Raw genomic sequence first — 68,941 nt, 5'->3', positions numbered from 1 at the left:
TTACTAATACTACTAAAGCAAGAAATGCACATGAGCAGATTCTACACAAATTGGTGCATGCTGTTCTACACTGTTAGAGGGGGAAAATGTATCTCAGCCATTCTGTATGGCAGTTACAGCATTCTTCCAGGAAAGGTGACTTCCCTCAACACGATTGCTTTTCGTTTCTTAGTTTACAGACTGACTGTACCTTCCCAGCATTTCCTGTCCAGTTGTCTTACATGAATAGACAAAATAACTTCATTGAGCTTATGTTTATGTAGTAGAGTTATTTTCAGTGTGTTAAGGGAGTACTTATTTTCAGCTGTTACATCAGCTTATAACTGTTTCTATAAACAGTGGCTGATAAGTGTTCAGTTTGTAAATGTGATGTTGTCAGTGATTATTGGTGACAAAGGGACTGGATTTGTAAATGTGGCACCTTTCTGTTGTCTTGTCATTGTATTGTAAAGTTGTGTAACATAATTGTAGTCACATAGTGGGGAATTAATGAGTGACCAGGAAGTTACTGAACTGTTGACTGTGTTAGTGGCAGACAGCATAATTTCTTCTGTTCAGGAATTGCTGCTGTTTGTACAGTGGGCTGCACTGAGTGAAGCCATTTATCACACATCTACAGTATATCTTCCAAGATATGTTGGGGGATCTGATGCTGAGGTAATGCATCATAGTGAAAAACACCCTGTAGTTGATTCTTGTGACCTAGTGGGGACTCACTTGCTCGTTCTTCATTTTGCAGATCTGTGGAGGACAGTAGTGAATGGCCACAGTCCAGAAACCTGCCTTCCCTCACTCTCTTCTGTGCCTCTCCCCCCCCCCCCCCCCCCCCTCCCATTTCCCTACCCACTGCCACCTGTCATGTCCCCAGAACACAGCTTACCCCTTCAAACAGCTCTACTCCACTTAGATGTGGTGCACATTTAATATTTGTTCTCAAGCTACTTTATGTAAAAGTAACACCCTTGTATCTCAGAAATAAAACTTTTATTTCATTAATAAGTAGAAAACCTTGTACCTCTACTATTAGTAAGCCAATGAGGGGCAATGACCTACATGCTGTACTCCAGTGAGGAAGAAAAGAAACCACATATATTTTAGGCAACCATATTAAATGAAAAAACCAAGCATAACTTTGGGGATAATAGGTTTTCATAATAAGCTGATTATGAACATTTTTATAGCATTAAAACACTATTTTACTATTTTAATAGTTGTGATTTTTCCATACCCTGCACTTCAGAGACTTAGTCCTAGAGAAAAACTGAATAGGATCTTTTTTTATGAAATTTAATGGGAAACATTTTTGCTAGAAGGCATGGATTTTTACTTATTCAAGAAAAACATAAAGGTGACCTTTAAATGATCCATTGCTTATACCCCACCTGTCATGTTTCTTATTGTGTTGTTTGTGGCCCTCCCTCCTATCAATTTACAAATACATTTATTTCACTCTGTTGATTGGACTACTTTAAAATAATGGTTATTTATTTAAAGATTAAATTTGATTGGAAGTCATCTTTGGAGTAAAAGAAAATAGTTTTTGTGTTAGAAGGAGCATAGGATTCAGTCCAGGCTCATTAAGTTCTGGCAATGATGAGAGTGTTTACTTTAATCTACGTTCTTAAAAATGAGGCAAATAAGACATTCTGAGGTTAACAACTAAACCCCAATTCTCCGTTGACCACATTCAGGAAAAGATGCAGAATGGGCCTCTTTTGTTTGAGGCAAAAGTCTCCACTCAGTCCACTTCTTGTCTTGACTCCGGGTATTATTTGCACTGTAACTGTTGTGATTATGTACCAGTGCAGATGACCCCATTGCAATGAGACATCTTGCAACCTACCTACAACTTGTGCCAACAGCCAGGGTCAGCACCCCTTACCCTCAAAAGTGTTCCCTGTCTATAAAATGCAGCAGAATGTAATAATAGAAAACACTTAATCAGTTGTTGCTGTCAATAAAATTCTTTTGGGTTTGAGGCCGCATTGTCGTCTGTAAAATTCCTAGGTTTTGGCGAGTGTTGCAAGGTGCCTTCCTCAGGGTGTATTAGCAATACTACCTTACCCTCAAACATTATTGTGCCTACTGTATAAACCATGCCAACCCTAAGAACACACCAGGAGAGATGTATATGTTCATTCACATGGATGTTTCTACCATATGGTTGCCTCTTCACACAGTGTTAAAAGCAGGTAACCATTGATATCATCCTCTGTAATATTTCCCTTCTTCCAGACAGAACAGACACACATCCCAAAATAAAGTTAATGCAAGAATTCCTCCACCTATCCTTCTGCTTAGAGACTTCAACAAGTATATTCCCCTGTGGGATAGTATCATCAGATGGGAAAGGATTTGGATTTCAAACTGTGTTATCTCAACTACTAGATAGCAACCTGTTTCGGTCCAGCTGGTGGCACGTCTCAGCCTTGATCCTTAAAATTTACTCTTTCAATCTTGTTACATTGCTGTGATAGCACACACAGTCAGTGACAACTTTACAGTAGTCCTGTCACTTCCATGTTATTCATCAGACTGGCTGCCTAGCTGGGCACGTCTCTTACTAAATGGTAGTATCTCCGCTGACCCATCTGTTCTTAACCAAATACTTCAGAACCTATTTTGTGGCGGCATCAGTACCTACTTCTTAGTGTGCTACCTTCTAAGAAAATACAGAGCAGGTGAAAGGTGAGTGAATGAAAATTGATGCCCTAGACTCATCTCTCAGGACAGCCCTAGGTCCTGATTGTATTCAGTCTGTGGGTAATTCACACATATGTGGCATTCTATAAGCCCCATGTGCTCCCTCCTCCTGGTTATGCCAAATGGTGAGCATCTCAGGGAGCCAAATCTTCATTGAATGGGTGCAGGTTTGATGATTATGGATTTCCTGAGCAGGAAACTGCTGAGTGCCACCAGTCTTCTGTAATCATAAGCACTGAGCATGCTTCTGTGACCAATGTGCAGTGCAGTGGTGGAATGTTGTGTGTCACAGGGACTGAGAATCTTGGCTGAAACACCCAGATCAAGAGGATGGCGAAAACTTCAACAGAAATCCCTCAGTCTCAAAGTGTGCTGCATGCTGGTGAGATGTTTGAATGTTGAATTGGAACAGTCATTAGCAGCAACCTCTTTCCACACCTCAGTTGTATAGTGCTTATCCAGGCAAGCAGGGCACTGTCTGGGAGGCCCTTGTATCCCCTGCTGTTTGTGGGAAAACCTGGCTGATCATTTAGGTACCACGAATCCAAAAACGAGGAGTATACTGCCTGGGAGTATTCACAGCCAGTCTACTAAAAGACTGAGGGCAGCTAGTCATCCTGATAATCTGATTGTCTTTAGTAATACAGCTTATGAAGTCATAAACCAGACTGTGTTCCTAGTGATCAAGAGGAAAAGGTGTAGAGAGGCTTGCTAGTAGCTTAAAATCTATTCAACAATTGTGTAATGGTTCCTTACTGGTTGAAGCTAACAGGTCAAAGCAGGTGGAACTTCTGAGGAAGTCAAAAAAAGGGTGACTGTGACCCAGTTGTTGAGATGCGCATTCCCTCAACTTGAGCAATGGTGTGCGTCACAGTGATATTATGGGCATAGATATTTTGGAACTGAAACAAGGATGGTATTCTGGAGTAAGGAAGTGTTGAACGAAGGGTGCGAAGGAATAGTGGAGCAATTGAGAAGACCACCCCTCCCATTATGGATGTAGATGACACTCTTGTAGTTATGCCACTATGCTGTCTGTTGGTTGACAGCGTTGAAAGCATGATCAGTACCTCTACTATCCCTCAAGGCATATCCCATGCCATAGACTGTCATTGGATCAAAATGGACATTGTCTTTCCAGGTGTACTGTCTTCTTCTCTCTTTAATCCATACAAGTGCGCTCATGACTTCACAGTTTAGTGCCCTAAAACACAGTAATCATCATCATCATCATCATCATCATCAGATTCATAATCAAATGGTTCAACACTGAAATACGAATCATAAATTGTTGAACTAGCAGTGATGGAACAGTACTATCATTCCAATTGTTATGTGATGGGAAACTTCCAGCTTCCAGTGACTGCACTAGATGGACCAGTCTGGCAAACATGCTATGCAAATAGCTCAATAGGATGGTGGAAGGTTGATTGTGAAATGTACAGGAGGCACAAGGCCTTCTGTCCACCTATTAGTATGGCTTCCAGGAGCTGTGGTCTAAAATAGTTGGAAAGGCAATCTGGAAGGCTTTTTCGAAGTACCTACACCTTATTGTTGTCTTATTAAACTTGAATGAAGCATATGATACTGCCTATTGTCACTGTATCTTGATCGCATTCCAAGGCTGGAGTTTGAGGTGCTTTGTTGATTTTGTCTGCCACTTCTTGCTGTCATTGTTTTGGGGTAGTTGGCACATCTCCCAGCTCCTCACAGGCTAGGAGAATAGTTTCTCATAGGGCTCAGTGTTAGAACTTGCCCGTCTCCTTGACAACTATCAATGGACTTGGGACTCCATGTGTCGGGCAGTTACTGCTGCTCTTCAACAAATTTTGCAGATGGCACAGTTCTGTCTGTGGGCTTAGCTGAACCTTTGTCTCAAGCCCCCCAACCATGGCTTTCAGTTTTCCACAGCCAAAACTTGAGTCACGCATTTTTGTCACTGCTCTATCATCCATTGTAAGGTACTGGAGCAAGGGAGTAAATATCAAATATTAATATATCAAGTTACTCATTACTTAGGAAATCCAGAGTAATAAATGTTTTGAACACCATAGTTCAAGAAAACTGTTAATGGCACAGAAACTTAATCTTGATCACAAATGTGAATACAAGCATCTACTTTTTCATATCCTGTGCTTACCACTCTGGTTACTGTCTTAACTGCTAACAATAAACCAATTCAGTCAACATGCTAGTTTCAAAAACCACCCTCCAGCAGAACATGAAATGATTCATACCTCATGTGGTTTTCTACTTATTTGTTCATAGTCCTATCTGCTTGGCATTTGGGCTACTTTTATGCTTCCTACAAATCATTTTTCACTCAGTGCTCCAGCAGCATCTCCACTCACCACACTGCCCTCCACTTGAATCCACATAAACCAAAAGCCCCCTAAACGACAAAGAAACCTTAAATTCCCTCACTAAATCTTTCTTCAAATTTAACAGATATGGAAAACAAAAAAGTAAACAAAAAGAAAAACGTGTGTCATTAAAATTTGGATCTCACAAACTAATGCAATGTTACTGTTTCATCCTGCATTCATATACAATTATTACAAAATTAAGGGGGTGCATGTTTATCATGGCCCCAATAATAAGGGAATAGAGATTTAACTTTTAACCACAACCTGATATGTCAAATTATTTCAATAATAATTCAGTTGTACAAATATGCAACTCAATTTATTGAACGCATCAGACTAATATATCTTCACAACTGCATCATATTGAGCTTGAGTCATTGTTAGATTTTTATTTTCACATGCTCTAGATTGAAATTCTAACTTTTGTGTGGCGAAAAAAAAGAAGAGAAATTAACAAAACATGAATTGAAATACACTTTACATCATACTATCTCTTCTGTATAGAAGTACTCTTTAAGTTTTTGGTGTGGATATAAGTATCTCACGGTACATCGTGGTGAGGTATGTCGCATATGTCATGTCCACAGCGGGAGGTAATTGCTCCCACCTGGTGCTGGCTGCGTGGCTGGCGGAGGAACAAACACCACCCATCCCTCCTCCCAGACTTTTTGTGCCTGGGCAGTATTTATCTCTGAAATCAGCTCAGCACCAGGCTTGGCAGAGGGGGCAGACTGTTACTCGTCCTTGCTCCCACTGTTGCAGTTAGCTCTCGACGTGCTGAAAACATGAAGTAAATAAAAATCACAGTTGAGCTCCACTAAAAGTTCAACAAATTAACCTACCGTAATGTACTAACTGTAAGTTAGTCTTTGGGGTTCCCTATTCACTCTGTTACTGTCAGACACAATCCCTTTTGCTCTAGCATCGCTGCTTGAGTGATTCCCTTTCATTGCCAATAACATTTTGAAAATTAATAAAGTCATTTACATCTATTAAGTTTTATGAAACAAGACTGTCCTGATTGTTACTACAGTGTAACAAGGCATGAAGTCTTTCTCTTTTAGATGGTTGTGAATCTTCTGCCTTGTTAATTAATTGAAACCCTCATCTACTGACAGGTGTTGTTGATATACCTTGATGGGGACAGCTGAAAATATGTGCCCCGACCGGGACTCGAACCCGGGATCTGCTTACATGGCAGATGCTCTATCCATCTGAGCCACCGAGGACACAGATGAATAGCACGACTGCAGGGACTTGAGCCGTGCACACTTCCTGTGAGACCCACATTCCCAACTGTCCACAATCTACATACGTAATGTACCTAATAGATATTTGTCCATCCACTCATTACTCGTGCACACGAAGGTGTCAATTCCCGTAAGAGTTCAGGCAACCTGTGCGCATTTGCACAGATGAAGGTCAATGGCTGGGACATCAATGGTACGTGTTCTTTCGAGAGCAGTTACTTTCTTCATACTTCTGCTTTGTGTTTCCCCTTTTATCCTTGCTTCATTCCTCTTTTCATTGTTGTGTATTTCCTCTTTTTATGTTCTTTCTCTGCTATTTTGGTCTGTTTACTAGTGTCCACTTTATTTCACTTGTTTTTCTGCTGAGCAGTCTTCTTCAAAGACTGCCACCTCAAAAATTTGCATGGCTGTTTACTGTCACTTCTTTGAGCACGGGTTTCCCTTCTGTCTTCCATTAGCTTTGTTGATACTACGTCAATGTTTTCCTCTTCCATTCAGATGATAGGCCAGCCTTCTTTAAAATTTGTAAAAAACGTGTCAGGGTTTGTCGCACCTTGCAGATCAGATTTGTGAACTTTGATTGTGAGTGACGTTCTACTACTGCAGTTCCACTGTGTTCGCTACTTGACACTGTCTCCGTTTCCTTTATTTATTCCTGTTCATCTTCTTTGAATTTGGTTACATTATTGTGCACTGCTTGTATGTTGCTCTTTTCTTTCTAATTTTCTTCCTTATCAAAATATATACTAACTCGGAGTTCTCCACTTACTGCTACAACTTGGTATTGTTTTTGTAGGTCTGCACCCGTTTCATAACTTCCAACTTGATTGATAGTTCCCAATTTTTCAAATTTGGCACAAGTCCTTTCGTTAATTAGTTCTTCCAGATCCTTTACTTTTTGCACCCCCAGTGCTTCTTTTTAAGTGTGATACCCATGAATGCATTGGGTAGACTATATATTTTCAATTCTCTAATAGTCATGTCTTCCTTTTGTTGACCTCCACACCCTCCTGAACTTGGCATGCTTCTGTAGGTAATTTTATGTCCCATTATCTCATCATCATCCACAAAAGTGGCTCATTATATTTGTCCCCTTGTTCTACTTTATTCTCTTGCTGTTCCTTGTTTATCCCCAACAAATTTTTCTTCTGTTTTGGCAGTATTGATTATTTGCAATTGTACTGGTTATAATCTGCAATTGGACTGGTTTAATAATTGCCCCTAATTCACACTACGTCTTCACACATTATTCCACACCCCAAAAAATACGATTGTTGCAGTAAAAAATTCAACTGCAGCAAATCCAAGCAAAACTATGACATTGCTTACGATGACATTTACTGTTTTTTCTCAAATTGCTGCGGTTGTGTAGTGTGGCGCGCTCTGCAACATTGAACGTTGCTCCCTGGCATTTCCGTAATTTCTTCTGTTGTTCAATCATGTAAATGCAATCTATTCATCCAATTCACTGTTTGTTGAACACTCCATTGTGGCCAGTTGTTTCACTGTGCTGGCTCCTACTCACCACGTGACAGTGGGTATCCTCCTGGCTGTTGTCAGCATGTACTGCCAGTCCTTCCACTATCACTTTCTTGTCAGCTGAACTGTGATGTACATTGTTACAAGACATAAAAATAATTTTCATGTGCCACCTTGTGTAGTGTTCAGAGTGTAGTTGTGTTCTGTGGTCTTGATTGTAATTATTTATGTACTTTGGTCTTGTTTATAGTGGAGTTACATACTCTGGTCTTGATTATATTGAAGTCCCTGGATTTCTTTTGCTTTTATGTGGAAAATTGTCTACTGTACCACTAAACATTACTTCCTTCTGCATTGTTTTCCATCACTGTTATGCACACTGCAAACCACAATGTATTATGCGTAAAACACAGACCACTCTGGCAACATGTGGCTTGAACTGTGCACAGATTTTCAACAGACAGTGGCTGACATTTGGAGGACTGTCATCAGTGATTCAGATGTGATATATCAACTGATCTTAATTATGGTCATCTTCTTATATTGGTGTGACCACTACCAGACTTTCAGCATGAAAGCCCACTGGTAAGCTTTGTGCATTGGCAACATCAATAAGCTTCTTTATTTGCATGTTATGGAACATGATGATGATTACATGGATATTAGGTTCAGCAGTTTGGTCATGTGCATCCCATTTCTCTATAATAAAGTTTTTCTCCATTTCATAAACTTTCTTTCTGTTTTTCACTTTCTTTCTGTTTTTCACTTTCTTTCTGTTTTTCACTTTCTTTCTGTTTTTCACTTTCTTTCTGTTTTTCACTTTCTTTCTGTTTTTCACTTTCTTTCTGTTTTTCACTTTCTTTCTGTTTTTCACTTTCTTTCTGTTTTTCACTTTCTTTCTGTTTTTCACTTTCTTTCTGTTTTTCACTTTCTTTCTGTTTTTCACTTTCTTTCTGTTTTTCACTTTCGTTCTGTTTTTCACTTTCGTTCTGTTTTTCACTTTCGTTCTGTTTTTCACTTTCGTTCTGTTTTTCACTTTCGTTCTGTTTTTCACTTTCGTTCTGTTTTTCACTTTCGTTCTGTTTTTCACTTTCGTTCTGTTTTTCACTTTCGTTCTGTTTTTCACTTTCGTTCTGTTTTTCACTTTCGTTCTGTTTTTCACTTTCGTTCTGTTTTTCACTTTCGTTCTGTTTTTCACTTTCGTTCTGTTTTTCACTTTCGTTCTGTTTTTCACTTTCGTTCTGTTTTTCACTTTCGTTCTGTTTTTCACTTTCGTTCTGTTTTTCACTTTCGTTCTGTTTTTCACTTTCGTTCTGTTTTTCACTTTCGTTCTGTTTTTCACTTTCGTTCTGTTTTTCACTTTCGTTCTGTTTTTCACTTTCTTTCTGTTTTTCACTTTCTTTCTGTTTTTCACTTTCTTTCTGTTTTTCACTTTCTTTCTGTTTTTCACTTTCTTTCGTTCTGTTTTTTCACTTTCTTTCTTTCTTTCTGTTTTTTCACTTTCTTTCTTTCTTTCTGTTTTTTCACTTTCTTTCTTTCTTTCTGTTTTTTCACTTTCTTTCTTTCTTTCTGTTTTTTCACTTTCTTTCTTTCTTTCTGTTTTTTCACTTTCTTTCTTTCTTTCTGTTTTTTCACTTTCTTTCTTTCTTTCTGTTTTTTCACTTTCTTTCTTTCTTTCTTTCTGTTTTTTCACTTTCTTTCTTTCTTTCTTTCTGTTTTTTTCACTTTCTTTCTTTCTTTCTTTCTGTTTTTTTCACTTTCTTTCTTTCTTTCTTTCTGTTTTTTTCACTTTCTTTCTTTCTTTCTTTCTGTTTTTTTCACTTTCTTTCTTTCTTTCTTTCTGTTTTTTTCACTTTCTTTCTTTCTTTCTTTCTGTTTTTTCACTTTCTTTCTTTCTTTCTTTCTGTTTTTTCACTTTCTTTCTTTCTGTTTTTTCACTTTCTTTCTTTCTTTCTTTCTGTTTTTTCACTTTCTTTCTTTCTTTCTTTCTGTTTTTTCACTTTCTTTCTTTCTTTCTTTCTGTTTTTTCACTTTCTTTCTTTCTTTCTTTCTGTTTTTTCACTTTCTTTCTTTCTTTCTTTCTGTTTTTTCACTTTCTTTCTTTCTTTCTTTCTGTTTTTTCACTTTCTTTCTTTCTTTCTTTCTTTCTGTTTTTTCACTTTCTTTCTTTCTTTCTTTCTTTCTGTTTTTTCACTTTCTTTCTTTCTTTCTTTCTTTCTGTTTTTTCACTTTCTTTCTTTCTTTCTTTCTTTCTGTTTTTTCACTTTCTTTCTTTCTTTCTTTCTTTCTGTTTTTTCACTTTCTTTCTTTCTTTCTTTCTTTCTGTTTTTTCACTTTCTTTCTTTCTTTCTTTCTTTCTGTTTTTTCACTTTCTTTCTTTCTTTCTTTCTTTCTGTTTTTTCACTTTCTTTCTTTCTTTCTTTCTTTCTTTCTTTCTTTCTGTTTTTTCACTTTCTTTCTTTCTTTCTTTCTTTCTTTCTGTTTTTTCACTTTCTTTCTTTCTTTCTTTCTTTCTTTCTGTTTTTTCACTTTCTTTCTTTCTTTCTTTCTTTCTTTCTGTTTTTTCACTTTCTTTCTTTCTTTCTTTCTTTCTTTCTGTTTTTTCACTTTCTTTCTTTCTTTCTTTCTTTCTTTCTGTTTTTTCACTTTCTTTCTTTCTTTCTTTCTTTCTTTCTGTTTTTTCACTTTCTTTCTTTCTTTCTTTCTTTCTTTCTGTTTTTTCACTTTCTTTCTTTCTTTCTTTCTGTTTTTTCACTTTCTTTCTTTCTTTCTTTCTGTTTTTTCACTTTCTTTCTTTCTTTCTTTCTGTTTTTTCACTTTCTTTCTTTCTTTCTTTCTGTTTTTTCACTTTCTTTCTTTCTTTCTTTCTGTTTTTTCACTTTCTTTTTTTCTTTCTTTCTGTTTTTTCACTTTCTTTCTTTCTTTCTTTCTGTTTTTTCACTTTCTTTCTTTCTTTCTTTCTGTTTTTTCACTTTCTTTCTTTCTTTCTGTTTTTTCACTTTCTTTCTTTCTTTCTGTTTTTTCACTTTCTTTCTTTCTTTCTGTTTTTTCACTTTCTTTCTTTCTTTCTTTCTTTCTGTTTTTTCACTTTCTTTCTTTCTTTCTTTCTTTCTGTTTTTTCACTTTCTTTCTTTCTTTCTTTCTTTCTGTTTTTTCACTTTCTGTCCACCATCAATTCTATCTGTGTATTTTATGCATAATTTTCCGTTAAGTTTTATGTATCAGTTAATTTTGGCCCATTCTTAACACTTTGTAATTTCAGTCTTAGCCGTTAGCTCACTGCTAATGCGAAACTTCTTACACATTTTTTGCCTACTTTTTTGTGTTTAGATTGCTTTTTCCCTCCCTTCAAACAGCTATTTTCTTTTGTTTTCTTTCTCGTTCTCGCTTCCCGCGCCCGGGTTCACAGGTTCGATTCCCGGCAGGGTCAGGGATTTTCTCTGCCTCGTGATGACTGGGTGTTGTGTGATGTCCTTAGGTTAGTTAGGTTTAAGTAGTTCTAAGTTCTAGGGGACTGATGACCATAGATGTTAAGTCCCATAGTGCTCAGAGCCATTTGAACCATTTTTTTCTTTCTCGTACCCAAGTGAATGAAATTTTAAAAAGATCGGGAAGATGGAGATAGATTGCTTCCAGTAACAAGTGAATATGGCTACTTGGTCGAAGGCAGCATTAACATTAGTTTTTTACATTCCTATTGAATCAAATGTTCCACTATGTTACGTATTCAGAAGTCTGTTATAAGCCAACTCACACAAACCTTAGATATAACCATTTTCTTCACTTTGCGGTCATAAGAAAGTTCCAAATATTGGTGCAGTCATTGTTGAAATTGCCTTTACAAGGAAACGTGTAAAAGTTGGATTGGGCATTTCTCTGTATACCCTCTGTAACATTGTTTGTTGCATTAGTAAGTATCAAACAACTAAAAGATAAAAAAAATTCTATTTCAGCTGCTTTTAAGATAATCAAATCTTGGCTGCCAGCAAAAGCAGTTCAAAGTATGAAAACGGTAAACAAAGCATCATTGAAGGATGTTGTTCCACAAGAATGTACCCTGAAAGCTTGGGGTGGCATAGATGATTATGAATTTGTCTTTGTACCTGAGCAAAGGTCTCAACCACATGAGAAGACAGATGAAAATAAAAAGAAGGTAAATAATTTGTGACATTTCATTTATTAGATTTTATGTATGAGAATCTAGTTTGTACTGTTCCAGATGACTTAGTCAAATTTTTGTTAAACAAGTTCTTAAAATAACAATTATTCATAGCAAACATAAAGTAGAATGTTCCCAATAGGGAACATTGAAAGATTTGTTTCATTTGTAGTTGTATTTTCAAGTACTTTAACTGATAAATTTGTAATATAGTTCTTTGGTATTAATATGTATTTTCATACAATGTAGCCCTCATTAACACATTTTGTGTAGCAATGTGTTGCAAGCAAATTGGTTGACATACTTAACATGCATTTGTTATTTTTAGGTGCATTTTGCTGATGGTTCCCCCACAAATGAAACGTTTTTAAGTGTTGGGGATACACAGCAGAGGGCAGACACTGCAATAAGTAAGTTTTTAATTTTTAATGTCAAATATGGTGATACAGGCATCTATTTTTCATACAACACTTTGTTTTCAGGTTCTGCCCTTGTCATATCACCAGCAGATACCATAAATTTTGCTTTTGATGGAACAGAATTGACAGGAAGTATAACTTTAATGAATACTGACGAAGGAATTATATCATATAAGGTAATGAAATTACTGTTTAAAAATAAGAATCTAGAGGTTATTTTTATTGTTTCTTCAATTAAGTTCAGTGTAACCTGTAATGTCATGGACAACATGCATTGCTAAAGATTTCAGCTTTCTATATCACTTTCCCAATGGTTTTATTGTTTAGAAGCACTGGTTTAAGCAAATTAGCTCTTACATGATAAAGTTTTGAATTTTATGTTCTGTGCAAGATCTTTGCAAAATATTTATCTGTTTTATGGGTGTGAGTGGGTGCAATGGTAACTGCAGTGTGATGTTAAAATACAAATGATACTCCTACTTCCGTATATTCTTCTTTTCAGCAACTTATTTAGGCTATGTTCTCCTCTCCTCAGATAATAATGTAAGCTTATTTACTTCATACGGATTAGGTGCTACAGCTTGTGATTTTCTTTCTTTCTTCTGTCATTTCTTATTAGAATTGAAATATACTGACAAAAACAACAAATTAATGTGCTTTTCAGTAACCTTGGACCCAACAGAGGCAGTCTTATTACTGCACATGCTATAACACACAAAATGTACATTAGAGAATTTTACACTGAAATAAGAGAATGTGTGTTCAAATGTCTACACAGAATAAAAATGTGAAAAGGTACTGATTGCTGTCTTGTAGCGTCATATCATATAATTTTAGATCACAATTAAATATGCTAAATAACAGTATATCAAAGGCATGCATTATCAATGATTGGGCTAATGGTAAAAGTATTAATGGAAAAAATGAAAATTTTTGTGACATTACATAACCCCCTTACTAGCTACGCAATCACAGCTAGCCTGTTTCTTATAACAACTATACTGACAACATATTGATCCAGTAGTTTTTTATACATGGATGAATATCACTTGGCTGTCTCTTCTGACATATTTGTGCTTATTTACATTATAGTCAATATTTCTACCTATGAACATTTCTTATCCATTGTACAAATACAATGTCTGATTGATTATATGTTATTATTCATCAATTTACACATGGAAAATAAATTCAAATTTCTGTATTTATACAGTTGTTTTCACATACATGAGAGATCACTTCGTATTTTATGACTCGGGTATTTCACAAGCGACACTGTGCACAACTAGCGAAGTTCCCCAGCCAATATAACAATATAACTGAATAGTAGATTGTGGTGTTGTGCAGCAGTTCTCTCTCTCCTCCTCTTTTTTTCCTCGTGCTCTCTCTCATAGGGCAGGGTCCACTATTTTGACAATGCAGGGTTTACATGGATAACTGTTTGTATTGAACGAAACATTAAGAAACTTTGACTAATGTCGTAATTTCAGTTTGAACACACTGTCCACAAACAAGATTGATCATTTAGCTTTATATAAATAAATAGGTTTGTTCCCCTCAGATGCACCAAGAACAGCAAGAAAATTTCTTCAGTAACTGTTTTGCCAAACTAATCTGTGTTAGTAGTTATAATACACAAAGCCCTAGCTAATTTCTCATCAATTAAAAATCTTATATTGAGCACAAGTGTAACTCAATATTTTTATGCCATGTCACCTTCCCATAGAAAGTATCTATTAGGACATATCTATAAACTAGCCTGAATAGGAAGTCAGTACTTTAACTTACTTAATAGCATCCTTACTGGTTGTGTTACACCCTCAAAGGGATTTGTTAGTTCTTTGTTCCTTTAGTGTACAGTAATTCCTACTTTTGCTTACTGTCCGTCTCTGCTAATGTTTAATCTTCGTTGTGATAATGTCTAGTTACCCATTATTTCTCTACTTCTCTTCTTTAAAAGTTGTATTAAGGACATCCTATTATCCCAAGTAACTTAAAATTGAATTGAATCTTGAACACTACTCCTCAGTCATTTTCTTGCATATGTAGGTGGGCTTCTTACTGATTAGGCCTAACACTTTCTAATGTAGTTGGATAGGTAAAAAAATCTATTCACCAATCGATGGAAGGAGGACACACACACACACACACACACACACACACACACACACACACACACACACACAGAATTGGGGCAGTCCGTATGACAAAGCAAGCTGGGATATGAAACTTCCTGGCAGATTAAAAATGTGTGCACCGACCGAGACTCGAACCCGGGACCTTTACCTTTCGCGGGCAAGTGCTCCACCATCTGAGCTACCGAAGCACGACTCACGCCAGGAAGTTTCATATCAGCGCACACTCCGTTGCAGAGTGAAAATCTCATTCTGGAAACCATCCCCCAGGCTGTGGCTAAGCCATGTCTCCGCAGTATCCTTTCTTTCAGGAGTGCTAGTTCTGCTAGGTTCGCAGGAGAGCTTCTGTAAAGTTTGGAAGGTAGGAGACAAGGTACTGGCGGAAGTAAAGCTATGAGGACGGGGCGTGAGTCGTGCTTGGGTAGCTCAGGTGGTAGAGCACTTGCCCACGAAAGGCAAAGGTCCCGAGTTCGAGTCTCGGTCGGTGCACACAGTTTTAATCTGCCAGGAAGTTTCATATCAGCGCACACTCCGCTGCAGAGTGAAAATCTCATTCAAGCTGGGATATTTTTACTTCCCCTCTTGTTTTGCCTTCTGCCTCCTTAAAATTAATTTTTTCAATTTTAACTGATTACCATTAACATACGTGAATATAATCTGCATTTTCATAAAAGAAAAAGGTCAGCCCACAGTGTTAAAGAATTTAACACCAAATCTAATTTTGTGCATAGTTTATCTAAAAACAAACATGATGTGACTTACCAAACAAAAGTGCTGGCAGGTCGATAGACACACAAACATACACACAAAATTCAAGCTTTCGCAACCCATGGTTGCTTCTTCATGAAAGAGGGAAGGAGAGGGAAAGATGAAAGGATGTGGGTTTTAATGGAGAGGGTGAGGAGTCATTCCAATCCCGGGAGCGGAAAGACTTACCTTAGGGGGAAAAAAGGACAGGTACACACACACACACACACACACACACACACACATCCATCCACATGTACACAGACACAAGCAGACATTTGTAAAGGCAAAGAGTTTTGGCAGAGATGTCAGTTGAGGTGGAAGTACAGAGGCAAAGATGTTGTTGAAAGACAGGTGAGGTATGAGCGGCGGCAACTTGAAATTAGCGGAGATTGAGGCCTGGCGGATAACGAGAAGAGAGGATATACTGAAGGGCAAGTTCCCATCTCCGGAGTTCTGACAGGTTGGTGTTAGTGGGAAGTATCCAGATAACCCAGACGGTGTAACACTGTGCCAAGATGTGCTGGCCGTGCACCAAGGCATGTTTAGCCACAGGGTGATCCTCATTACCAACAAACACTGTCTGCCTGTGTCCATTCATGCGAATGGACAGTTTGTTGCTGGTCATTCCCACATAGAAAGCTTCACAGTGTAGGCAGGTCAGTTGGTAAATCACGTGGGTGCTTTCACACGTGGCTCTGCCTTTGATCGTGTACACCTTCCGGGTTACAGGACTGGAGTAGGTGGTGGTGGGAGGGTGCATGGGACAGGTTTTACATCGGAGGCGGTTACAAGGGTAGGAGCCAGAGGGTAGGGAAGGTGCTTTGGGGATTTCATAGGGATGAACCAAGAGGTTACGAAGGTTAGGTGGACGGCGGAAAGACACTCTTGGTGGAGTGGGGAGGATTTCATGAAGGATGGATCTCATTTCAGGGCAGGATTTGAGGAAGTCGTATCCCTGCTGGAGAGCCACATTCAGAGTCTGATCCAGTCCCGGAAACTATCCTGTCACAAGTGAGGCACTTTTGGGGTTCTTCTGTGGGAGGTTCTGGGTTTGAGGAGATGAGGAAGTGGCTCTGGTTATTTGCTTCTGTACCAGGTCGGGAGGTTAGTTGCGGGATGTGAAAGCTGTTTCAGGTTGTTGGTGTAATGGTTCAGGGATTCCAGACTGGAGCAGATTCGTTTGCCACGAAGACCTAGGCTGTAGGGAAGGGACCGTTTGATGTGGAATGGGTGGCAGCTGTCATAATGGAGGTACTGTTGCTTGTTGGTGGGTTTGATGTGGACGGACGCGTGAAGCTGGCCATTGGACAGGTGGAGGTCAATGTCAAGGAAAGTGGCATGGGATTTGGAGTAGGACCAGGTGAATCTGATGGAACCAAAGGAGTTGGGGTTGGAGAGGAAATTCTGGAGTTGTTGTTCACTTTGAGTCCAGATCATGAAGGTGTCATCAATAAATCTGTACCAAACTTTGGGTTGGCAGGCCTGGGTAACCAAGAAGGCTTCCTCTAAGCGACCCATGAATAGGTTGGCGTACGAGGGGGGCCATCCTGGTACCCATGGCTGTTCCCTTTAATTGTTGGTATGTCTGGCCTTCTAAAGTGAAGAAGTTGTGGGTCAGGATGAAGCTGGCTAAGGTAATGAGGAAAGAGGTTTTAGGTATGGTGGCAGGTGATCGGCGTGAAAGGAAGTGCTCCATTGCAGCGAGGCCCTGGACGTGCGGAATATTTGTGTATAAGGAAGTGGCATCAATGGTTACAAGGATGGTTTCCGGGGATAACAGACTGGGTAAGGATTCCAGGCGTTCGAGAAAGTGGTTGGTGTCTTTGATGAAGGATGGGAGACTGCATGTAATGGGTTGAAGGTGTTGATCTACGTAGGCAGAGATACGTTCTGTGGGGGCTTGGTAACCAGCTACAATGGGACGGCTGGGATGATTGGGGTTGTGAATTTTAGGAAGAAGGTAGGGGTGTGGGGTGTTGGTGGGGTCAGGAGATTGGTGGAGTCAGGTGAAAGGTTTTGTAGGGGGCCTAAGGTTCTGAGGATTCCTTGAAGCTCCGCCTGGACGTCAGGAATGGGATTACCTTGGCAAACTTTGTATGTAGTGTTGTCTGAAAGCTGACGCAGTCCCTCAGCCGCATACTCTCGACGATCAAGTACCACGGTCGTGGAACCCTTGTCCGCCGGAAGGTCAGCCTTCAGATCACGGATAGCCTGGGCTTCAGCAGTGGTGATGTTGAGAGTAGGATTAAGGTTTTTTTGAAGAAGATTGAGAGGCAAGGCTGGACGTCAGAAATTCCTGGAAAGTTGGGAGAGGGTGATTTTGAGGAAGAGGAGGTGGGTCCTGCTGTGACGGAGGATGGAACTGTTCCAGGCAGGGTTCAATTTGGATAGTGTCTTGGGGAGTTGGATCATTAGGAGTAGGATTAGGATCATTTTTCTTCATGGCAAAGTGACATTTCCAGCAGAGAGTACGGGTGTAGGACAGTAAATCTTTGACAAGGGCTGTTTGGTTGAATCTGGGAGTGGGGCTGAAGGTGAGGCCTTTGGATAGGACAGAGGATTCGGATTGGGAGAGAGGTTTGGAGGAAAGGTCCCTGGTATAGGGACTGATGGAAAGAAGGGTTACAGCCAGAGATGGGAACTTTTAAGTGTGAGGCCTTTGGGGGTAATGCCAAATGTCAGACAAGCCTGAGAAAATATATATATATTTTTATTTTCATTTCAGCCTCATGTTACACTTTCCACCCTCACAACATCCTCTCGACGACCCCATTAAGTTTTATTTACATTCCCTCCGCAAACATGACTTCGCCCTAGCACACTCCCATATTTTATTTTCTCAGGCTTGTCTGACATTTGGCGTTACCCCCAAAGGCCTCACACTTAAAAGTTCCCATCTCTGGCTGTAACCCTTGTTTCCATCAGTCCCTGTACCAGTTGCAAACTGAACAATCCATTGCCCTCACCCACCTAATCCTTCACGTACACATCAACTCAGCCAATGAACACACCCGTCAACTCCTATCCTTAATAAAAGTCCTCAATCTTTCCTCTCCCACATCCACACCGGCTGTTCAGAGCATCCTCCTACAGGCCAACCGCAAATTAGAACAGCATGCCACCCTCCACCTCAAAAAACTACTCAATCTCCTGGTTTCCCACCTCCGGAAAGGCAACTCACTCACCCTTCACAACCTTTCTAGCAAACCTCAACCTCCTCTCATTGCACACAGACCCAGTCTCTCCCATCTACTCAATCTCCCACTTCCAGCTCCACTCCCCCCAAAACCTCAAACTTCCAATCAACACAATCTCTAACCACAACACCCTAATTCAGTAGTTAACCTTTCCTCCAAACCTCTCTCCCAATCCGAAACCTCTGTCCTATCCAAAGGCCTCACCTTCAGCCGCACTCCCAGATTCAACCAAACAGCCCTTGTCAGAGATTTACTGTCCCACACCCGTACTCTCTGCTGGAAATATGACTTTGCCACGAAGAAAAATGATCCTAATCCTACTCCTAATGATCCAACTCCCCAAGACACTATCCGAATTGAACCCTGCCTGGAACAGTTCCATCCTCCGTCACAGCAGGACCCACTTCCTCTTCCTCAAAATCACCCTCTCAAAACTTTCCAGGAATTTCTGACTTCCAGTCTTGCCTCTCAATCCTCCTTCAAAAAAACCTTAATCCTACTCCCAACATCACTACTGCTGAAGCCCAGGCTATCCGTGATCTGAAGGCTGACCAATCCATCATCATTCTTCTGGTGGACAAGGGTTCCACGACCGTGGTACTTGAGCATCGAGAGTATGTGACTGAGGGACTGCGTCAGCTTTCAGACAACACTACATACAAAGTTTGCCAAGGTAATCCCATTCCTGATGTCCAGGCGGAGCTTCAAGGAATCCTCAGAACCTTAGGCCCCCTACAAAACCTTTCACCTGACTCCATCAACCTCCTGACCCCACCAACACCCCGCACCCCTACCTTCTACCTTCTTCCTAAAATTCACAAACCCAATCATCCTGGCCGTCCCATTGTAGCTGGTTACCAAGCCCCCACAGAACGTATCTCTGCCCATGTAGATCAACACCTTCAACCCATTACATGCAGTCTCCCATCCTTCATCAAAGACACCAACCACTTTCTCGAACGCCTGGAATCCTTACCCAGTCTGTTACCCCCGGAAACCATCCTTGTAACCATTGATGCCACTTCCTTATACACAAATATTCCGCACGTCCAGGGCCTCGCTGCAATGGAGCACTTCCTTTCACGCCGATCACCTGCCACCATACCTAAAACCTCTTTCCTCATTACCTTAGCCAGCTTCATCCTGACCCACAACTTCTTCACTTTAGAAGGCCAGACATACCAACAATTAAAGGGAACAGCCATGGGTACCAGGATGGCCCCCTCGTACGCCAACCTATTCATGGGTCGCTTAGAGGAAGCCTTCTTGGTTACCCAGGCCTGCCAACCCAAAGTTTGGTACAGATTTATTGATGAGACCTTCATGATCTGGACTCATAGTGAACAACAACTCCAGAATTTCCTCTCCAACCTCAACTCCTTCGGTTCCATCAGATTCACCTGGTCCTACTCCAAATCCCATGCCACTTTCCTTGACGTTGACCTCCACCTGTCCAATGGCCAGCTTCACGCGTCCGTCCACATCAAACCCACCAACAAGCAACAGTACCTCCATTATGACAGCTGCCACCCATTCCACATCAAACGGTCCCTTCCCTACAGCCTAGGTCTTCGTGGCAAACGAATCTGCTCCAGTCTGGAATCCCTGAACCATTACACCAACAACCTGAAAACAGCTTTCGCATCCCGCAACTACCCTCCCGACCTTGTACAGAAGCAAATAACCAGAGCCACTTCCTCATCCCCTCAAATCCAGAACCTCCCACAGAAGAATCCCAAATGTTCCCCACTTGTGACAGGATAGTTTCCGGGACTGGATCAGACTCTGAATGTGGCTCTCCAGCAGGGATACGACTTCCTCAAATCCTGCCCTGAAATGAGATCCATCCTTCATGAAATCCTCCCCACTCCACCAAGAGTGTCTTTCCGCAGTCCACCTAACCTTCGTAACCTCTTGGTTCATCCCTATGAAATCCCCAAACCACCTTCCCTACTCTCTGGCCCCTACCCTTGTAACCGCCCCCGATGTAAAACCTGTCCAATGCACCCTCCCACCACCACCTACTCCAGTCTTGTAACCCGGAAGGTGTACACGATCAAAGGCAGAGCCATGTGTGAAAGCACCCACGTGATTTACCAACTGACCTGCCTACACTGTGAAGCTTTCTATGTGGGAATGACCAACAACAAACTGTCCATTCGCATGAATGGACACAGGCAGACAGTGTTTGTTGGTAATGAGGATCACCCTGTGGCTAAACATGCCTTGGTGCACGGCCAGCACATCTTGGCACAGTGTTACACCGTCCGGGTTATCTGGATACTTCCCACTAACACCAACCTGTCAGAACTCCGGAGATGGGAACTTGCCCTTCAGTATATCCTCTCTTCTCGTTATCCGCCAGGCCTCAATCTCCGCTAATTTCAAGTTGCCGCCGCTCATACCTCACCTGTCTTTCAACAACATCTTTGCCTCTGTACTTCCACCTCAACTGACATCTCTGCCCAAACTCTTTGCCTTTACAAATGTTTGCTTGGGTCTGTGTATGTACCGATGGGGTTTTTTGTGTGTGTGTGTGTGTGTGTGTGTGTGTGTGTGTGTGTGTGTGTGTGTGTGTGTGTGTGTGTGTGCGCGCGCGCGATGACTCCTTACGCTCTCCCTTAAAACCCTCATCCTTTCGTCTTTCACTCTCCTTCCCTCTTTCCTGATTGATGAAGCAACCGTTTGTTGCGAAAGCTTGAATTTTGTGTGTATGTTTGTGTTTGTTTGTGTGTCTATCGACCTGCCAGCACTTTCGTTTGGTAAGTCACATCATCTTTGTTTTTAGATATATTTTTCGCACGTGGAATGTTTCCCTCTATTATATCCATATCATTAATTTGTGCATAGTTTTATGTATGTAGTTGATTTTCTAATTTAATTTGATGATTCCTATTAGTATCCTTTGTTATAGGGTGAAATCAGTAATTGTTTTGTAACTTAAATTCTATTGTTCACATATAAACAAATATAAATTCTGCACTAATTGTAAGCATTTGGAAGACAAAATACTAGTAATCTTAAAGTATCTATTTGACTCTCTTTGATAACATGTTAGCAAAACCAGCCCTTCATTAATTCCAAAATAATTAACAGTTTTGTCAAAAGTATTGTTTGTGCACTTATATTTGTTAATTTCATGATTTAAACAAATAATTCAGCCTAACTCTTGTAGTAGAAGAAACTGTTAAAAAGATGGAATTTTTCAATGTATTCAGTTAATTTCATGAGTTAAGTTTTAATTGTAATTTCTGTAAATTTAACTTCGAACAATGGATAGTTGCAGTACGTATTATTGTGATGATATATAAGTGCTCGATTTTTGGTCACAAGACAGTCTGTCCACGGCCGAGTTTGACGAGAAACCTGTGTTGGTTAGATCAACAACAATGCTTCAACTTAACTGTGGAATAAGTGTTAAACAATTAAGCCGTGTGTAAAAACAATGATAGTGTCTGCTCCATATGTACCTTTCTATTCTTCAAGAACTGTGAACTTTGTGGTTAGGTTTTTACTGCTCGTAGATGTTCAATAGTAAACTAGTGTAGCAGTATATGGACTTTTGCCTGCAAACTATTAATGAGGCTTATCAAAAGTTAAACAATAGTGCACTGGCCAAATAACTGTTTGTTATTGAGGGGTTGTGTACGGTGAAATTAAAGTACTGTGAAACGAAACTGTGCACTTGTCGGCTACATTATTTACTGTAGTCAGTGTCGGAATCCTCAACCCATTTTTCAGGTGGTCAAGCAGTGCAGTACGTCGACACTGAGGACAACAAATGAAGGAAATAAAGCAGGCAGAACTGCTACATCCCCAACAGTCAGTCTTTTGTCCTCACCCTGTCCAGTAAATCTCCCCTGACCTGGGGTTCTGAGTGACTTTTCCGAACTGTACCCCTTTTCCTTTTGAACTGTACCCCTTTTCCTAAACCTCTCCAGTCCTTTTCCTTCAGCCCTCGACGTTCCGCTTCAATATTTCTGCCGGAAGCAGGAGCCACTGTCTCTGAAAACTTGGATAAGTTAAACCTTTCTGTGTGCCCGTTCTCCTGCTGCCGTTTGGTGGTAGACTTTCTTTATCTATCCAGTTACATTATATTGTCAATAATTAATTATTTTCATTGATTAATGCTTTCATGACTATCACATATTGGTTCATTTAAGAATTTTACCATTGTTTAGGTGACATTCAAAATACTTTTGAAATCCACCTCACTTAGCATTGTACAGTTTTTGGTCCAGTAATTCTAGAGATAGTTTTTGCTGTTTTTTTTCCTCATACCAATATTTCTCTTTAACTTGCCTCTGTCTTCTCAATTCTGGAATTCCTGCCCTTAAGGACTCCCCATTCTCCAACTTCGGCCCTCAGATTCTCTGTTACAAATTTGATTTTCTTTTTATCATTATACATTGTTGGAAAAGCATCTTATAATATTCATAAAAAGACTGTAGGATATATTTCCTCTTCAGGCTTCAAACATAGAAACTTACTAGATAGCCGACTTTCATTTTCTAGACTATATTCCTCCCACCACTCAGTTGCATTTCCTACCATTCCCAATACTTCCTTCTAATTCTCCCTTGTTTTCAGATTCCTCTCATTTCTCTCTCAAATCAGTTTTGTGGGTTCTACAATCACTATCTCCATTGTCTTTACTAGCAGTCCTTTTAGTACTTATCATATGGTTGTGATTAACCTTTCAGCACATTTAATATGGGTGTGGTTAGCAATCTCTGCCATCCACCTAATAATTTCCTGTAACCTACTCTAAGTATGTTCTATTCTGTGTACAAAATCTACTGGTAGTGACTGTCCATAGTCCGATTTTGTTGGATTCTTTCTTTCTAATTCAGTAATCAAATGACTGTCACAGTTCACCTGCTTCTTTAAAGTCTCAAATTTCTATTTGTTTTCCTTAACTGAGTTGCTATGTTGAAAAAACCCTCTTCCCGTAATTTTCTTTGGGCATTCACATCACTTGATGCTTCCTGCACATTTGCCATGTCTTCAGTTTGGAGTACTCTTAAATGTTATTAAACTCACCTTTCAAACACGTTATTTTTAACCAATTCTTCTCCTAACAAAGCTTTAAATTGCTTAATTGATCATTAATTAATTAATCTGATTTTAACAGTGTGTTTTCTGCTATAGACTGCAAAATAATCTTCCAGTTGTTTTTAAAGTTTTGTCACACTGTCATTTAATTCAGCAAATCTGTCTGTATGGTTTTGGTTAAAAGTTTCTCTAATTTTTTTAGTTTGACTATTTAGTTCTTCATTTAAATAGTCCATTCTAAGATTAAACACTTTATTTTGATTTGATATTAGCAGGTGTAATACTTCGTTGAAATTTCTTTTAGTTTCCTATCAGGTTTTTCATCAAATTCGTTACTGGCTTTATTTAATCTTACTTTAGTGGTCAAACTTTTTAGCAAAGGAATACCTTGATATTCTTTCAATAATAGTTTCACAGACACACTCACCAGTAGTTCCATCTCATGTTGTTTACCCTTACAATCACCTTGTGTGTGCTGGTCATCGGTGTCAATGACTGATCTGCTTGTGTAGCAGTGATGTTGGTTGTATAAACTTGCTACTGCAATTGAAAAACAGTGTTCACTCTAGCGAAACCAATCTTAGCTTCGTCATTGTTTGCATCCATAGTGAGAAGATCCGGCTACTGTAGTATCTGCACCAGTGCCAGTTGGGATAGGCATGGATTTCTTGATCTTGAAACTTCCAACAAAATAATGTGGGAGTGGATCAGAGATTTTTCTCAGCACCTGCTATGATTACAGTCTTCTCCAAATTACGTTGGATCATAGTGTTCTTCTTATGGCTATTATGAGATGGAGGATGTTATTAGTGAAACATTACTTTTCTTGATTTCTTGTTTCTTCTACATCAACTTCCTTTCCCTTTTACTCTTCTGTTCGGTGACCAAATGTAATAGAATGTTTCTTCCTCTTGGACTAATTCTCGTGAGTAGATTCAATCGGTTTTGAGATAATTTGTAATTGAGTATATAATTTTAACATCAGTTTTGATCTATTTTTATCGCTAATATGTGAAGAACAGTCTTCTTTCCATATATTAACATAAATATTTTTTGTACAAGTTACAGATAGCTCTGTGGAGATAACTTAACTTTTTCCAACACTTTACAAGAGAACCAAGAACTATTAACAGATTTTTAATGTTAACAGGGAAACTATATATCTCAGGCATCATAGAGTTGGTCCTGTCTGTCTCTTTAGCCTGCACATCAGCCAGTTAATATATAAATATATATATATATATATATATATATATATATATATATATATATATATATATATATATATATATATATATATATATATATATATATATATATATATATATATACTGAAGAGCCAAAGAAACTGGTGCACCTGCCCAATATCGTGTAAGGCCCCCGTGATCACGTAGAAGGGCTGTAACAGGACATGGTATGGACTTGACTAATGCCTGAAGTAGTGCTGGAGGGAACTGACACCATGAATTTTGCAGGGCTGTCCATAAATCCGTAAGAGCACGAGGGGGTGGAGGTCTCTTCTGAACAGCACATTGCAAGGCATCCCAGATTCACTCAATTATATTAATGTCTGGGAAGTTTGGTGGTCATCGGAAGTGTTTAAGCTCAGAAAAGTGTTCCTGGAGCCACTCTGTAGCAATTCTGGAAGTGTGGGGTGTTGCATTGTCTTGCTGGAATTGCCCATGTCTGTTGGAATGCACAATGGGCATGAAAGTGATCAGACAAGATGCTTATGTATGTGTCACCTGTCAATCGTATCTAGACGTACCAGGAGTCCCATATCACTCCCAACTGCACATGCCTTACCTCATTACAGAGCCTCCACCAGGTTGAACAGTCCCCTTCTGACATTCAGGATCCATGGATTCATGAGGTTGTCTCCATACCCGTACACATCCGTCCGCTCAATACAATTTTGAGACAAGACTCATCCGATCAGGCAACATGTTTCCAGTCATCAACAGTTCAATGTCGGTGTTGACAAGCCCAGGCGAGGCTTAAAGCTTTGTGTTGTGCAGTCATCAAGGTTACACAAGTGGGCCTTGGACTCTGAAAGCCCATATTGATGATGTTTCGTTGAATGGTTCGCATGCTGACACTTGTTGATAGCCCAGCATTGAAATCTGCAGCAATTTGTGGAAGGGTTGCACTTCTATCACATTGAACGATTCTCTTCATTCGTCATCGGTCCCATTCTTACAGGACCTTTTTCCAGCTGCAGCGATGTTGAAGATTTTATGTTTTACTGGATTCCTGATATTCATGGTACACTCATAAAATGGTCATATGGGAAAATCACCACTTCATCACTACCTCGGAGATGCTGTGTCTCATCGCTCGTGGGCTGACTATAACACCACATTCAAACTCACATAAATCTTGATAACCCGCCATTGTAGCAGCAGTAACTGATCTAACAACTGTGCCAGTCACTTGTTGTCTTGTATAGGTGTTGCTGACCACAGTGCCATATTCTGCCTGCTTACACATCTCTGTATTTGAATACACACGCCTATATCAGTTTCTTTGGCGGTTCAGCAAAAAGAAGTTGAAATGTTTCGTAGGCTTGTGCAGTTGATATCACAGCCTTTTACAAGGGCCTGAAAACTGTTGCTGCAGACAGCCAGAAAGTGACAGAGAACATACTGTCAAGTCTTCATTCCCACTGCTCCACTTCACAGCTCACCTAAACTGAAATAAAATGTTCTAACTCTCTAAGAATAATGAAAATGATTCAGGAACCAGGATGACAAATAAAAGTCTGTCATTTAATGAAATTTATGATCAGTGTTCACATACACAAGAATTTGATTTGTCAAATTATCAATGTTTTCTATCATACCCAGCACTCATAGTTCAGAGATGAATGCTGCTCTTTGTTCCCATTTACAAAAACTTTAATTATTTGCCTTGAAAGTGGAGGACAATCTTGGACATCTGCCACACAGTTTTTTGTAATATAGTGGGTGACATGTGAAACAGAACAGGGAGAATAAAACACTGGCTTTGCATAAAAATTCATAATCCAAGCTGGATTGGATTGGACTGGACTGGACTGCTGTACAGTTGTACAATTTCGGCCTTAGGCCATTTTCAAGATTTTTATGGATGGTTTTTTGGTAACAGATTATGTCATATAAGTTTTTGCTCCTATGACATCATTTTATGCTTATAAATTAGTTTGAGGTGTTCACACTATTTTAGGAGCATGTTGAAAATTATAGAATCACTGAGTCTGTTCTAGCACATCTCGCACCAATGCATGCTGCAAAAAATGTGGCATTCAGGCTTTTAACAGGTGATTACATTAATGTGGTTGGATAGTGCAGAAAGAACAAAAAACTTCAGGAAGTGTACAAACTCACATGGCCTTACTACAATAAAAGAAACTCTCAAAGACAGGCCAGACTCGGGCACTACAATACAGTAATGCTACAGGAAGCATAACCACAGTAGAAGCATCAGTTATCACAGAAACAAAGGAAATCTAGCATAAAATCCTCAGAAATTTTTAGAGCCATAAACACAGACGTTATGTGGCTGAAGAGACTAACCAGATAATTGTACAAATACACAGACAGACTCAGACATGATCAGAAAATATTGATTTACATTCTGTGGGCACATACATAGAATAAACAACAGATGACTCACAAAGAAGTTTTTATGTAGTAAACAGCACAATCAAAAAAAGCCAGTTCGCTTCAAGAAATAGAAGACTGAAAATAAGCAGGAATCTGTAGGGAAATGATAAATGATAGAGAGAAATTCAGAAACAAAATTGTGAACAAGAAATTTCAACTAAAAGAAAGAAGAAAACGGGAGAAAATATGGACAGAACACACTGAATGAATGAACATTGAAGTTCAGAAAATGAACATTAAAGTTCAAAAACTGTATTACTGGCAGAAATGCTTAACAATAATAAATGACAGTATATTAGAGGCACACATTACCAAAGTTTGCATGAGTGGTAGGAATACAAATGTAAACACGAACAATTTTGTAACCTTACAAATTAAGAGTACAACCCACCTTTACCCTTTAAATTGTTTATATTCCACCAAGGACTTGACTATCATATTTAAGTTTATAAATTAATATAGATGAGTTTGATGCAAATTTTCACCCAGTTCATGGATTTTATGAATACTCTCACAAACACCCAGTGACCTTATCTGAATGGCATGAAGTGGAAGTATAGACTTAAATAACTTTCTTTTTAATAGACATGGCATCTTTAAAATTAGGAACCATTCTGTAATTTTCTCCTAATTCCAAACTTCAGACAACATTCTTGTTCACAAGAAATTCTGCTTCTTCTGGTTTTGTTGAAGTTTACTGCAAAATTAAAAACATTTTCAGAATTTAAAATGTTATCTTTATTGTGTTGCAGCACATCTGAGCTAAAAACACGCCAGTTGCCTTTTTAAATTCTTCTTCGATTTCTTCTACGTGGTGCGGCACTTAAATCTGGACAAATTTCAGTTTGAATTTCCTGTCATATCATAGTTCCACCGAAGGTTGCAATTGGCGTTCTTGAAACCCATAGGCATCTAGTAAACAGTCAGAGCGTCAAAATGACTGAGATGTTATGGGCAAGTGCGGAGTACAACCAAAGAGCGGCGATTATCAAAAGACTTTGGACTGAGCATTTGTGCAATGAAATCGTTAGATTCTTTGGGTACCTGAGATCTACTGGGGAAGGTTCCGATAATCTAGCGAGGAAACCTCATTTGAGGAAATGCATGTCACGAACTGTGGCAGTTGTTGAAAAGTCTCAGGTGCTGATTTTGGAGGGCCTGTGGTAATTGCTGAGGAAATTGGCATCATTATTGAATGTCAGTTAGCAAACAATGCATCAGATGGCAGAGGAGGACCTCACACGAGCTGTTTAGTCGAAAACTGGCTCTCGGATTATATTGAAACGTTCTAGTCAAAGGAATTCTTGCCCCGAATATCCTGTACTTCAACCCCCTCGACTACCATGTTTGGGGCCTACTCGAAAGAGTTAACAATAAAACGAGGCTCCACACACCACTATCAAAGCGACATTTGTGAATATGGACAGTGCTGTTTTAAAGAGTGTGTGCGATCGCTTCATGAAAAGATTGGAGCCAGTCATTGCAGCAGAAGGGGGTTACATCGATTAATGTTAATCTCGAAAGATACCACCACTTATATATAAAAGAATTTTCATTTTCATTTATATTTTGTTTTAATAAATTTGCTTTTTAAAAAAGAGTTTCATTTGTATGTATTTAAGCACCGACCTTGTAGAGTATCATCGCCTTCCAATGAGTGACAGCTGCTGATACACATGCAGGATACAAAATGAAGTAGTTAAGGCCCTGGACTTAAATTCGAGGAGGGGGGTTCAAATTCTTGTTTACCATACAGATTTAGCTTTTGTTGTTTCTGTAAATTGCTGAGGGTGAATACTTGGGGTTTGGGGTGGGAGTCTTTGAAAAAGACACGGGGTTTAGGGTGGGAGTCTTTGAAAAAGACACGGGGTTTGGGGTGGGAGTCTTTGAAAAAAACACAGCTAATTTCCTTTAACTTTCCCAACCTCTTTGTAATGATCTCATTGTCAATGGGATCTTAAAGATTCCTTATTTTTGTTATTACGGTTCTGTGCCTCAATTAGTGAAACAGATCTATTGATCTGAGGGAATTAAAATTTCCTTGAGACAAAAAAGCCTCAACTTCACCTTATAGGATCGCTTTGTTGTCTGTCTGTCCAACTGTTAAAAATCCTTTTCCTTAGCAATGGGTAGTTATGTCAAGTTGAAATTTGTGTCCCATACTGAGGTCTGTGGTTCTTGGTGGTTTAACAAATTGAAGCTTGTTAAGTGATGATCGCCATTTGTCGTATGTTTTGATATTTTCAAACTCGCTCATCAAAACCTATAGGGCACTTCCATTGAACTAAAATCATGAAATTTGGCAAGAAGCAAGGTTTCATGGTACAAGCAAAGGAAAAAATCCGAAAGGAGTTAATATGTAATTACATCACATGAAAAAAAATTCCTTTGTCATTTGTTGTCAGATGTCAAACTTGAAATCCAAACAATCAGTAGTTCTGCATTTAAGTTGACTAGGTTGCAGTGGTGAAAGTCAAACATCAGGCAAGGAATGTCTTTATTGCTCATATGACACGTTTCAGAATTTATCTGCCATGGATATCTAGGAGCAATTACTGCACCTACATATGATGTTTAAAGTTGTATGTGAAATGCCATATCTATATGCAGTAATCACTCCTGGAAAACTGAAGTTGTATAAATTCAGAAACATGTCAAATGAGCAATAAATTTGTTCCTTGCTTGATGTTTGACTTCTAGCACTGAGACCCAGTCAGCCTGACTGAAGAAATAGTGATTGTAATAATAATAATAATAATAATAATAATAATAATAATAATAATAATAATAATAATAATAGTTGCCTGCCTCCTGCATGAATTTGTCAAAAAATTGGCCAGGTGCGAGTAGGACTCATGCCCTTAGGGTTCTTAGCAAACGTAATTATGTACATAGACAGATGATCATCCACTCTGGGAATCGAGAATCTTAACCACTTTTGTCTGCTATCAACATTGGTAGTGACGAGATGCCGGTCCCAGGGATCCAAAGATTTTTGGGAGTCCTACTTGCACCTGGCAAATTCTTTTGTTCAACAAATGGCTCTTTGGTTTTTATATGAACTCCAATGTGATGCATTGAAATCAGCATATGGAGCTCTGTCAGAAAATTAAATACCTTACCACCCTCTTGACTCAGCTTCACTGAAGTTTCTTGAAAATGAGTACCAGTCATAAAATGACTGGTGTCTTTGAGTGTCTGATGACAAGTCAATGTAGACAGTTCTTGACAGCCTTGTACTGACGACCTAGTTTCTGTCCAATATTTGGTCTTCAGATATGTGTGTGTTTATGGCAATGTCTTACCTACATGTCTCGTTAAAGTACTTTCCCTATCGGCCATAGCGGTATGCTCTCGCCACACAGGTTACTTCTCTGAGAGTGAATGAAGGACTGTTGCTTTGATCGAGTAGCTTCTGATGGAGAATGGCATGTGCCAGTGACTATAAGTGTATTATTTTGTATTAACAGTTTGGCCGAAGCACAAACAGGTATTTCAACTTGCCTTGCTGTATATTAAGTTATGTTTGATAATAACAGGGCTGATGTTGAAAGCTTTTGTGGTGAGAAGAGGCCATAATTTAAAGATTAAAAAACAATTTTTGCACATGTGTGTTTTCTGGAACAATGAGCTAGTGTATATTAAACAATGGAAAATGCAGGATGGAATGTAGAAATATTATGAAAAGGATAATTGCTGCTCACCATATAGCAGAGATGCTGAATCACAGTCTTTTTGTTGTGCCTATCTGCGACTCAGCATCTAGACTACATGGTGAATAGCAGCTATCCTTTTCATAACTAGTTCATGTTGATAGAGATTTTGGCTGTGCAGATAATTTCCTCACTTTTTTTTAATTTCAGGTAAAAACTACATCACCTGAAAAATTCAGAGTACGACCAAGTACTGGTACTTTGATGCCTTCTGCTTCTGTGTCCATCAGTATCACATTACAGCCTGGTTACCAAGCACAAGGATTGTCAAGAGAGAAATTTCTTATTATGAGTCTGCCGGTTGAGTCTGGTAACATGAGTCCAACGGAATTGGCTGATCTGTGGAGGGTATGTTTTGCCATGTAGAAACAATGGAGCAATCCAGTTATTTTATAAAAAGTTACGAAAAAGTTACATTTAAGTTATCCACATGAAATTTTGTACATTACATTAAATAAACATGCATGTAAATATTAATATAGCAATGATAGTGTTCTTCAGGTCTGAGTTTCTCCCAGTCCATACGTTCTCGTATAACTTACAGGAATGCAGCCAGGTGGCATTGTCATCAAATGCTAATATTTTGACAGGGGAACACCCTGTCATTTCCAAGGCAAAACTACAGCAAGTAACTGCTGTGCAAGGGAATTTCAAACCTCCGTTTGTAGAGCAATTTCGGTAGGATCACTCACTCACTTGTGCTATCGCAAGCACACACACGCGCTCTCTCTCTCTCTTTCTCTCTTTCTCTTTCTTTCTTTCTTTCTTTCTTTCCTTTTGTAAACACTAGTGTCACCACCAGCCAAAGATGACCAGTGTCCAAAGTTAACATTATTAGCCAGAATCTTTAACAATGTGAATTAGCTCGTTGTTCCAGAAAACACACATGTGCAGAAAGTAGTTTTTAATCTTTAAATTATGTTCTCTTCTCACTACAACAGCTTTCAATATCAACCTGGTCATCATCAAATGCTACTAAATATATAGGAAGACAAATCAGAGTTCCTGTTTGTGCTTTTAGTGTACAATGGGTGAGGTAGCTACCTTGCTCATTTTTTAGTAATTTTCACTGTTGATAACTTCTGCACTTGCACAGCATTTACTTGGTGCAGTTTTGCCTTGAAAATGACAGAGTGTGCACCTGTAAAAATACTGGCAGTTGCCCATGATGCCAATCAGGTGCATTCCAGTAAGTTACTTGAAGAAAGTGTTTTTGCTCACATCATACTGAACTGAAAGACATTTGAATGTGCATTAAACATGTGTACTTGCGAGGTGCAGATGGTCTGGAATTAGAAGCTAACACACAGATTACTGTAGCGATGCAATTCTCTAGACTTTCCAGCCACGTCAACTGGTTTAAAATTTGTGAGCTTTCAGCTGACTACTCCCCTGCCATTGTCTTCCGGTTGCTGCTACCGTCCTTCTATAGCTGCTCAGCCTCCTATGAAGTCTGTGGTACTCGCTCCTGCACTATATAAGGTAATTTTTTTGTTGAGCGCCTACTTCGACCTTCCAGTAGCCGGATCCCAAACTGTGCTTAACTGGAGACCACTGTCTTTATTGAGGGTGTTATCACAAATTTTTATCTCGGTCACTTCTTTTATTACGCTACCCCAGAAACTATCAGTCCATGTAATAACAGATCTCTCTTCAAATGCAATACGATGTCCGTTTCGTAGAGCATGCTCTACTACTGCAGAGTTCTCAGGGTACCGAAGATGAAAGCATCTCTCGTGTTCTACACTATGCTGTTCAATAATGCGCATAGTCTGTTCATAACTGTCCGTACCCAGGTGGTATTTTATATACACCTGGCATCTGGAGGTCTACATAGTCTTGCAAGGCCCTCGTGAGCTGTCGAATTTTTGTTGGAGCCCTGAAGACGGAAGAGATTTTCTCTCTCTTTGGAAGCCGGCTAATCTTTGCTGTTACTAAGCTACAGAACGGCAAAAGTACAAGCTTCTTAGTCCTCCTCTGGGGTATTTTTGCTTTTGTGTTTTCGGAAACATGACTTGTTAAATCTGGCAGTTGTTATAGCCATTTTCCTTGTATACTTTGTGTAAATGGCTCAGTTCCTTGTGCAGGTATTCAACATCTGAGATGGCTTCTGCTCAATGCACTAAGGTCCTCAGAACAGAACATTTCTGCAGCACATGGTGATAGCTGTTAACGTGCAGAAATCGTTTCATGAGGTGGGGTTGTAGTAAATACTGCGGCTGACATGCCCATTTGCTTTATGGTGGATGTGACCATCCAGGAACAGCACGGCACCATTTGTCTCTACCTCTACCATGAACTTCATGTTCTCGTGCGTGCTGTTGATGTGGTCCAATAATTTTCCCAGCTCTTCATGTTCAGGAGACCAGGCAATGAACATGTTGTCGACATAATGATAAAAGCAACTAGGCTTTGCAGGAGCTGTGTCCAGGGTGACATTCTCAAAGTACTCGATAAACAGGTTGGCTATAACTGGAGCTGATGGGCTCCCCACTGCGATGCTGTCCATCTGATTAAAATATTCTCCATTATACAAAAAATACGATGACTTCACACTATGCTTCAATAAATTCACAACAGTTCCCCAAATAACAGGGAGAGCAGATGTATAGAATCCTAGATGGCAACATGTGTGAATACAGACACCACATCGAAGTTGGCCATAATCTCTCATCTCTCATCCTTCAAGACTCATTCATGTAACTCGACTGATGAAAGCCCATCGTATTCTTGATGTGATGCTTACAGTAACAGACGTGTGGATAAGGATAGATGTTTTACAAGTCTGTAAGTCGGTGATCCAGTGGTGCTCATGATGGGATGTAGAAGTGTGTTCTTCTTGTGAATCTTTGGAATGCCATACAATGTAAGTGGTAAAGATGCCTGAGGGAGGAGATTTTTTAATAACTTTTTCTTCCAGTGATGGCCACTTTTGTTGGACAGACTGTGTGCACTATTGAACTGCACTGTGTAGAACAAGAGATGCTTTCACCTTCAGTACACTTGAAGCAGAGCATGCTCTAGAAAATGGACATAGTGTTGCATTCAAAGAGATGTGTTATTACATGGACTAATAGTTTCTAGGATAGCGTAATAAAAGAAGCGATAAGAGATAAAAATTTGTGCCTACACCTTCTATAAAAATGGCAGCTTGCAACTAAGCACAGCTTGGGATCTGGCAACTGGAAGGGGGAAGCAGGTGCAGTGGGCATGCAATGTAAACGTTACATTATATGGCACTGGAGCAAGCACCAGTGGCACTACAGAAGGCAGTGTGGCTATAGTAAGGGTGGTGGCAGTAACCAAAAGACAGTCACCACTTAACAAAGGCGGAGGAGTACTGAGCCTGAGGCTTGTGGATTTTAAACCATTTGATGCAGCTGGAAGCTTGAGAGAATATTATAGTATATATTGCCAGAAAACCGTGTATTCACAGATTAATGTAATCATTTCTGCATTTTGATGTCATTAACCCTTTCGCGCTTGTCTGGCCAGCCAACAGGGACAAAGATATTGTGCACCTGGCTGGCTAGTAGCTGACTTAGCCAATGACCGTTGCAGGCTGTATCCACTGTAGGATCACACATTCCAGCTCACATAGAACTACTCTTCATTAATACTCGTTTTAAAGTCAGTATCACACTGTACAGTCACAGTGGTTGTAGTTGGTGATAACCACAAAAAGAGAGCTTCAAAACTAATCAAAGCTTTCTGTTTTAAGTTTATTTTGAGCTGATAAATTATTTTAGAATAATAAGAATTTCATTTGTGAGTAGAAATTGTGTAACTAGAAATTTACACTACCAATATATGTGCTTATAACCTACTAAAATTTCAGTAGCACCAGACAAATATGTTTAAAGGTATATGGAATTAAAGCGACTTGTTCCTAGTGAACATACCCAAAACTTGGACATCTTCTGTTCTGTGTGGCAGTGTGTGTTGCTGAGAAACTGCACATACTTTGCTGCACTGTTTGCTTTTGCTACATCTAATACCTCAGTTCATTAGGATAATTCCTGCCAGATTTGTCTTTTGTCTTGGGTAGGTTAAGAAATCAAATTGCATCTAATAGGTAGACTTGAAAGCATAAAGAAACCAGGTGTGGCTAAAGCTGTACGACTTTCCCACAAGAAGAGCAGCAGGAATGTTGAAACGTGGACAACAGCGAGTTGTTGTTCCATAGTGTATGTTGACCTGCTTCCAAGCCCTGACATAAATGTATACCCTTAGCTGTCAGGCGTTTCTATCTGCTGGGCATACATGTATGCCTGCAGCTGCAAAAAGGTTAAATATGACTTGAGTTTAGATACATTAATGTAACAACAACAATGCAATGTCTAAATAAATTACTTTCCAGTTAGGTGTGCTAGGAAAATAATTAAAGGTTGCTGTTATGTGGAGTGATTGAACATTGATACCATTTACTGATATTTCTCTCTTTATTTTAAACAGCAAGCTGCAGGAAAACCAGTGTGTCAGCACAGATTAAAATGCCACATTCCATCTTCAAGCGACTCCTCTGCTCGGAATGGCTCTGCACTTACATCAAATACAATGGATATTGATCAGCAAGTAAAACAATTCTCATCAAGTGTAAGTAACTATGTCTTCAGTCATCTTTGTTTCTAGTAAATAAAATGTATGTCGTAGATTTCTTTCCACAGCTCGGAGACCTCTCTCCACAAGAGAGAGTGAAGTGTTAAGTGAAGCAATACCATTTAACAAAACTATTAATGTGGGAAAAAATTTGACTTGACAGCTCATTGGGCAAATTTCGTAAGTACAGAAGCTTGGGGTTCAACACTTGCTCAGTTAAAGGGTATTATATGTTGTTGATTAATTTTTTCACCTTTCCTTAGCATATGTGATAGATGGCTCGTTTAATGTGCGTCCAGAGTCTGTTAATATACGAATCTGCTTGTATGTGAATTGCTAAGCCAGTTTACAAGTTTGAGGAAAATGATTGTGAAACACCGTCAGTAGACACATATGTCATAAATCAGTCCAGTGCCAGGACTAACCTTTTGATTGACGACATTCTTAATTTGACAGAATTAACAATATGTTGAGATTAATTGGTTGTGAGCTGCTGCACAAATTTGTCGTTTGTATTCTGGACTCACTTCCTCCTGCCATGATACAGTATAAAGTTATGTAACCACTGAATAATACATTTGGATTGTCTGAATTCTAGGGGTCATTGTCACACTGACACTGTCTGTCCCTGTTAATAAAAAATTTTTAAAACTCACTGGTATGTATAATCAAGAAAATAAATATTTTAGATTGAGTATATAGGTAGACATATAAAAGCCACCCAACAACACAATTAGTAATTAATATTTCCACTATTTATTAATAAATTGTCAACAGTGGACTGGTGAAGACCAACCTAGTTGCTGCTATAATTTCAACCTAAGTAATTTAAAATTTAAATAAATAGTGTGTGTATCAGCTCTTAAAATTTGCTGATCCATGTATGATTTCACAGACCCTAAAGCTCAGAAAATAAAGTTTGACTCAATCCGAAATCGTTCATAGCTGATGCAGTCCGCCATTGACATGAAATGCGAAATAATTCGAAGTAAAAGACGAGCTGTACATGCATAAAAACAAAAGCCCAAACAACTGCCAGATACGCACTGTCCTGCCAGAGTTAACATTCTGATTCTCAGCATTCACAAGGAAAAAATCTAAGTTCAAGCAGGTAAACTGTTGGTAAGAGTGACACAGATCTTGACTCTTCAAATACTTTAAACACATCGCCTCCCTCCCTCCCTCCCTCCCTCCCACCCACTCATTCAATCACTCACCTTACCTTCCCTCTGGCCCCCCTCCCCAATCTCGCCCCCCCCCTCCCCAATCTCGCCCCCCCCCTCCCCAATCTCGCCCCCCCCTCCCCAATCTCGCCCCCTCCTCCCCAATCTCGCCCCCCCCTCCCCAATCTCGCCCCCCCCTCCCCAATCTCGCCCCCCCTTCCCCAATCTCGCCCCCCCCCTTCCCCAATCTCGCCCCCCCCTTCCCCAATCTCGCCCCCCCCTTCCCCAATCTCGCCCCCCCCTTCCCCAATCTCGCCCCCCCCTTCCCCAATCTCGCCCCCCCCCTTCCCCAATCTCGCCCCCCCTTCCCCAATCTCGCCCCCCCCTTCCCCAATCTCGCCCCCCCCTTCCCCAATCTCGCCCCCCCTTCCCCAATCTCGCCCCCCCTTCCCCAATCTCGCCCCCCCTTCCCCAATCTCGCCCCCCCTTCCCCAATCTCGCCCCCCCCTTCCCCAATCTCGCCCCCCCCTTCCCCAATCTCGCCCCCCCCTTCCCCAATCTCGCCCCCCCCCTTCCCCAATCTCGCCCCCCCCTTCCCCAATCTCGCCCCCCCCTTCCCCAATCTCGCCCCCCCCCTTCCCCAATCTCGCCCCCCCTCCCCCAATCTCGCCCCCCCCCTCCCCAATCTCGCCCCCCCCCCTCCCCAATCTCGCCGCCCCCCCTCCCCAATCTCGCCGCCCCCCCTCCCCAATCTCGCCGCCCCCCCTCCCCAATCTCGCCGCCCCCCCTCCCCAATCTCGCCGCCCCCCCTCCCCAATCTCGCCGCCCCCCCTCCCCAATCTCGCCGCCCCCCCTCCCCAATCTCGCCCCCCCCCTCCCCACCTTTGGAGGCTGTGACTGTTCAGATAAGGGCATTTCAGGATGTTACTATGTGCAATGTTTACCTCCTTCCCAGTGGTAAAGTGCCTTAGAAGACATTGTTTCCATTGTTTCCATTGGTTTCTCATATCCCCCCCCCCCTCCCCCTCCTTTCCTAATCTTGGGTGATTTCAGTGCTCATAACCCTTTGTGAGTGTAATGATGATCACTGGCTGTGGTAAGGACCTCGAAAACCTACTGGCACAACCTTACCTTTGCCTCTTGAATTCTGGTGCCCCAACACAATTCAGTTGGTGCATGGAACTTTCTTGTCCGTTTACCTTTCCATCTGCAGCACTTGTCTTTTCCCATCCATCCATTGAAGAGTCCATCCACTGGAGAGTTCACGATGACATCTATGGTAGTGACCATTTCCCGATCTTCCTGTCCCTCCCTCAGCATCACTTCCGAAGACACCTGCCCAGATGAGCTCTCAACAGTGTTGACTGGGATGCTTTTGCCTCTGCTGTCACCCTCGGCTACCCGCCGCATGGAGATATTGATGAGGCAGATTAGCTGCCTACAGTACACCCTTTTCTCATTGGAAGTATCGGTGTGTCAGTACTGTAACACACATACACCTCATGAGAAGCTAGTGTACTGTAGGCAGTTAATCTACAATGGAAAACCAATACATAAACAAAGCAGCGCAACCAATATTCTATGTACCAGTTACCTCTGTTGTCAACACATTTTAGTCATGGTGCAACGATTATTAAACAGGATATCTGTAACCGGATTATAAAAAGTAATTTTTTCATTGGTTGTTGGCCAGAGCTAATTGGCTCATATTGTGTAGATTCTTTGTTAACAGTTAAGTTCCTTGCAGAGAGCTGATGGAACACCTTAAAGCTGCTTCTCTACCTTTCCATTCTCAAACAGCATACGGGAAAAACAAACACTTAAATCTTTCTGTGTGAACTCTGTTTTCTTTATGTTATGATCATCATTTCTCCCTCACAGGTGGGCACCTACAAAATGTTTTCACACTCTGAGCAGAAAATAGGTGACTGGAAGCTATGTCCTGCCACAGAAAAAAAACAAAAAAACAACTTTGTTTTAGGGACTGCCACCCCAATTCCTCTATCATATCCAGGGCACTCTGTCCCCTATTTCATGATAATATGAAACAAGTTGCTCCTCTTTGATGTTTTTGGATGTCCTCCATCGATCCTATCTAATGTAAATCCCACACAGCACAGCAGTACTCCAGTAGATGATGGACAAGCAATCTCAGTAGACCTGTTACATTTTCTAAGTGTTCTGCCAAAAAATCACAGTCTTTGATTTGCACATTATCTATGTGATCATTCCAATTTGTTGTTCATGATTGTAATCCTTAAGTATTCAGTTCAGTTTACAGCATTTAGACTTGTGTGTAACCTAAATTTAAAGGATTTCTTTCAGTAATCATTTGGATGACTTCATATGTCTCATTATTTACAGTCAATTGCCACTTTTTGAATCATACAGATATTTTGTCTAAATCATTTTGCAGTTGGTTTTGATCATCTGATGACTCTACTAGATGGTAAATGAGAGCATCATATGCAAACAGTCTAAGAGGGCTTCTCAGATTGTCTCATAGATACTTTATGCAGAGCAGGAGCAGCAGAGGGCGTAGAACACTTCCGTGGGAAATGGCACAGATTACTTCTATTTCACTCGATGACTTTTCATCAGTTATTATGAACTGTGACATTTCTGACAGGAAATCATGAATTCAGTCACACATCTGAGATGATACTCCATAAGCATGCAGATTTGATCAGGAGATGCTTGTGAGGAAAGTGTCAAAAGGCTTCTGGAAATCTAAAGGTATGGAATCAATTTGACATCCCTCATCGATAGCACTCATCACTTTGTGAGAATAAAGAGCTAGTTGTGTTTCATAAGAATGATATTTTTTGAATTCATGTTTCATGTTTGTCAAATCATTTTCTTCAAGGTAATTCATAGTGTTCCAACACAGTATATGTTCGAAAGCCTTACTGCAAAACCTTGTTAGTAATATGAGTCTGTAATTCAGTGAGTTACTCCTGTTTTCTTTCTTGGGTATTGGTGTGACTTGTGCAACTTTTCAGTCTTTAGGTACAGACCTTTCTTTCAGTGAGTAGTAGTATATGATTGCCAGGTATGGAGCTTTTATATCAACATATTCTGAAAGGAACCTGACTAGTATACAATCTGGACCAGAGGCCTTACCTTTATTAATTGTTTAAACCTGGTTAACTACACAGAAGATATGCTTGTAAGTTACGTTCTTGATTTGAATTCTGTAATATTTACTTAGTCTTCTTTTGTGAAGGAATTTCAGAAAACTGGATTAGTAAATCTGCTTTAGTGAAATTATCAGTAACATCACCATTGTAAACAGTGAAGGTATTGAATGCATCTTGCCAGTGGTGTACCTCACATACAACCAGAATCTCTTTGGATTTTCTGTCAGATTGAGTGAGTATTGTTGTGCAAACTATTAACAGCATCTCCCATTAAAGTTCGTGCAAAATAATTTGGAATGTCTTTAAAACTTTGCCAATCTTGGAATTTTGCATTAGTTTAAATTTTTCAACCCCCCCCCCCCCCCCACTTGTGCAACAGTGTTCTGATCTATTTTGTGTACCATGGGTGATCAGTACCATTTCTTATTAATTTATTTGGCATATTTTCCTAAATTGGCATCAATGTAATTTCTTTGAATTCAAACCACATTTGGTCTATGCGTAGTCAGTTTGGAAGGAATGGAGATTGTCGCTTCGGAAGGTGTTGTGCAAATTTTTATTTATTTATTTATTTATTTTTTAGGTTTATTTGACGTTGAATTTTTTGTGGGTTGAGATGTTAGTATTCAGTCTAGCTAAAACCACCTTGTGGTCACTAATCCCTAACACTCCCTATATAGACAGGATTCGGTGTTGCAAAGAGGTCAAGTATGTTTTTGCAACCATTTACACTTCACGTGGGCTCTTGAACTAATTATTCAAAATAATTTTCTGCAAAAGCATTCAGTAATAAAATTTTAGATGACGTTTCATGCTTACCACCGACTTTAAACATGTATTTTCACCAACTTACAGACGAATGGAAAAACTGGTAGAAACCGACATTGGGGAAGATCTGTTTGGAATCTGTAGAAATATTGGAACATGTGAGGCAATACTGACATTACGACTTATCTTAGAAAATAGATTAAGAAAAGGAAAACCTATGTTTCTAGCATTTGTAGACTTAAAGAAAGCTTTTGACAATGTTGACTGGAATACTCTCTTTCAAATTCTGAAGGTGGCAGGGGTAAAATACAGGGAGCAAAAGGCTGTTTACAATTTGTACAGAAACCAGATGGCAGTTATAAGAGTTGAGGGGCATGAAAGGGAGGCAGTGGTTGGGAAGGGAGTGGACAGGGTTGTACTCTCTCCCCGATGTTATTCAATCTGTCTATAGAGCAAGCAGTAAAGGAAACGAAAGATAAATTTGGAGTAGGAATTAAAATCGATGGAGAAGAAATAAAAACTTTGAGGTTCACCGATGACATTGTAATTCTGTCACAGACAGCAAAGGACCTGAAAGAGCAGCTGAATGGAATGTACAGTGTCTTGGAAGGAGGATATAAGATGAACATCAACAAAAGCAAAACAAGGATAATGGAATGTGGTTGAATTAAGTTGGGTGATGCTGAGGGAATAAGATTAGGAAATGAGACACTTAAAGTAGTAAAGGAGTTTTGCTATTTGGGGAGCAAAATAACTGATGATGGTTGAAGTAGAGAGGATATAAAATGTAGACTGGGAATGGCAAGGAAAGCGTTTCTGAAGAAGAGAAATTTGTTAACATCAAGTATAGATTTAAGTGTCAGGAAGTCGTTTCTGAAAGTATTTGTATGGAGTGTGGCCATGTATGGAAGTGAAACATGGACAATAAATAGTTTGGACAAGAAGAGAATAGAAGCTTTCGAAATGTGGTGCTACAGAAGAATGCTGAAGATTAGATGGGGAGATCACGTAACTAATGAGGAAGTATTGAATAGAATTGGGGAGAAGAGAAATTTGTGGCACACCTTGACTAGAAGAAGGGATTGGTTGGTTGGACTTGTTCTGAGGCATCAAGGTATCACCAATTTAGTAGTGGAGGGCAGCGTAGATGGTAAAAACTGTAGAGGGAGACTAAGAGATGAACACACTAAGCAGATTCAGAAGGATATAGGTTGTGGTAGGTACTGGGAGATGAAAAGCTTGTACAGGATAGAGTAGTGTGGAGAGCTGCATCAAATCAGTCTCTGGACTGAAGACCACAACAACAACAGCAACAACAACAACAGTGAGGGTAGATTAAAGCCACCGCAAACTATAATTGTATGAGTGGGGTACCTATTTGAAGTGAGACTAAAGCTTTCTTTAACTGTTCAGCAACTGTATCATCTGAGTTTGTGGGGGTGGGGGGTCGTAAAAGGAACCAATTATTAATTTATTCCAGTTGTCCGATATGACTTCTACCCATACTAACTGATAGGAACTATCTACTTCAATGTCACTACAGGTTAAACTACTTGTGACAGCAGTGAATACTCCACCACCACCACCACCACCACCACCTGTAATTAATCTCTCCTTTCAGAACATGATTAGATCCTTGTAAAAATTTTGGTTGAACTTATTTCTGGCTTTAGCCTATAATGATTTGAGACTCTGGTTCTTTCCCAAGACAGCTACAACACTTTACAACTAAAGTATTGATTATTACTCTGTCTGCCCTCTTCCTGTCTTTCTCCTGCACCATTTGAAACTGAAGCCCTTTCTGTACTTTCCTGAGACCCTCTAACCTAAAAAAAAACTGTCCTGTTCCCTCCACTCAGCTTCCACTACTAGTGCAGCCACTTCCAGTGCATAGTGGACCCCTGACCTATTTAGGGGAACCCAGAAACCCACCACCCTGTGGCCCAAGTCCAGGAATCTGCAACCTACATGGCCACAGAATCACCTGAGCCTCTGATTCAGACCCTCTACTCGGCTCTGTACCAGTAGGACCACAGTTGGCTTTGTCAATGATGCTACAGGTGTTAAGCTCTGTCTTCATCTCACAAGCAAGATTGTGGCAGGCTTTCACTTCAGCTAGCCATCAAACACCAGAGAGAATCTCTTCCGGTCTAAAGCAACAAATATCATTAGTACCAACATGAAGCCACCACCTGCAGTTGACTGTACCTTGTGCTCTTCAGTGGCAACTGGAAGCACCCATTCCACATCTGGAATGACTGCTCCCGGTATTCAGAGTGTGCACAGTAGGTTTCAGTCAAGAACCGTTCACAGCCAAAACCTGGACAATCCGGCAAGGGAAGATCATTTCAGAAGTCTTGGTTGACCAAACACACATGGATAGAATATGAAGCATCTACTGAAAAGTTTTTTGCAAAACCTGCAAAGTTAGGTGCTAAAAATCTATTAAACTTTTCTCCAAAAAAGATTTATTTACCTCCATAGGGTTTTCTAACTGGAAAAAGGCTTTGGAAATATTCAATCTTCATGGAAATATGTTTATGCATAAAGAAGGTGTTCTGAAACTAAATTCTATCACTAACCGAAGTGTGGCCTCCCAATTGAATGAACAGTTAGTGATATGAAGAAAGGCCGTTTAGCTCTAGAAACAATTTTTACTACCATCCAATTTCTATGCCAACAAGGACTAGCAATTAGAGGGCACGAAGATGTAAACTCAATTTTTTTTTCAATTGTAGGAACTCCAAAAGAAGGACATACCTTAGTCCAAATATTGGTTAGGGCGTTCGGGGTATATATTCAAAACGATATCATTGATCCACTAGGAAAGTCTGTGTTGAGAAAGGTATTAGCTTCAGTCAAGAAGAATGAACATTTTTCTATTATGGTTGACGAAACAAAAGATTCTTCGATTCACAAACAAGTGTCATTTTGTATTCGTGCTGCAGATGATTCCTTGATGATCAATGAAGACTGTATTGGCTTATACGAGACCCCCAACATTGAATCACAAATTTTGTCTAGTATTTTAAGATTTTTTGCTCGTCTTGATTTGTCAATGGATAACTTAAGAGGGCAGTGCTGTGATGGTAAGTTCAAAGAACTAAAAAAGTTAGTTTTGGATATACAACCAGAAGTACATTATCAGGGTGTCTACAACCCGGGACAACCGGGAGATCCGGGAGAAAACCGGGAATTTTTTCATCCGGGAGAAAACTGGGAAAAACCCAGGAATTTTTTAGAATTCTGGGAATCTATTATTGTTTTAGCTTTCAGTTAAATTTTTGTGATTTTGACTGGTAAGAATCAGTACTCCAACAAAGGATATTACTGTATCCCGCTTCTGCAGAATAATACTGCAGCAACAAAACATGAACGAGAGGAAAAATGAACGAAAATAAAACTTAAGTCTCAAAGGAAATGCACCATATACAACAGCAAAACATAGTGCTCATACAAGCGTCTGCCAACAGCAAAGTGTGTCAAAAGCTTCAGGAAGACTATGCATTGCTTCCTAACAACAAATTGTCTCCGATGAGTGTGACGTCACTGCTGTTTACATTAAATTCGTTCGAGCAGTTGCGGGCAGGTTCATGTGCATGCGCAGTTGAGTCGCGTATGAGTAATACCTTCTCCCGCTTCTGGCTACGGATGTGTGGCTGGGCGCCACTACCTAATATTGCCCCGGTTCGGGAATGTCGTAGATCCGGGGCTGATGCACAGAGCAGTCTGAGCTGTAGTGGGGAGGTGGGTAGTCTCCACGTGACCCGTGTTTACGTTGAGTGATTTTGCTGTTTCCTCTTCATTTATTGCTCTCACATTAAATGAAAACGATACGGATTTCTGCGGCCGGGAGCTATCAAATGAATTAAAATACGTTCACATGTTTACGGAAGGCTAAAATTTTCTCCACCTTTCTGACAGTCAAGTGTTAATCGCCTTGCAGAGTAATTAAGTTATTGTTGTCGGTTTGCTAAAGAGATCTGACTTTTAGTAATCTTTAGTGATGAGGCAGTCAATTTATTTGAAATGAAGTGTTTAATTTCACACTGTTGGTTAGTTTCAACTGTTCGCTGCATTTCAAGTGCACGTTTTCCATTTTCTAGCTCGCATGGCATTATGCCATAATAAAGAACCAAACATGAGACAATACAGTAGTGGTAGTCGAGAAAATTTACATCAAGAAAATTTGCATCAAGAAAATTTGCATCCGAATCTGGACATACGAATGTGCCCTTTAAGCTGAATTATGCATTTTAGTATGGTTCACGAAATTCCGATACTCTTGAAGTATCCTCTGATGTCTTGTTTCTTTTGTGACATAGCGCAAAATCTTTTAATGTTTTACACGTACGAACATACGAGCTTCCTCCGTCATCGTAGCTGCGCAAGAACTGGGGCGCCTGTTATCTGGGGCTCTCTGATAACTGCTGAAACGAATCAGTTTCTAACACATCATGGGAAAATATTGCAAATGGTGGTTTGAAAAGCATTACTTTTTGAAAGTAAATTTCCTTTTACACAAGATGAACTATGTGCGAGAATGTACGATGAATTTCTTAAATCACAGAGCGTTTGACTCTCAATTAAAAATCAACTCTTTGAGGACGACCATCTAGAAGAATTTCGAGCCCAGAAGCTCAGAAATTTACATCGTTATTAAAAATTTTACTGGCACATTTGTGTGATACAGCTCAAAGTGTAACATGTGCAAAAAAGATCAACATTATATGTGGAAGCTTAGCTTCTCTTGCAGCTTATAAATTTTAGAGACCACGATTATATATGAAAGCTTTGTTTTTCTTGTAGCATCACTATGTATATTAATTTAAACCATTAACTTTTTCCTATTTGTATTTTCGCACTACTTATGAGTGATCTTGCTATTGGCTGACTACATCATGTGTTCTATGCTGTCTTCAGCTGGCAAGATCACGTGACATGAGATATGACTGGCATACCAAAGCGCATCGCAATCTCGATTTCAATGGTTTGGAAAGTAACATGCGGTGTTTGGTGGAATTCGAAGTTATACCTTCATAACACGAAACTATGCAGCGTACATGTTGCTGCACATCAGAGATCTTTCCAAAACGTGTTTTTCTCCCCTTAGTTTCGTTTTCTAAAGTGCCGGGATATTCTACATCGCCATATAAAACCATAAACATTCAAAGTACTGACAAATTTTACAGTGCCAAGGAAAAGTATACTATCACTTAACACGGGAAAAGTGTATTTTCACCCGGGAGAAAGTGTATTTTCAACCGGGAAATCCGGGAAAAATCCGGGAATTTTTTTTCCTTGTCCATGTATATACCCTGATTATGTGCACTGCACTGCTCTCAGTTTAGACTTGGCAGTTGTAGGCAATCTCTGCCATCTTACGTCTGAGGGATATTATGGCTTTAGCCAAGGACTTAATAAACACTGTAACGGAATCCAACAAAAGGATGGGACTTTCCAGAAGCATGCACTGTGAGAGCGCCAACGACCTAGCTGGTCTATGACCCCTTTGCCTGACTCGATTGACTATGCGAGCTTCTAGTATCTTGAGAATATTGAAAAACTTTGAAGAACTAGAGTTTTTTGAAACATTTTCTGCAGAGGACAAAACAGAGGCAGGTTACAAATGTGCAGGCTACCTCGAGTCAATGTTGCCTTTAAAGACTTATTTCTTTTTACATCTTTATTGCCTTGCAATGAACCCAGTAGATGAGGTCAATGAAAAAATTCAATGCCCTCATCTGAGTGTTGATGATATGGAAAAAATATATGAGGGCATGATTTGTATATCGAATGGAAGACGTGATAGTTTTGAACACTTTTGGGAATTGTGTTTAAAAGAAAAACCTTCACAAGTTGATGATCCTTCGCTTCAGAATCAAAGTATACCAAAGAAGTATGAAAACAACTAAGCCAGCTCACCACACACTTTCAAAACCCCCAAAGGAATACTACAAAGCTATTTACATTGAAGTTTGTGAAACGGTGCAATCTTACATTACTAAGTGGCTTACATTTAGTAAACAGAGGTGAAACAAATTTGGAAAAATCGACTGAGTTTTTAAAAAATGACCTAGACATTGAAAGACTGCGTGCTTACACTTGAATAAGTTAGCTAATATCGCTAATAAAAAACAACTTGTCTTAAAAAACGCGTGACATAAGAAAGTACATTACACAAGAGCCCGCAGTTGGAGAAATGTTATGTGAACAGCAGAAAGGTCATTTAGCACCCTTAGATGTCTGAAGTCATATCTCCGATCAACAATGGAACAGAAGCGATTGAACAACTTGGCTGTTTTTCATGCCCACCAAGATGTTTCGGATGAATTGGATATCCAACCAGTCATCAACGACTTCATATTCAGTAATGCAATCAGACGGTCGACATTTGCACCTTTCTAAAGACAATCGAGCTCTAATAATGGCATTTAGAGCAATATTAAAAATCTTTATAAAATATAGAATTCAATACATACATAATGTTAAATTTTCAGTTTCAAAATATTAGTACTGTACTACTATAGCTGTTCATTTTTATTCTCTTAGAGTGGTTTTCATTTTTTGGAAAAAGGGACCAATGACCATCGCAGTCTGGTCCCTTTAATCCCACAAACCAACCAACCTATTACTATAGTGCTGTATTAGTTATCTTCAAATACCTAGATATTTTTAGGGTGTAAGACCCAAATAAAACCCGCTATTTACATACTTTTTGACTGAAAGTATTAGGCATACTGTATTAACTTTATTAACTGTATTAAAGCCTTAACTTTAGGATATTGTTTTCATTTAATGAACCTTGAACCTTATTCAAAGTAAGTTTAAATGAACTATTTCACTCCTTAATCAAAGTGCTATTACTGTGTGAGAGCAATATTTTATGCTTTATTCTTTTAATGATAGTTTAGGATTTATTTAAATACAATTTCAGTCTTTTCAGAGCTATATCTTTACTGCTCTGTAGTAGTCTATATGCAGGATTATTACTGTAAATTAAGTTAGCTTTTTATGAAAGTACAGTGGGTGTTTGTTTTGTTTCTTTTTTCAAAGCCAAAAAGTGTCTCAGCCATGTCGAGTTTCCCGGAGTGTCGAGTTATCGAGAGTCCAGTTTTCTGGGTTCTAATGTTGATCATATGACTCTAAAATGCTTTAAAAAAAATTTGATGCTGTTGTGGTCTTCAGTCGTGAGACTGGTTTGATGCGGCTCTCCATGCTACTCTATCCTGTGCAAGCTTCTTCATCTCCCAGTACCTACTGCAACCTACATCCTTCTGAATCTGCTTAGTGTATTCATCTCTTGGTCTCCCTCTACGATTTTTACCCTCCACGCTGCCCTCCAATACTAAACTGGTGGTCCCTTGATGGCTCAGATGATGTCCTACAAACCGATCCCTTCTTCTAGTCAAGTTGTGCCACAAACTTCTCTTCTCCCCAATCCTTTCAATACTTCCTCATTAGTTATGTGATACACCCTGTAACCTCCCCCCTCACTTATCGACCTTAATGACAGTGAAAAATTAAACCGCGTGTACCTAATGGAAATTTGGGAAAAGCAATCGTCACCGAAGTTAATCTGTCGGTAAAGAGGGAGGAAAGGGTTACATCTAAATGAAAGGAAAAATGCAAATGAAACTGGTGGAAATTAATTTTGAAAAGGGGTAAAGTTAATAAAGAAAGTAAATGTGCGGCCGTTACGTTAACAATTAACTAGCGGTAATTAGATATTTGAGATTTGGGGGAAATCACGGTCGCCAGTCCTAAGGACAATTACTATAGTAACTGAAAATGAAAGGTTGTTACACATATAATTAACACTAGAAGCGTGGCAACTGAAGGTTGACACGTGTAGTGTGAAATCTGAAAGTTTGTCAGAAGTAATAAATTTCGCTACACTTAATTTAGCAAAAGAATTAATGAAACCGGAAAATCGAAAGTAAATTTAGTGACTGAAGTTAATAGTGAGCTTTCTTTCTGAAGCACATCGAAATACAGTTAGTCTTGGACTACCTCAACAATCATTTCTAAAGCTACTTGAATCTACGCAATTTAGAAAGAAGTGATTTAACTTTGAACTTGAATTAAACGATTCTGAACAATTAACAATAGTAAAATTTAGTACGTACCAAGCTGAGCTGCAGTCACAGGTAAGCTAAAATACGGTAACAAAACTCGCACTCTTAATTTGTGCTTGTGTAATCTAACTATTGTAGCCAGCTAATGCTTGAATTGAACTTTGAAATTGAAGCAGTGAAATGGAATTATGCTGGCGTTTGAATTTCAACGACACTCGGGTTCATTTCGGAAAAGGAAGGGACCCTGCTTGGCAATGCAATTGGGACAATGAGCAACAGAGGTTCATGCTAAGTTGCTGTAATTTTGCGAGGCAAATGGAACAATTTGAAAAGCTGAGGTCTGCCATACAGTTCTGAAACTTTACGTGCTTTTAGTCTTCCTTGTTGGTTGATTGAAGGTTTGAAGCCGTCGATCGAGGAGGTGGCGACAGTCACTCATTGTCGGCCGTCGCTGTTGCAGAAGCTGGATGTTGGCGCGCCTTCTTCTCGACACGGTCACCAGGCGAAACGGGCTCTTGATGTGCGCCAGCTAATGCTTCCCGTCCGCGACACCATGTCAGAAACTATCATCGCGAGTCGAGCGCAATTACATGCTGCCAAACCCCGAAAGCGCGGCAACTCGCGGGAGCGTCACACAACACACCTGCTCCACTCGCTACTCCAGCCAGACTCCTACTGCCCTGCCCGCGCTTCACGCGGCAGAGTTAACACTCCCAAAGATCCTACACACTTTGATTCTTCACACGACCTATCGATGTAATCGTTCGATAGCAGTTTTCCCTAGGCAAGACCCAGCGTAAAAATACAAATAATATTTACGAAACAAACCAATTATACATCGACATAAGTGCATAAATATATATATTCAAACAGTAAAACAATTACAATATATAAAGAGACAGAAATGTCATATCTTGAGGTAACAAAACAAGGAAAGAAAATAATAGCACAATAGACGGAAATAGGAGGATATGCATTTCCGGCGTTACACGTGCCCCACATTGTCTGAGGATGTTCGTGTAACGTAAACAGACTCAGAAAATGTCCCAAAAAAGAAACAGCGGAAATGCATATGCTCAAAACATCAAAAAACTTTAGCATTCGTCTAATTAATCATAAACCAATTTTTATACAATAATAATTGAGTGGAGATACTCCTAATCTTATTCCACTCTGTCATCTTGCACAAAGTAAAACAGGTTTACAACATATTAAAATTCATAGAAAACATAGAAAATGGTTTAGCTATTCTAAAATTGTCAAAATTCCCAACAGTATCAAGAAATGGAATACTATTTACAAAATTAATCAGAGTACATGGTCATAAAAACAGGTAGACCAAAATACGCAAATCAATAATTAATTACATAGAATACACATTTTTACATAACCCTTTCATAATTAATATTCTCGTCATGGGAGTCCATTAAACGCTAAACAAGAAAATAACACACATCAGATCGAAAAAACCATAAATATTGACAGTAGAATTCTTTCAGCTGTCCAGGAAGAAAAACAATTCCGCCTTCCGTACTCGCAAGTACAAAGAATGCCGACAGCGGCCCAAGAGCCAACAGCGGCACAAGAGCCGACAGCGGCTCGCCTCGCCAGTATTGTTGCGCCCGCGTGTGCGGCACGCTTGATCTCACTCGCCCTTGTGACGGCGTTTCCAGAACGTCCGTTTCACTGAATTCTTTAGGAAAAACTCACTCCCGAGTAATCTCAAGGAGTCCCTTAATACTATCACAGTGGATAACTCAACACTGTCCATCATCACACGCATGTACTAGCCTGAAACTTAAAACAGCGTCTAAGTACATCGGCAATGACTAGTAAATCACATATTTATGAAATCTTACAGCTATTTACAAAATCATATTTACATTGCTTAATCTACTGTGACTCAGCTGAAAACTTAAATTAGCAGCTTGGATTTTTCAGTTGGTTAAACGTCTAATCAAAATTAATTACTTGTTAATTACAAGTTCTTTAATGATCTCTAGGTCAGGCAAAAGCATCGCCACATGGCACATCCTTAAATCTTACACTCTGTATCTACATACTGTACAAATTACCCTATCTGTGGTACTAATCAATCCTTGGTTGGTACAATTTCAAGTCTACAATGGTCCATTATAAACAAACTTAAATTTGGAGATTTCATTGTCTATCTCGCTCGATTTCTCATGAGCTTTTACAAGTACTAAGTCTCCGATTGCAAACTTAGCAAAACGCACTTTAGCGTCATTACGACGTATGCGAGCATCGGCTTTTAGCTTCATTACTTCTCGCAAACGATCGTTTTTCACACCAATACTAATGTCAATCCGTGGAGGGAATTTGATTATCTCTTCCAATTCACTTTCTACACTTTTGTCAATGCCAAACTTCCTCACATTACGGTAGTTCAAATTCATACCTACATCAATACCATTCGGCCAGTTAACAATGTGTATAGGCTGGTATTGCCTATGCACACCGTCTCCTGCCTCGTCAAAGCTAACTACTATCGTTTTATCTAGTGACATACATGTCAAAGTTTTGCTTTCGCAGTTAATCACTGCACGGTACTTTAATAGCCAATCTAACCCGATAATTACTTCCGTAGTTAAGTCTGGCACGACGACAAACTCTTGCTCAAATCGTGCCCCACATATCTCGAAGTTGACAAAAATCTGTTTTGTGACCGGTTTACTGGCCTTCCCAGTAACACCGATAATTTTCACTCCTGTTACTGGCATAACTACGATGCCGGGTCTGTCTTTCAGTAACTCAAATATTTTCCCAGATACAGCACTCAATTCTGCACCGGTGTCAATCAACACGTTTAGTTGTAGTTCGTGCATATTAACAGACACTACTATCTGTCTACACTTGTCCTCGACTGTTTCTTTATTTTCCCACAGTAAATCCTCGTCTATATCCAGGTCATTCCAGAAAAAACCATCCGGCTTTGATCCTAAATCCGGTTTATCTGGCGGCTTTTTCAGCCTCTGTTCACATACAGTTTTAATTTCAACACGTTTGTCCTGAGGCATAGTCTGTAGCGTCGCCTCCAATACCGAAACCTTTTCCTGTAACTCGTCAACTAGCGAGTGTTGCTTTGCTATCAATTCACTAATTGTCACCTTCGTTGATTCCTCTTTAGCCAGATTGATCTCATCTGCCAATCTACCTGGAGAAATGTGCCCAGTAGTATCTGCAATTACTTCCTCTAGATCTGCGCAACCCACACTGTTATCGTCTGACCGTATAACGTCAGCTCTAACCTCATACACACTGTAATCTACGTGGTTTTCTACCAATCGTGTCCGGCTATCACTAAAATTTTCGCAATCTTTCTCCTTAATACTTTCGCAATGTTTAAACTGGAGGTTTGCGTCGGATGGGTCGGCTACTTCTACCACTGAAACTTTCGGTAAAGTCTGCCGTTTAGGGCCAGAACTTTCCGTTACTACTTCAACATCCAACTCTTGCGGGACGAAACACGACGCATCTTGCTCGTGCTCCCCGTTAACATCAACTATTTCTAGTAAAGTCTGCCGGTTAGGGCCAGAACTTTCAATCACTTCACAAATATTATCTTCCTGTGGGACGAGACGCGGCAAATACTGCACGCGCTCCCCATAAACACTTCTCCCATACAGACCCCTATAATCTCTTAGTTCGTCGTATAAGCGACCGAACTGCCTTAACCAGACCTCATCCCTTTCTGCATCCCCTCGCTCGATGACGGACGTTTTATCCGACATCTGATCTTCTCTCAACAATTGCGAATCATTCTTAAACTCAATCTCCAGTTCCGCTGTGGGTATTACAGCTGGCACCTTATAATCGATTTCCGGAACACTACTTAAATTGTTCTCACTGACAGTGAATGTACCTTCTACTGCCGTGTATACAGCTGATCTACTACTTGTGGGCGCACTCCTTTCTCTTAACACTGGCACACTCTCCCGCCGTTGATTATTCCACACGGAATTTTCATACCGACGACACCTGGGTTTTCTCCTGCTATTGGGCCGCCAAAATTTCTCCACGCCCGGTCGGCCCCTCACCGGCGCGGCTAATGGTTTCCCTGTCTCGTCCCAGCAGATACGCTCCCCGGATGCTGCTGAGGCGGCTGATCACACCGTCTGGCGTTATTACTATTCTGTGAAGCCCGTATCACGTTAGTATGATACTGGTTTCCGTCATTCCTGTTATTATTTGCATTGTACCGATTGTTATTACGGTCCGAACCATTATTGTTATTGCTGCCATGGTTGCGGTATGCATTATTCCCGTGGTTATCGTTGTTGTGGTTGCTGTGGTACCCGTTGTTGTTACCACGGCCTCTACCACTACCGCGATTATTGCGCCAATTGTCCTCGTCCTCAACTCTTTCCAGGAAATCATTTATTGTTCTGTAATTGCTTCCTACGTAGCGTTTTGTATCATCTGGAAGCTTCATGTAGAGTTCCCAGACTATTTCGGATTCCGTGCGGCGATCACGCAAGTATTCCAACTTGCGGATCCAGCCCTCACAAAACTCCTTCATCGAGCCGCGCGAATTCGCATCGAAAGGACTCGATACGACAAATTCGCGCCAGACACTTTGCTGTTTTTGCTCTGACCAGTATTCAGCCAGAAACAAATTTTTAAACTCGTCAAAAGTCAGGTTCTTAATGTTGAGGTTTAAGCCCCAACGCTTGGCATCACCAGCCAACACATCAATAACCGCATTAATTTTTCTCTCATTAGTCCATGATCTGGGTAAAACTCTTTCACAATTTTTAATGAAATCCGTCGGGTGTATACCGCCTTTTTTCAAGGGGTCGAACCGCTCCTCTTTCGTCAACAACTCCGAACTATGTGCACAGATTGGCACATAGCTCTGTTTTTCGTCAAGTTTCCTTTCTAATTCCGACACCCTCGTAATCACTTGGCAAGTGGTTGTCGCAAGCGTTTCCACTTCCCTCTTTTTCTCTTCGCAGGTATTAGCCTGCTTCGTCACTTTGGTATCTACTTCGGATACTAAAGCCTTTAAAGTTTCCACCTTCTTTTGATCCTCTTTTTTCACTAATTGAATTTGTTCCGCCACCTTATTCTCGATGATCGGAGCAACTGCGTCTCCTACACTTTTCTCGATTCTGCTAATTTCGGAATCAAAACGAGTATTTATGCTCGCAATTTCCGCCTGAACGCCTATCATTTCCTGTTTAAGATTACCGATTTCGGTATTAATTACAACAATATCTTCTTTGATTTTATCAACTTTTGTGTTAACAACTCCAACATTGTTGATAACAACGTTAATAGCTTTGTTCTGATTGTCTAGCATCCGTTCAAATTTTTCAGACTGAGCTTCTTGCTTGGCAGCCTGAGCTTCTTGTTTGGCAGCCTGATCTTCTTGCTTGGCCGATTGACTCTTGATTTCGTTAATCAAAACATTCAATAAATCAGTTAAATTCCCGGAAACTACCGGTTTTACTTCCGTAGCGGCTTCCTCTTTAATTGTCCCCCCGTATTCGTCATCAAGGGATTCAGATTTGATTTTCACTTCTGATTCCGAAACATTTTCTAAACTTTGGAATTCCATTTCTGCTCTTTGTTGCGTTTCGGCGGTCGCGTCTTTCATGCTAGCCACCTGCCCCTGAACAATGGGTACCGCGGCGCGCGTTTCCCACTGTTCGACCGATTGTTCCGTATCCAAGTCTACCAAATTTTGGCAATTGTTGCCTTCACTCATTTTAATAATTTTCAATATAACTGCCAAATCTCAAATATAATTAGGATTACTCCCACTACTTATTCTCGCTGACGTAACGGCCTGTACGTAACCAGTACTTTGTTACGAGATTTGCAACATACAAAATTCGTGTCCAGAACAACCTCAAATCCGAAGATTGTCCTGTCACCAGGTCGCCACGTGTAACCTCCCCCTCACTTATCGACCTTAATGACAGTGAAAAATTAAACCGCGTGTACCTAATGGAAATTTGGGAAAAGCAATCGTCACCGAAGTTAATCTGTCGGTAAAGAGGGAGGAAAGGGTTACATCTAAATGAAAGGAAAAATGCAAATGAAACTGGTGGAAATTAATTTTGAAAAGGGGTAAAGTTAATAAAGAAAGTAAATGTGCGGCCGTTACGTTAACAATTAACTAGCGGTAATTAGATATTTGAGATTTGGGGGAAATCACGGTCGCCAGTCCTAAGGACAATTACTATAGTAACTGAAAATGAAAGGTTGTTACACATATAATTAACACTAGAAGCGTGGCAACTGAAGGTTGACACGTGTAGTGTGAAATCTGAAAGTTTGTCAGAAGTAATAAATTTCGCTACACTTAATTTAGCAAAAGAATTAATGAAACCGGAAAATCGAAAGTAAATTTAGTGACTGAAGTTAATAGTGAGCTTTCTTTCTGAAGCACATCGAAATACAGTTAGTCTTGGACTACCTCAACAATCATTTCTAAAGCTACTTGAATCTACGCAATTTAGAAAGAAGTGATTTAACTTTGAACTTGAATTAAACGATTCTGAACAATTAACAATAGTAAAATTTAGTACGTACCAAGCTGAGCTGCAGTCACAGGTAAGCTAAAATACGGTAACAAAACTCGCACTCTTAATTTGTGCTTGTGTAATCTAACTATTGTAGCCAGCTAATGCTTGAATTGAACTTTGAAATTGAAGCAGTGAAATGGAATTATGCTGGCGTTTGAATTTCAACGACACTCGGGTTCATTTCGGAAAAGGAAGGGACCCTGCTTGGCAATGCAATTGGGACAATGAGCAACAGAGGTTCATGCTAAGTTGCTGTAATTTTGCGAGGCAAATGGAACAATTTGAAAAGCTGAGGTCTGCCATACAGTTCTGAAACTTTACGTGCTTTTAGTCTTCCTTGTTGGTTGATTGAAGGTTTGAAGCCGTCGATCGAGGAGGTGGCGACAGTCACTCATTGTCGGCCGTCGCTGTTGCAGAAGCTGGATGTTGGCGCGCCTTCTTCTCGACACGGTCACCAGGCGAAACGGGCTCTTGATGTGCGCCAGCTAATGCTTCCCGTCCGCGACACCATGTCAGAAACTATCATCGCGAGTCGAGCGCAATTACATGCTGCCAAACCCCGAAAGCGCGGCAACTCGCGGGAGCGTCACACAACACACCTGCTCCACTCGCTACTCCAGCCAGACTCCTACTGCCCTGCCCGCGCTTCACGCGGCAGAGTTAACACTCCCAAAGATCCTACACACTTTGATTCTTCACACGACCTATCGATGTAATCGTTCGATAGCAGTTTTCCCTAGGCAAGACCCAGCGTAAAAATACAAATAATATTTACGAAACAAACCAATTATACATCGACATAAGTGCATAAATATATATATTCAAACAGTAAAACAATTACAATATATAAAGAGACAGAAATGTCATATCTTGAGGTAACAAAACAAGGAAAGAAAATAATAGCACAATAGACGGAAATAGGAGGATATGCATTTCCGGCGTTACAACCCATCTAATCTTCAGCATTCTTCTGTAGCACCACATTTCAAAAGCTTCTATTCTCTTCTTGTCCAAACTATTTATCGTCCATGTTTCACTTCCATACATGGCCACACTCCATACAAATACTTTCAGAAAGGACTTCCTGACACTTAAATCTATACTTGATGTTAACAAATTTCTCTTCTTCAGAAACACTTTTCTTGCCATTGCCAGTCTACATTTTATATCCTCTCTACTTCGACCATCATCAGTTATTTTGCTCCCCAAATAGCAAAACTCCTTTACTACCTTAAGTGTCTCATTTCCTAATCTAATTCCCTCAGCATCACCCAACTTAATTCGACTACATTCCATTATCCTTGTTTTGCTTTTGTTGATGATCATCTTATATCCTCCTTTCAAGACACTATCCATTCCGTTCAACTGCTCTTCCAAGTCCTTTGCTGTCTCTGACAGAATTACAATGTCATCGGTGAACGTCAAAGTTTTTATTTCTTCTCCATGGATTTTAATACCTACTTCGAATTTTTCTTTTGTTTCCTTTACTGCTTGCTCAATATACAGATTGAATAACATCGAGGACAGGCTACAACCCTGTCTCACTCCCTTCCCAACCGCTGCTTCCCTTTCATGCCCCTTGACTCTTATAACTGCCATCTGGTTTCTGTACAAATTGTAAATAGCCTTTCGCTCCCTGTATTTTACCCCTGCCACCTTCAGAATTTGAAAGAGAGTATTCCTGTCAACATTGTCAAAAGCTTTCTCTAAGTCTACAAATGCTAGGAACGTAGGTTTGCCTTTCCTTAATCTAGCTTCTAAGATAAGTCGTAGGGTAAGTATTGCCTCACGTGTTCCTATATTTCTACGGAATCCAAACTGATCTTCCCCGAGGTCGGCTTCTACCAGTTTTTCCATTCGTCTGTAAAGAATTCGTGTTAGTATTTTGCAGCCGTGACTTATTAAACTGATAGATCGGTAATTTTCACACCTGTCAACACCTGCTTTCTTTGGGATTGGAATTATTATATTCTTCTTGAAGTCTGAAGGTGTTTTCCCTGTCTCATACATCTGGCTCACCAGATGGTAGAGTTTTGTCAGGACTGGCTCTCCCAAGGCCGTCAGTAGTTCTAATGGAATGTTGTCTACTCCCGGAGCTTTGTTGCAACTCAGGTCTTTCAGTGCTCTGTCAAACTCTTCACGCAGTATCATATCTCCCATTTCATCTTCATCTACATCCTCTTCCATTTCCATAATATTATCCTCAAGTACATCGCCCTTGTATAGACCCTCTATATACTCCTTCCACCTTTCTGCTTTCCCTTCTTTGCTTAGAACTGGGTTTCCATCTGAGCTCTTGATGTGCATACAAGTGGTTCTCTTTTCTCCAAAGGTCTCTTTAATTTTCCTGTAGGCCGTATCTATCTTATCCCTAGTGAGATAAGCCTCTACATCCTTACGTTTGTCCTCTAGCCATTTTGCACTTCCTGTTGATATCATTTTTGAGACGTTTGTGTTCCTTTTTGCCTGCTTCATTTACTGCATTTTTATATTTTATCCTTTCATCAATTAAATTCAATATTTCTTCTGTTACCCAAGGATTGCTACTAGCCCTCGTCTTTTTACCTACTTGATCCTCTGCTGCCTTCACCACTTCATCCCTCAAAGCTACCCATTCTTCTTCTACTGTATTTCTTTCCCCCATTCCTGTCAATTGTTCCCTTATGCTCTCCCGGAAACTCTGTACAGCCTCTGGTTTAGTCAGTTTGTCCAGGTCCCATCTCCTTAAATTCCCATCTTTTTGGAGTTTCTTCAGTTTTAATCTACAGTTCATAACCAATAGATTGTGGTCGGAGTCCACGTCTGCCCCTGGAAATGTCTTACAATTTAAAACCTGGTTCCTAAGTCTGTGTCTTACCATTATATAATCTATCTGAAACCTGTCAGTATCTCCAGGCTTCTTCTATGTATACAACCTTCTTTTATGATTCTTGAACCAAGTGTTAGCTATGATTAAGTTGTGCTCTGTGCAAAATTCTACCAGATGGCTTCCTCTTTCATTTCTTAGCCCCAATCCATATTCTCCTACTATGTTTCCTTCTCTCCCTTTTCCTACTGCCGAGTTCCAGTCACCCATGACTATACATTTCTTCAATTTCTTCGTCATCTGCAGAGGTAGTAGTCATATAAACTTGTACTACTGTGGTAGGTGTGGGCTTCGTATCTATCTTGGCCACAATAATGCGTTCACTATGCTGTTTGTAGTAGCTTACCCGCATTCCTATTTTCCTATTCATTATAAAACCTACTCCAGCATTACCCCTATTTGATTTTGTGTTTATAACCCTGTAGTCACCTGACCAGAAGTCTTGTTCCTCCTGCCACCAAACTTCACTAATTCCCACTATATCTAACTTTAACCTATCCATTTCCCTTTTTAAATTTTCTAACCTTCCTGCCCGATTAAGGGATCTGACATTCCACGCTCCGATCCATAGAACGCCAGTTTTCTTTCCCCTGATAACGACATCCTCTTGAGTAGTCCCCGCCCGGAGATCCGAATGGGGGACTATTTTACCTCTGGAATGTTTTACCCAAGAGGACGCCATCATCATTTAAACATGCAGTAAAGCTGCATGCCCTCGGGAAAAATTATGGCTGTAGTTTCCCATTGCTTTCAGCCGTTCGCAGTACCAGCACAGCAAGGCTGTTTTGGTTAGTGTTGCAAGGCCAGATCAGTCAATCATCCAGACTGTTGCCCCTGCAACTACTGAAAAATGCTGCTGCCCCTCTTCAGGAACCACACTTTTGTCTGGCCTCTCAACAGATAGCCCTCCGTTGTGGTTGCACCTACGGTATGGCTATCTGTATCGCTGAGTCACGCAAGCCTCCCCACCAACGGCAAGGTCTATGGTTCATTGGGGAGGAGGGGGGGGGGGTAAAAACTTTAAAATTCGCTATTTTTCATCTAAAATTTAGAAAATTTCCTGGGGCAAGACTCCCAGTATGGGGCCCCACAATATTTTTTATAAGTAGGCGCTCCTGCAACTGAAGCCTGTCACACCAGCCCAATTCAGAGTTTGTGTGCAGATTCAAGTAAACCACCACACCAGATTTGGCAGTGCTGCCTTCTGGCTCAACAGGCCCTGAAAATCCTAGCACTGCCTCAGTCACCAGTGTTCAGTGCATGGGCCACCCCAACTTTGAGCGGCTGTTCAGGAATTGGCCCTATGCAACCAAGCCATTTGGGTACATGCTCATTCATGGATCTGGATAAATCAGACCTCTAAATACGTTGCAAAGGATGGAACAAATTTCCATCAAAGAGATTTTAAGCTTGAAACATTGCAAGAAAACTTCTACTCCAGATGTTTTTACAAATCTGTTTTCTTCAGTTGTAAGTATGAGGCAAAGAGATAGTCTTTTGCTGGGTGCCTGGACGCATCAGAGTATAGGGAAATGCCATGCCAACAAAGAAGTGGTGTGCGTCAGTGTGCCGTTCTGTTGCCAGCCGTCATCTCATTGTCTGACTGAAGAATTGTGCATCAGTGGGAAACCAAATAGTCGCAAGTGGCGAACAGCAAATTGCAGTCACTGAAATTGACCCCGCAGGCATGGTTGACTTCGTGCCAACCACACTGCTGGAAGGAAGTGTTGCTCGCCAGATTGCACATGGAAAATACTAACCACTAACATTTGGTTCGTCTTAGTCATGAACCGTCATCACTCTGGTGTGCCACTTTTGGTTTTGCGTGTTTTGGCTACATATGTTCTATATATTGGTGTAATGGCACCCTCAGTTTTGTTGGAGCTCAGCCCACCATCCTTGCTTACACTGACACCAGTGCAACATCAGTTTTGAAATTTTGTAAATTGCTGTCTCATCCCTAAAGTGATGGAGATGGGAGGGTCAGTGTGTGCTGGATCGATAGCCTGCCCCACCAGTTTTGCATTTTTATTAATTGATTTTTAGTGTCATGCTTTATTGCACCATGACAATTGTTTTTTTAATATTTGATAACTAGACTTTCATGCATTACACGCTGCTTGCCTGTGGGACAGTCTTCTTCTCTCATCCTCCTTTTCATTTTAAGTTAAAGTGTAAGGTTCCAAGTGAGTTGGGGTCTTTTCTTCCAGATATTTGATTTGTGTGTACATAATATTTTCAGAAAAATGAAAACAATTATATTCATATGTTTCTATTTCTGTTCAGGTATCTCATCTGAGTGAGAGCCAGTTAAAGCTGTATGCCGAGGTAAAGTTCCTGAAAAAATTACATATTCTATTGGTAATTATGGTGTTATTTTTTGGAACACTTATTACATACCTTCTAACCCTTGAAAAACAATATGGGGGTCAGCACTGTTACAAACAGTAGAGTCTAAAAGTGTAAGGGTGTGTGTGTGTGTGTGTGTGTGTGTGTGTGTGTGTGTGTGTGTGTGTGTGTTTGTTTCACACAGTAAAAGTGATTTGCCTCTGTAAAAAGAAAGATATTTACCTGTGTAAAAATTTAAATCTTTCACCAGTATTTTTATAAGCAGTTAGTATTTGCTGTTTTCTCTATTTTTATGTGAAGTTTGTATACCTGTGCTTCCAGTATTGTCATTTTTCAGAGAAAATGTGATTAGAAAAAATGTATCTAGTCAGCTCTGCCTCTCAATATCTCAGGCTAATGTCAAAATAATATATTTATATCTTCATTTTTATATTGTACAAAATATGAAATGGGCACAAATATTTTAAGAAAAGATCAAGCCCAGAAAAGGTGATCATTGTGATGATTTACTTTTCTTTTAGTAATCTTATTCCATAGTGTTGCAGGAACTTCCTGACACAGCTCACATTTGTAATAATGTGTTTTTTTTATACATTTTGTTTTTGCTGCAGCAGCATGTCCATGATAATTTTGTTAAACTGCATTTAATATTTCTAACAAAAACAGTCTTACTTATACTAAAGTTTTAAAAGTATGTGAAGACTGAATTTTTTAATTTCTGTTTATCTCTAATGGTACATTTAAGATAATTGCAAAAATTTTTAATACCAATATAAACATGTTACACTCTATGTAAAATATAAAAAAAGAGAGGAAAATATTTGGATTATATGTAGCACTGATTTTGTGTATTGGACATAAAATTTTGAGTTAAAAATATTTTGTTTTTCAATATTTAAAATGTTTATTGAGAATAGATTTTTGAAGTTTTGAACTGACAGCTGGTCCAAATAGAACATTCGTGCCATATTTTTCCCTTTCTTATTCTATCACAAAAAAGTAAATATGATTATAGTTTTGTATGCATTATAATTTGTAGGAAACATTCTGGAGAATGAATGCTGTGATGTTAGACCACATCTGCAACAAAAACATAAGACAGGAAAAAGGTTAGAAAATATCAGTGTCAAGACAGTATTATTTAATGATCACACTGTCCGCCTGCATTTGAAAAGTGTAGTTATACTGACCTTTACAAATCATCTTCATGCTAATACTTCTTACTTAAACTGGATTACCTTGCCACTAACAATATGGAGAGGAACAGAAGTTACACCTGGCACATTCAAAATATGCTCATATGTACAGAATTGATAGTGCATTGTTTCTAATAAATTCCTAATCATCATCATTTCATCCCCATCGACGCGCAGGTCGCCGAAGTGGCGTCAACTCAAAAGACCTGCACCAGGTGAACGGTCTACCCGACGGGAGGCCCTAGCCACACGACATTTCATTTCATTTCTAATAAATGTACGCATTGGTGTTTTGAACCACAGGTAATGTGGTGATGGAACAGTGTTGAATTTGTCACATAATGAGATATTAGTTTTTGTTTTGCACATGTCAGTCTGAACTCCTTGTGAACTTAATCGCTAGTTTGTAACAAAAATACATTCATTACAATATAGCATATAATAACAAAACTTAATTTCTTACTGTGATTATAAAATGAGAATTTGTGCTTATACAGCCTTTAGGTATATTCAGTGTAATAAAATTATCAATATTTTGTTTTCATGAGAGCACCTGCTTTCAGAAAACCCATCACTGAGCTGCTAAAACTTTTTAACTCCTCATGTTGTGTTAAAGGAATTGCAAACATAATAATTAGGCTCAGGAGGCTTATGTTGATGGAAACGAAGAAGAACCTATTCTTTAGTAAGCTTGAGTGTAAATCGTTTCGATATTATGAAAAGGAGTGTTGCTACTCACGGAGACGATGAGTCGCAGATAGGCACAATAGAGACTGTCTCAAATAAATAAAGCTTTCCATTAAGGCCTTCACTGTATTTAATTGGTAGCAAATATTGGGTGTGGCAGTTAATGAGTATGAGTCAGCCTTGAGATTTGTAGGTGCAGATTATGATCATAAAATGTAGTTTCTCTTAGTGCTACTAAAGTTCACACATTTTAGATTTGTATTAATAATTTATTTCACTTTGGCACTTTGTGGAGGCCACTGTAACCATTTATCCTAAGTCGAACAGTGTGATAAGTTATAGACCTTATTGCTGAACTATACAAATCTTAAATGGACATTTTTTTTTCTCCATCTCTAATGACAGTTTTGTAATAGTGAAAGATCAATTGTGAGTGTTGGTTAATTACATGTTCCATGAATCATAATTGTGACCTCCTGCTATGATGGGGAATATCTTATTCAGTCACACACATACGAGGGACGATCTGAGAGTAACATACAATAATTTTTTTTTCTCCCCTGGCATAGCAGCTGGAATGTTAAAATTTCATGATGGTATAGTTTAAAGTTAGTGCTACAGAGGGTATTTTGTTCTAATGTGCAGCTCTAGCAAGAGAAGCCTGAATAATGAAACAAAAAAGGCATACATATTACTGTTGTCAAAAGCAGTGATGGCTCTGAGCACTATGGGACTTAACTGTCGAGGTCATCAGTCCCCTAGAACTTAGAACTACTTAAACCTACAGGGTGTTTCAAAAATGACCGGTATATTTGAAATGGCAATAAAAACTAAACGAGCAGCGATAGAAATACACCGTTTGTTGCAATATGCTTGGGACAACAGTACATTTTCAGGCAGACAAACTTTCGAAATTACAGTAGTTACAATTTTCAACAACAGATGGCGCTGCGGTCTGGGAAACTCTATAGTACGATATTTTCCACATATCCACCATGCGTAGCAATAATATGGCGTAGTCTCGGAATGAAATTACTCGAAACCTTTGACAACGTGTCTGGCGGAATGGCTTCACATGCAGATGAGATGTACTGCTTCAGCTGTTCAATTGTTTCTGGATTCTGGCGGTATACCTAGTCTTTCAAGTTTCCCCACAGAAAGAAGTCACAGGGGTTCATGTCTGGCGAATAGGGAGGCCAATCCACGCCGCCTCCTGTATGTTTCGGATAGCCCAAAGCAATCACACGATCATCGAAATATTCATTCAGGAAATTAAAGACGTCGGCCGTGCGATGTGGCCGGGCACCATCTTGCATAAACCACGAGGTGTTCGCAGTGTCGTCTAAGGCAGTTTGTACCACCACAAATTCACGAAGAATGTCCAGATAGCGTGATGCAGTAATCGTTTCGGATCTGAAAAATGGGCCAATGATTCCTTTGGAAGAAATGGCGGCCCAGACCAGTACTTTTTGAGGATGCAGGGATGATGGGACTGCAACATGGGGCTTTTCGGTTCCCCATATGCGCCAGTTCTGTTTATTGACGAAGCCGTCCAGGTAAAAATAAGCTTCGTCAGTAAACCAAATGCTGCCCACATGCATATCGCCGTCATCAATCCTGTGCACTATATCGTTAGCGAATGTCTCTCGTGCAGCAATGGTAGCGGCGCTGAGGGGTTGCCGCGTTTGAATTTTGTATGGATAGAGGTGTAAACTCTGGCGCATGAGACGATACGTGGACGTTGGCGTCATTTGGACCGCAGCTGCAACACGGCGAACGGAAACCGGAGGCCACTTTTGGATCACCTGCTGCACTAGCTGCGCGTTGCCCTCTGTGGTTGCCGTACGCGGTCGCCCTACCTTTCCAGCACGTTCATCCGTCACGTTCCCAGTCCGTTGAAATTTTTCAAACAGATCCTTTATTGTATTGCTTTTCGGTCCTTTGGTTACATTAAACCTCCGTTGAAAACTTCGTCTTGTTGCAACAACACTGTGTTCTAGGCGGTGGAATTCCAACACTAGAAAAATCCTCTGTTCTAAGGAATAAACCATGTTGTCTACAGCACACTTGCACGTTGTGAACAGCACACGCTTACAGCAGAAAGACGACGTACAGAATGGCGCACCCACAGACTGCGTTGTCTTCTATATCTTTCACATCACTTGCAGCGCCATCTGTTGTTGAAAATTGTAACTACTGTAATTTCGAAAGTTTGTCCGCCTGAAAATGTACTGTTGTCCCAAGCATATTGCAACAAACGGTGTATTTCTATCGCTGCTCGTTTAGTTTTTATTGCCATTTCAAATATACCGGTCATTTTTCAAACACCCTGTAACTAACCTAAGGACATCACACACATCCATGCCCGAGGCAGAATTCGAACCTGCGACTGTAGTGGTCGCGCGGTTCCAGACTGTAGCGCCTAGAACCGCTCAGCCACCCCGGCCGGCCCAAAAGCAGTGAACATGATTCAGTATTTGTGAGCCAAAGAATATAAACAAAGTGAAATTCACAGGGACATGCATGGTATTTATGAGGACAACTGTAGCAATGTCTCCAGGTGGTGTGCACTCTTTGTCAGATATTTCATTTTTTTGTTTGAAGCTAATTTTATCATCTTTTTTTTTTTTTTTTTTTTACATCACTGTATAGGTGGTAAGAAAATTATGGCCTAATACCTCACTCCTTTTGGTGCCACACTAAAGTTGAGTGATAGATAATCATTTCTCTTAGTTACTGACTGATTGATGACAAACTTCATTCGGAGAATGTAATGTGAGGTGGTTGTCAGTATGCCCAAATGATCAAAGACATGTCTACAGGAGGTTTTACAGTTGACATCACATATAATCCTTATTACATACTTCTGCCCAACAAACACTTTCTTCCTTGATGATGAGTGAATGGAAGTAGGAAAGTTGTTCCCCCCCTCCCTCTCCCTCTCCCTCTCTCTCTAAAATCTGAAATAATCTGACACGAAAGTTGAAGATTTTGATGCATAAGATCTGTAACATGTGACTTCCAGTTCAGGTTCTTAACAACATGACAGTTTATAATAGGGTGTTTTATTTATTGATTTACTCTCGTAAATTATTTATAATAGTATGGTTTGACCTTGAGCAGTACTGAATTGCATGAGACAGGCCATTTGTAGATAGCTGGTTATTAGTTATCAAAACAATATTATGTAATTTTTTTTTTTTCAGTGTTGAAGTTAGTCCATTAAGATTATCAGAAAACAATTTCTCTGTCTTGGGCATATGATGTAAGATCATAATATAAAAGAACAAGAGTGGACCTAATATTGATCACTGAAGAACTATTGTAGTGATTATTATCCATTCTGAAGATTGTTTTTCATTGTCTTGAGTCTGTGTGCGTCTAATCACATTAACTGCCATGTGGCCACAGCAGAACCACATGCCTGACAGTGGCGCTGGCCTGGTGGTGCGGCAGCGTCACTAGGTGTGCTGCAGTCGATGTATTAATGCAAAACACTGCATCCCTTTAGATAAAAACATACTGTGAACTACACAATTAAATGCTTCTAAAAGTCACAGAAAATAGTGCTATTTTGTCATTTAAATCTTCAGCCCAAAGAAAGAATCTAATCTGTAAAATATCTGCTTTGCTGGACAGTAAAGTACACTGAGATGTTCAAATCTCTAAATATGACAATATTTACACTTCTGCAACCTGAGAACCTACTCAAAACTCTATGAAGCTATTCCAGAAAAGTATCAAAATTCCAGAATTCGATTTACAGGGTGTTTGTTTTAACTTGATACAACTAAATATCTCAAATTACTTACTACAAAAAACAAAAAAAGTTCCAGATGAAAATTTAAACTTTAAACTTTATTTTTTTTTCCATTTCTGTTAGTGTGCTGTAATCAACAACTCTTCTTGTTGTTGCAATTAAGAACTGATGCATTAAATTCTGCATTACATTTGCAATACAAACGTAAGCTTTTTAGCTCTAAAGAGTTGATTTTTTTTAAAATTTAGTTGTACAATAAAAGTTTTACAATTGACTACTTTTAGCATGATCCGGGAATAACAATGTGGATGTGACAGTCTTGTTCTCATCTTGGTGAGCCCCCTTGCATCTCACCATTATTGTAATTCACAGCAAATCCTCAAACTGATGTCCTTCCATTCCTACACATTCATTAATTTGTCCTTTGAATTCATGTACACATCTTAAGAGCATATGTAATTTTTGTCCAAGGATTTCTGATACATGGTGATATGTCTGATAATCATCATGTTGAAACCACGTATTCTCTCTCACTATGAGGGGTAAATCTTCCAGTGTGCCTTCCAAAAATAAGTGGTTGATTAATTTGTTGCCTAAGATACTGCTTTCCTCAGTCCAGTAATGCATATTATTATGATTAACTTTGCCATGTTGACTCATCGGATGACACTACTCGATAAAAGAATTGTCTCTTTGTAATTTCATGGGTGCCTAATTGCAAAATCCCATTTAACTCTGAAAATTATTCCCGTGAAGTTCTTGGTGCATGGAGATATGGTAATGATGTTATTTGTGACATTTTAGGATAACCCAAACACTAATGTGAGCAGCTCCTGTGATGAGATATTTATCATGTGCTGCATGTGAGTTACGAGCCACTGAAGCTAGAACTCTAATTTTGTTATTGGGTGTTACCCATCACAGTTGCTCTGAGGGTGTGGTGTTTTTGTTGATCACATTTCCTTCATTAGTAAGTTGTTTCACAACATGATAAATAGTTGTACACAACTGTGGCCTATCAGCAAAACATCTGGCACAATGAGCAAAAGCAGCATCCAGATTTCTTGTAGCCTCGACATAAGTTAAAATTATTTTGAATTATGTCCACTACTTCAAATGTGTCAGAAACAGATCTGGAGAAGAGTTGTGCCGAATTGTTTGGTTTTAATGCTTATGAAGGCTGTAGCACTACAGTGAGGCATCCTATGAGAGTTCACACAGTATTTGTTTACCCATGGCAGGTGTGCCTCTCACTGTTTTCCTTAGAATGATTGTGGATTGTATTCTGCTGGTTGCTGCCACATAGTGACCAGTGAGAGTGTTACAGCAGTTGGATGGCAGAACACACCAAAATCAGTAACCCCGATGTGTGGGGTTTCACTGAAATTGAACCTGAATGGAACAGTGGCTGCTGTTTAAATTATAACCTTACAGCACAATGTCAGATTTTGACAGGATAGCAAAAAAAGGCTTACTGTACAATCAAATTTGCAAAACTGAATCAGATTTTTAAACATCTATAATTAAGAATGAGAAAATTTATATTTCTTTTGCAGATGTAATGTATCATTAAGTACATCTTTTTTTAATTGGAAAATTGAATACTGATGACAGTGCCACCTACCATGAATGAAACACAATGCATCGGATAAGCTGTAGGTAGCTTTTGGTCTAAAATCCAAATCTGCAATAAAAAGGGGTGTTCTCATGATAAAAAAATGAAGGGGGCAGCGTTAACAAAAATGTCCCCTTTGAAAATACAGGGTGAGCTCAGTCTTGCCCTGATAACAATTTATTACCGAATGGCTGTTTGACATAATTTACATTTGATGCCGTTACATAGGTCAGTGTTACTAGTTTTATTGAGACCTTTTAAGTTAGTAAACCTCCCTTGGTAGCTCGGAGAATGTCAAAGCGGTATTCTGGTTCCCTCTAGGTGTTTCGTAACATCTGTTCTGTCACAGTACCCACAGCAGCTTGTATCCTAGCCTTCAGTTTGTTGACACCAGCAACTGGTATGACGAAGACTCTGTTCCTGATATAACCCCAGAAAAAAAAAGTCAAGGGGCGTAATGCCTGGACAGCAGGGTGGCCGGGATGTTGGACTGTTCCTTCCAATCCACCAATCTGGAAATGTTTCATCCAGGAAACACACATTGAGGTTTACTAACATAAGTGGTCTTCAAAAAACTAGTAACACTAACAAAAAAAACACTAGTAACACTAACCTATGTAACAGCATCAAATGCAAATTATTATGTCAAACGGTTATTCTGTAATAAATTGTTATAATCAGGGCAAGACTTTGTGTTCACCCTGTACAAACATTTTTAGCTGAAGCATTTTTTCATTTGATGTGTGTTGTTCTGAGATACTTAGTTCTTCTAAGTTAAAACAAATACCCTGTATATAAATGATTAATGGAAAATCTCATATAAAGATGTGAAACAAATACTAACAAAGAGATAGAGGGGCTGGCCAGTACTTACCTCAGCTCAGTACAGCCGATAGATACACATAAAACAGAACTGAAAATTTACATTCCTAGCTTTCGGAACAAATGTTCCTTCATCAGGGAGGAGAGAGAGGAAAGAAAGGGAAGAAGGGAAAGGAGATTCAGTTACTCACAACCCAGGTTATGAAGCAACAGGGAAAGGAAAATAGGGACGGTAGCAAGGATGGAGGCATGGTTATCAGAGGGAAGCCAAAGATATTCTACTGTAAGTTCTGTGCCAGCTTCAAACCAAAGAGGATGCATACAGAAGTAAAGAGGTATATAGTATAAAGATAAACACAACTATGTAGGATGAAAAGATGCGTGAATGGCTAAAGAGGAAAGGGGAAGAAGAGAAGACTGAAGAGTAAATGGGATTGAGGTTGTTTAACGTAGGTTCAGTCCAGGGGGATGGCG

At 39.8% G+C, this 68,941-nt stretch overlaps 2 protein-coding genes across 2 annotated transcripts; one reads left to right on the top strand and one right to left on the bottom strand.

Annotated features, from left to right (window-relative positions):
- Positions 1 to 8,520: 8,520 nt before the first annotated feature.
- Positions 8,521 to 11,573, bottom strand: LOC124795593 (myb-like protein X). Its single transcript, XM_047259665.1, has 4 exons — positions 11,559 to 11,573; positions 10,203 to 10,510; positions 9,299 to 9,479; positions 8,521 to 9,201 (listed from the first exon to the last, which is right to left on the bottom strand). The coding sequence occupies exons 1-4, from the start codon at positions 11,571 to 11,573 to the stop codon at positions 8,521 to 8,523; spliced, it is 1,185 nt and encodes a 394-aa protein (XP_047115621.1).
- On the top strand, positions 11,297 to 61,717 carry LOC124796385 (motile sperm domain-containing protein 2-like). The gene is made up of 6 exons (XM_047260554.1): positions 11,297 to 11,951; positions 12,286 to 12,367; positions 12,440 to 12,552; positions 31,021 to 31,218; positions 35,326 to 35,466; positions 60,325 to 61,717. The coding sequence occupies exons 1-6, from the start codon at positions 11,802 to 11,804 to the stop codon at positions 60,487 to 60,489; spliced, it is 849 nt and encodes a 282-aa protein (XP_047116510.1). The 5' UTR covers positions 11,297 to 11,801; the 3' UTR covers positions 60,490 to 61,717.
- The last annotated feature ends 7,224 nt before the right edge of the window (positions 61,718 to 68,941 follow it).

Source organism: Schistocerca piceifrons, chromosome 4 (assembly GCF_021461385.2).
Source record: "Schistocerca piceifrons isolate TAMUIC-IGC-003096 chromosome 4, iqSchPice1.1, whole genome shotgun sequence".
Classification (NCBI taxonomy): Eukaryota; Metazoa; Arthropoda; class Insecta; order Orthoptera; family Acrididae; genus Schistocerca; species Schistocerca piceifrons.
The sequence above is the reverse complement of the archived record's forward strand: the minus strand, read 5'-3'. Positions and strand labels throughout refer to the sequence as shown.

Coding starts and splice junctions, on each gene's coding strand:
- LOC124796385 (XM_047260554.1), top strand. CDS start 11,802: ATGAAAACGGTAAACAAAGCATCATTGAAGGATGTTGTTCCACAAGAA. Junction 11,952..12,285: donor CAGATGAAAATAAAAAGAAG/GTAAATAATTTG, acceptor TGTTATTTTTAG/GTGCATTTTGCTGATGGTTC. Junction 35,467..60,324: donor TAAAACAATTCTCATCAAGT/GTAAGTAACTAT, acceptor ATTTCTGTTCAG/GTATCTCATCTGAGTGAGAG.
- LOC124795593 (XM_047259665.1), bottom strand. Junction 9,480..10,202: donor GAAAGAAAGAAAGAAAGAAA/GTGAAAAAACAG, acceptor GTGAAAAAACAG/AAAGAAAGAAAGAAAGAAAG. Junction 9,202..9,298: donor AACAGAAAGAAAGAAAGAAA/GTGAAAAAACAG, acceptor AGTGAAAAACAG/AAAGAAAGTGAAAAACAGAA.